The sequence below is a fragment of the Polyodon spathula genome, chromosome 24 (assembly GCF_017654505.1).
Source record: "Polyodon spathula isolate WHYD16114869_AA chromosome 24, ASM1765450v1, whole genome shotgun sequence".
NCBI classification, from domain to species: domain Eukaryota; kingdom Metazoa; phylum Chordata; class Actinopteri; order Acipenseriformes; family Polyodontidae; genus Polyodon; species Polyodon spathula.
Genome location: NC_054557.1, coordinates 4,014,818 through 4,082,851, shown reverse-complemented (window position 1 = coordinate 4,082,851; position 68,034 = coordinate 4,014,818). Strand labels below are relative to the sequence as shown.

At 39.6% G+C, this 68,034-nt stretch overlaps 1 protein-coding gene across 1 annotated transcript; it reads left to right on the top strand.

Annotated features, from left to right (window-relative positions):
• Positions 1–18,048: 18,048 nt before the first annotated feature.
• Positions 18,049–49,276, top strand: LOC121298794 (neuronal acetylcholine receptor subunit alpha-7-like). Its single transcript, XM_041226011.1, has 10 exons — positions 18,049–18,589; positions 22,554–22,693; positions 26,677–26,721; positions 35,745–35,854; positions 36,396–36,475; positions 39,390–39,557; positions 40,076–40,270; positions 45,043–45,129; positions 46,882–46,991; positions 48,465–49,276. Exons 1-10 carry the CDS (start codon positions 18,535–18,537, stop codon positions 48,975–48,977), a joined length of 1,503 nt encoding a protein of 500 aa, XP_041081945.1. The 5' UTR covers positions 18,049–18,534; the 3' UTR covers positions 48,978–49,276.
• Positions 49,277–68,034: the final 18,758 nt, after the last annotated feature.

Genomic DNA, 68,034 nt, shown 5'->3' with positions numbered 1-68,034 from the left:
AGTAAATGTTGACATGTATTGCCCAGTTCACTTATAATGTGTGATTAAAATTTTTGCCAGCAATACAGCTTGTTAAAAAGTGTAATGGTGCAATATGAACAACGGGGCACAGGAGGAGCGCTTAAAAGGTTTGTGCCTTTAGCTTATGGGGAAACTTAGCACCCCTTCACGTAACTCCGGTCACTTCCTGTGTTGTTTTGATCGAAGGTAAGATTCAGTAAAATTCCCTGCTCACAATCAAATTTAAAACTAGCCATCGAATTATTGTTTATGTCAATAGTTCATGTTTGAGGTCTAATATAATGTTTAGTAGGTATATTTTTTGCAATTTGATTTTGTTTAAGGCTGAAAATGCTTATTGTGTGTGTGAAACCTGAAATGAGTGTGGGTGAATGTCTGAGTAATTAACCTGTTTACTGTATTTTATTTTGTTATTGATACTGATTATTAATAAAGTAATTATTAATAAGACACTCCCTGTGTTGTTTTGATTGAAGATTGAAGATGCCAAACTAAGAAGTACAGCAAGAAAAGAAAATAAAACTATGCTTTGTCACCCGCATCCACTGTAACTGTGCTTATTGTAACATCAAGTCAATAAATAACACAATGCAAAGTAACACTCATAACCAGTGTTGTGTAATACCGGCTGGTTATTTAATGCTGATTGTTGAGTACAGAGTGAAAACTGTGAGTTCGCTACCTATATATAGACTTGACTTTGGTTTATTGAAGGTAGGGTTCACTTGCCTTACATATTCGGTGCCGGGACCCGGGTGTGGGTTAGATGAAAAGCATTAGTTTGTCAAACAACATGTGACAGAGGTGGCCTGGTCGGGGATGCTGACTACAGTGGTCTACTTGCCCGTGGAGACTATCAACGCTGGAAAGGACTACATTCATCGGAGGAGACTGGGGCTGATCTCAAACTTTAGTGCTGGAGTGTCAGGTTTGATGAAGAACTAACACTGTTAAGTCTTTATAAAAATAAAAAAAACTGAATTGCAGGATTCACTCTTGATGCAGTTTAGCTGTGATAACTGTAAGCTAAAGTAACCTGTATAATCTTGTGAAGCACTATATATTTTCACGCTGATAAAGGGCATTTGCAAACAACTATATTGTATTGTATATTGTTTGGTACTAAAGTGTTGAATATGCAGGGTTCTCGATTTAGAACTCCAGATCCTAGACCACCACAAGCATGTGTCGTTGGTGGACATGATCGGGGCATGGGGGCATGGCCCCATGTTACTGCCATGGAGCCTCAAGCTATGTTATATGAAGCTGTCTCCTTACAAAGTGTTGTTTTGTCCCCAAATAACCTTATTGCACCCCGAATTGACCATGAGGTTGTAACCAGTACACCCCTAACTACCTCAGGTGCCACAGCATTCTGGTTGCGGAAGGCTCCAGAGGAGATTATCTTCCCTGCTGGTGTGGTAGATTGACTACTTGAGGTTTGCAGGGAAGTTGTGCATTCATGCACAACGTTCACCAGAAAAAGCTCAACAAGGTTAAGTAGTGGGTTTAATAGCTATTGGCCTTACAGACAAATTGCATACCCTAACTGGCACACGTCAACTTGTCACCTTGATTAACATACGACCAATGACCAGGCCTTCAGGTAAGTTTGATGACGCCTGTCTTTCAATCAACACAGTGTAGGGCGCTCCACCTGCTCTTTTAGGGACTTTACAAATAATGTGGGCTTCCTCTCCAGCAGAGACAACATGAACGCCTTTTCCCACAAATTTAGCATGGCCTACTTTCCCTTCAGGTCTTCCAAACTCTTTCTTTCCAAGCTCCTGGAAGGCTGTATACCATTCTATCGACTGTTGCTTGACTTTGGCAGGTAACTGCGACTCATTCGCAGTACATTTGTCTCAATCAGCAATAGAACTTCTTTCCTGTATTCCGTTGCGGAGACAACAAATGCAGGCACATTCTCAATTACACGGACCAGGAAGCTTAATGTGAGAAAAGACACCCCTAAGTGAGGGACATTCTGACCTGCTGCACCTTCTACGGGAATGTTTGAAGGCTCAACCCTCTGTTGTCTAAGATATGGGTGTTTGTTTATAAAATCTGCTTGTGGGTCGAAGGAAAGCTGGGTTTCGCTATATTCTTCCATAAGTTCATCAAATGCCATTGCTACAGTTTGTTGGTCCGATGGTAGGTTCAACACAAGCTTTCTTGCTTCACCAGTCAGGTGCCTAACTATTGTTGCAAACTGGAAACTGGGAGGCATGGCCCCTGCATTCAATACATACTGCATGTCTCTCACCCAATCCTCAATCAAGATTTTGCTTTTTGGGTTCTCATTAAACACAGGCACACTCCTCACTTGGTGCAATGATGTCATTGTGTATGGAGGGGTTGGGGTATAATAAGGATTATTATTTCCCCAGGGGCCACTAACATATGGCTGTGCCCTTGTTTGAGGATTTCTAGTTGGTTCATGGGAAAATCAGCATATTCAACCTGATTTGTGCCATTCTCTGCTCTAGCCAACCCATAACTCAGATCACCTGCCCTACAGATATTGAGTGGTAAAATCCCCCAAGTGGACTTAACCAATTCTGCTGTAGACAGTGAAGAGCAGCTGAACCAGTTAAAAGAGTTGCTCCTAAAGAATACTGATGTTTTCTCTCAACACTCTTTTGATTATGTAAGAGCTATAACTGTGCAGCATGAGATCCCTTTAGTGGACCCAGAGCCGTTCTGTTTACCTTATAGAAAGATATCGCCAGCACAGTATCAAGATGTCAGGAAGCAGATAGTTGAAATGAAGTGAGTGGGAGTGATTCAACCAAGCAAAAGTCCATATGCCTCCCCTATTTTTGTGGTGACAAAGAAAGATAGATCGCTCCGGATATGCTTTGAATACCACAAGTTAAACTCACGCACCCACGATGCCTTTCCACTACCAAGAATAAAAGAAGCACTAGAAGCATTAGGACAGACCAAGTACTTCTCAACACTAGATTTGACATCTGGCTACTGGCAGGTGGAAGTTGCCAAAAAAAACTGCGTTCAGTACCCCAGTGGGTCTTTTTGAAGCCAATTGAATGCCCTTTGGACTACAGAACACCCCTTCCACCTTTCAAAGGTTGATGGCATGTTGTTTGGGTGATCAGAATTTTGCCAGTGTGCTAATCTATCTGGATGACATAGTAGTGTTCTCCAAATAATTTGAGTTACATTTGGAACACCTACAATTGTTCTTTGACAGGTTGCGCAAGCATGGGTTGAAATTGAAGCCTCAAAAGTGCAACTTACTAAAAACTAAAGGGCATTTTGTATGAGCTGAATGAATTAGGATGGACCCAGAGAAGATCAGGAAAGCGAAGGAGTGGATGAGGCCCTCTAAATGAAACGAGGTCCTGCAGTTCCTGGGATTTTGCGGTTACTACATTCGCTTTATAGAGGGGTATGCAGCGATTGCAGCATTGCTGTACTGCCTGACCTCTGAAGATCCATGAAAGAAAAAGAGAGGAGCCAAGACCAATCTGCCTCCAGTTCCTTTTGAATGGACCTGCAAATGCGTAAAGTCAAAACTTTGGTTGAGAGACTCACTACCACCCCAGTGCTTGGGTACCCTGACTACAACCTACCATTTGTGCTCCAAGTTGATGCATCTGGAGAAGGTCTTAATGTTGTGCTTGCCCAAGTCCAAAATGGAGTTGAGAGGGTCATCGCATATGGCAGTAGAGGTTTGAGTCCTACTGAAAGTCGCTACCCAGCTGGAATTCTTGGCGCAGAAGTGGGTGGCCACAGAAAAATTTTATGACCACCTGTATGGACACCAGTTTACAGTACTGAGCAAAGCTTGATGTCACTGGGCAGCGTTGGGTGTCCCAGTTAGCCATGGTCGATTTCGTCATTGAATACAGGAATGGGAAGTCCAATGGGAACGCTGATGCGGTGTCTAGAATGCCATGTGAGGTAGTCGCTGAAACTCTCCATACTTGTCCGCAGCAAGCTGTTAGACACATAGCAAACCTTTCGAAGGCTGCAGAACATATAATGGATGGACTCTATACGGAGGTTGAAAAAGACCAGGGAATGAGCAGAAACAATATACAGCTCTTGGAACAGATGTATTCCCAGCAATGACCAAGCAAGACATTCGTGCTGGGCAAAGAGAAGATCCAGTGATAGGACGCATGCTGTACTACAGGATGCAGGCTCTAAACCAAACCAGGAGGAGAGGGTCAATGAAGATAGGCTGGTGCTATTGCTAATGAAACAATGGCCAAGACTGACAATCCAAGATGGGATTTTATATTGCAAGATCCAAGACAACCGGAGGGGAATGATAAACCAGTTGATCGTGCCCACAAAATGGAGAGCATGTGTGAAGACAAGGCTGCATAATAACTCGGATCATTTGGCACAGATCAGACATTTGCCTTGGTTCATGAGAGGTTTTACTGGTTCCGTATGATTGATGAGATTAAGGATTGGTGTAAAAGTTGTTACCCTCGCAAGACTCCAGTCACAGGTGTCCGAGCACAATTTGTCAGTGTTCATATGAGTGCACCGTTGGAACTCATTTGCATTGATTTCCTAATGCTGGAACAATCAAGGGGAGGGGTTGAGAATGTGCTTGTGGTAACTGACCACTGTTCAAGTGGTCAGCTAAACACATAGGAACTAGTGTTTTTTTTGTTTTTTTTTAACCAAATCTTTGGATCTGATTTGCTAAGCCGTAGTGAAACCCTTGCATTAGTACTTTGTATAATTTGTTTAATGTTTAAAAACTTGAATGAACCAACACAGATTGCACTGAGGTGCTGATATGGTAGAACATTGATATGGTACTACTGTCTGCAAGTGTATTGCCAGAGTGAATTGGTTCATATTACAGTGCTACCAATGGTAATCAGGGATATAGTTAAGATTTCAAATAGCGGGGAATTCAAAGGAGATGGGGGACCTTTTTTTAGGTCTGGGGATCTGGAAGAGTCTTTGTGAAGCTCTGCAAGGCCAAGGCAAACTCATGCTCATCCTATGGCTCGTTATTGTGTTTGCACTTCTAAACATTTGGGCAGGTAATTCAGCATAAAATATTCAAGTAAATATTAAATATTAAACTATTTAAAACACCTCTTTTGGGTAGGGTAAAAGGTTTATTTTGAAGTTACAGAAATGGCTTCTTATCAGTCCGTTTCTGTTAATCAATGCTCATTTATAGTACCATTGGACCAATGTAATCAGTGATGACATCAGCAGAGATGCCTTCAGTGGCAGAGTGTACTTTAATTATAAGTGGATTTTTTAGATTGCTGGTTTGTACATCTAATTTTTTTTAATGTCATGTTGATATGAACATGAAGCTCCCTCAGCAGCAAACAACAAAACTACAATTTTTTCTGTTTTTTGAGCAGCAACTTTCTGTCACTCTATATTGTTTTTAGGTAAGGTTGATAGATACTAATTTGAAGATTTCTTCAAACACCTTCATTTCATTAAATACATTCTTGTTAGTTTGGGCCTGGGAGTTTGTCTAGATTTTTATTTGTATTTTTTTTTTTCACATTTGACTGGTGATGTCTTCGGCAGTGTGATTGTCACTGGTCAAATATCAGGCTACTGGAATTGTAGTGGTGTTGATTCGAATGTTTCGTAAATGTTCCACAATGTACAGTTTGTTGTAGATCATGCAGTATACTATTCCTTTAGAGGTGCATATGACAGGTTCATGGATGTTGAATGATGATTTAGTGCCTCTGATCTCGACTTGGGTGTTAATGTATTTACTAGTAGAACATCGTGGTCTAATGCAGTGGTTCCCAACCCCGGTCCTGGGGACCCACTGTGTCTGCTGAGTTTCATTCCAACTGAGCTCTCAATTACTTAACTAGACCCTTAACTGAACTGATAATTTTCTTAATTAGACCAGTTTAATTGTTTTCAGCTCTTAGACAGTTGCAGAGTAACTTATAAAATGTTATAGCTAACTTGAAATATGAAACTGTTAAGAGATGGATGCTGAATGCTGATTTGGTGCCTCTATTCTCAGTTTTGGTGTTAATGTATTTACAGGTACAGGGTTTTCAAAATAAGCTGGCAGAGGCAACATAAACCTAAACTTCCACAGATGACCATGACATTCTAATGGAGGAGGTTGTCTCAAATTAAAATACCATGTCTGGTCCAGCCTCCTCCAAAATGGTTGCTTCCAGAAAGCAAGCAATATGGACAGGCATATAAGAGAAGGGCAATGCCATGGGCCACAGTCAGAAGCCCATAGATGGTCTTAAAAAAATAGATTGCTCTTAAAAGAAAAACTAAAGAACTGGTCTAGGGCTACAGGACCAGTAAGACAGGTGGAACTGAGCAGCCTGGAAAGGAGAGTTAAAAGCATCCTCTCCACAGAACAACTGCAAGGTGTGCAAGGTGTCGTTAACACCTTGAGACGTGTGGATGATTCACAACCTACAGGTAAATTACATGGGACACAAACCACTTCACTGTTTCTCATAGTGCATTTCATAATTATATAACATATAACATCTTCATGCAAAATTTGTACCAAGGTAATGAAATAATATTACAAAAATCCTAAAAATATCTAACATTCATTAACATGTGTGGATGTTGTTAGTCCTTAAAAGCTTAACATGACTTGTTATTTATCCGAAGTATGTTAATACCAAAACATAGTTAAATAAAAATGTAATTATATTAGAGATGGCTGTAGCTATACTAAAGTTAAATAGATAGACTGAGTGTGTATGGCAGTGAAGGAGTAGGCTTAGTCTATATTGACAGACAACATTCAGAGGGTGTGTACAAGAACTGAGATTTAATTTTATCAGCAGAAAAAAAGGTAAAATACACGAATACTGTATTTCTGTATTTTTCCATGGATTCATTTGGAACAGTGACTAATATAATTTAAAAGGTAACATTCAACATCCTTTAGCAGAGGTTAAGGACTTCATATTGACCAATCAAGTCAAAGGAAATCTCCAAACCATTTTCTAATTATCAGGCTTGGACTTTACATCGCCATCAATAAAACCTAGAAATGATTGTCTCTTTGTACTTTAATATATGTTTACTTCACTCTAAAATGGTTTCATTTGAACATTTCACTGGAAAAAAATAAATAAGTAAATCTGCCTCAAATGATATCCGGTTGGTGTTGCACAGGTTCCCTCTGGTGGTCATTTCCATTATCACGTTCAAAAGACTGTGCTGCTACGACCAGCAAAGGATGTCATAATTTCTGTTGAGTTTTACCAATGGCATACTATTTATTTTATTAGGAGGCAGTAGTCACAGCTCCTGCTGCTCTGCTCCTGCGGATGGAGGTGGCAAAGGCGTATAGTCTCCTGGTCGACGGAGGTGGGAGCGGCGTGTAGTCTCCTGGCGGCGGATGTTGGAGCAGCATGTAGTCTACCCTTATTACAGGGGACTTGTGCGGCTCTCCCTCATTTGCAGGGGAAGCACCTTCTCCTCTCATCCAGGTGGTGACGGTAGGGGAAGTGATACAAGCAGGCACTCACCCGTTGCTGGTGGAAGTGGGAACAGCTCTCTCGAGCTTTGGATCCCCACAGTCCCCCTGTCTGGGCGCTGGAGACCCTGAGGACCAACTCCACCCCTTCTTCCAGGGAGTTTGGGGTGTGTTCCCTCTCGTAAGCCTCCCATCGCTCCCTGTCCATCAGCCACAGGACCCGGATGGCTATGGGCATGGACTGGGCCTCCAGCCCAGCATTGTCCTGGATCCAGTCCCTCAACCTGATGGTGTCTTCTGACTTTTTTTTTTGTTTGTTTTGTTTGTTTGTTTGTTTGTTTTTTTTTTTTTAAACAAGAAACTGCGGTTCCTGCTCTGGTCTGCATCTAGAAGGTGCTGGTAATCCCACGATGACACCACTTGTCACAAAGACGGCTGGAGTGGGGGACGTCAGACCAGAAACAGGAACCAGGAAAAAAACAAAAAGAGGTGGTTTGGTGGAGCTGAGCAAATGGTCTCCCTCAGCATTTAATAGTGCACAGACAGACAGAAAATAGAAGGTTGCAAGACGAACAAAACACAGGACACGGCACTGGTAGCCAAAATAAACAGACAAACAAAACAGACTAATACTAAACAAACACGATGAACTGATATTTTTAACTACTATTATTATTACATCTGTCTCCAATCCCGTTCTCCACTCACCGAACACACAACCCCTAGTGAGTGAAAACATGCTGCTTTTGTGCAGCTGTACCGAGACTCGATTGCTAATCAATCATTCAATTGGAGTCGCGGTACAACTGCACGTGAATTAATAAAGTGCAATTCCCCATGCTCACATATTATTATATTTTACTTGCACGTGAAGTGCTGTGCAATCCTCGTGCTTAAATACAAATATACATTTTAAACACTCGTGTTACACAGACCTGTTTATATCCCGTGTACCAATGACTATACACCAACATTAACACACAACATACAACACAAAATACACACGGGCGAGCACTTTGCCACACTACAATAAAAACAGCATTACCATTTAATTTGTGGATTTCCTAATGTATTAGGATACAATAGACTCCACATATGCAACATTGGTTACCTCCCTCCCCATAGAATTTTTTACATTTCTGAATGTTTTTTTTTTTTTTTTGATTTGATTTTAGTACATGATTAAACCTGTTAAAATATTTAGGTTATAAACAATAACAAGATTTAACAGCACCTGTCCTGGTCGTGTTCATTTAAGAGTTGACTATATTCAACTAGCTACTTGCAGTGTGTATCTGAAAGACATGGCTAAGCTCAGCTTTTGATTGATGGCTTATTTATTGATAATGTATATGTTTTTATTCATTTAACACACTTTCATGCTTCCTTAATATATTCTTTGGTTTTGGTATTTTGTCAGTAACCCTGATGAGCAAGAGTGCAAATAGTGCAAACTCACTATATACACAAGCAGAATACAGTATAGTATATGAGCAAACACATTCATGAAGTGAATCATAATGATATACTGTATATTAAAGTGCTGTCAGCTTGCTACATGTGGATATGTGTATTTCAGTACAATGCATATTGAAAGTATACATACTAATACTTTTTAAAATGGATGGTCATGTTGCTTAGTTTCCTGCTGTTTTCCTTTCTTCACCTATAAAACAATACCTTCCAAAGGGAACTTGGTATTCTGCAACATGTTCTGTAGTTTAAACATCCATATATCATATTCCGCATTTACACAAATTCTTTCTATTTTTTGTGAGATTGGTACTATGGTGCTTTCATCTGAGTTTAGGAATTACTTGTGATTTATACTAGATCAACCAGACTGTCTTCAAGAAGTAAGACTAGTTCCATCTAGTGATCTGACACTTTGGAGCAAGTTTCTTTAAGTTTTGTTGGGAATATACTGCTGTGCATTTGATGGGACGGGCACTTACTAATAATAATAATCTAGCCTATGTTATATGTCTGGTAGACAAGCAGATTTTGAACTCCAAGTAAAAGCACTTTATGACATGTCTTCCTCTCTCTTCAAATTGCATCTCATTGATTGTGCAGAAAATGCACCAAACAGGAGTAGTTGGATGGTTTCAAGACAGATGCTCCATCACAGTTGAACCAGAGAGTGATGTTGTCAGGATCCTGGAGTCATGAAGGGTAGAACTTTACATTTCATGGCAATTCACAGCTTAAATAAAAACAACATTGAGGATATAGATTTGTTTCTGTAATGCCCTTGGCCGTGCAGCTGACTTTTGCTCATGCACATATTTAAGAACAACGAAGATCCCATTTTACTGAACCCTGTGATAACAATGTCTTGTCCAGGAAAGATATGGAGCTATGTAAAGCAATTTTACAAGACCTGCATCCTGTTCTCTGACACTCCATGGTATATGGTATTTTATTTCCAAGGATTCTATAAAATCGGGTGGGCACAGGCTGCTATAGTAAATGTTTTAATGAGAAAATGGTAACTATATATTATTTTTCCATATTAACCTCTTGAAAAAGTGTTTTTTTTCCAACTTTTTTCCCTCCTCTTTTTATTATTTTTTCAATCTTTCTGTTATGCTATTCCCATATTACATTTTTAGACTCACCTTTTACAGCTGTGTGAGCTTCCCAGCTGGGCTAGTTCAGTTAATTGCTGCTGGTTACAATGAGTTTAGTGGGTTTCTTTCATTACAGGGAAGCTCACACAAGTGTCGATGGTAAGAGTAATAAGCAAATTCACCACACTCTCATTAGTGTTACACTGGGGATGCTGACATGTTCTGTGGACCCTTGGACCCTCTCTAGGACAAGGCAATTATCACATGCTTATTCACACACACACACACACACACACACACACACACACACACACACACACACACACACACACACACACACACACACACACACACATTGCGTCCAATGGGATCCCTGTGAAACTCCTGGGTTTAAAGGGATGATTGGCTCAGGGGTCGGAGGACTCTATCAGACCTTCAGTCCTCTTTGGTTTTTGTTGGTAGTTGCAGCAGTGAGGGAACATAAGTGAACATTCTTATCTGGGGAGAAAAAAAATGTAAGCTACAAAAATTTGGCATTCTAATTCTTTATCAATTCACAGCTACAACTTTAGCATAAAGCTGATCTGATCAGTCATGAATCGCCTGTAAAAGCAGCTGCGCATTGTGGTCTACATGTTTTCAGACTATACAGCTTTCACCAAAGGTGGCAGTATGGGGGGCACGTTTGTCATGTGGTATGCTTTATTTAAATCGTTCTGCTGGGTGTCTAAGGTAACCTTTTAAGTATCTATGTTTTCATTTTGGCACTGCTGGCTGAGAGGTTAGGTCTAAATAGATACACTAGCCCTTCAATAGGGCCCTATACATTTAGTATGAATGGCCTTCTGTTCGTTTGTGTGAGCTCACATACGTATGAAAACTGCACCTTGATTGTTAGTGTTTGATTCCAGAACCTCCTTCTTAAAGAAAGGCAGCCAGACCACCTAAAACCAGCTATTGAGACTAAGCTGCCCAGCAGTATTATACTACATAGAATACCTGATGACCTTGCGTAAGCAGCACTGCTGTTTTAGTCACACAGTAAAAATCTTGTTTTGGTGCTGGGCTCAGTCCAGGTTTGTCAGCAAGTGTTTTTCTGTTATTGATATAACCCTTTTTGTTTCAGAGTTATTATCATTCTGTTTCTTTATTTCAAGTGTTCTAAAGTAGCTTACTGTGCTTCCAAAATGAGTGAAAAATGGTTTGTTTATAAAAGCTTTATGATGTAAAAAGGTTATATTACAGGATCATATATGAACAACTGTAAAAGCAGATTGTATCTTACAACAACCTATATAATATTTTGTTGCTATAATATATAGTTAAATAGCAATAATTAAACAGTACTGCTGAACTGTGCGTCCCGTGAAAATTCTGACACACTTGGAAAAATGACTGGCAAGCACAATATCTTATAAAGCTTACTCTGTCTCTGAGAGAATCATGTTGCCATTCCTTACCATCCTTGCTGTCACAGTGTTTAAAACTGGCCAGAATTAAGTCATACTCCACCAGGGAAATTTAATACATTTGCCCTATCTTGCCTAAGATATATTTTTTTATTTTTAGAAATGATTTGAATGCCTCCATGCAGTGTTCTTAGACCTTGTTGCATTTCTCCTTGTCCTCTGTTGACTATGGTATAAATCTTTCAGGTTGTTTTCTCGATCCTTGTAACCCTTAACGTGATATTCAACTATCTGATAAAAAGACATTTCAGAAGGCAATAGTTGGCTATATATACATTAATATTACTAGCATACTGGAACAGGGTACCTTTTAAGTCATAGGGTATGCTTTAAGTCACAAGGTATCCTTTAAGTGAGGCAGGTTAATGAATACTGATACTCAAATTTAACATTTTAAATTCACTCGATTTAACAGAGAACATCGTCATCATAAGAATCTGCATAAAATACAGTATGGTATTGCATGTGATGCCTGGACTTTGGAACACCCTGTATATTCAATAATACTGCTGTAATTCATTGTTATAGGGTTGATCAACAGGCTGTAATTTCTTATGCCTCAATTTAGTGTGATGGTAATTTTCAAATAATATAGTTTGCAGTAGACATGATATATTCCAATCTCTATATCACTGTCGAGCAAATGTAACCCGTGTATTCCATTTTAATTATAACTATTAAAGAAGCAAATAAGAAAACAAACAGATGTGGTATAGATAACTCCTGGGGAATTTTAGCAGTGTTGGATAAATTGCTAACGGTTGCCCTAGTTTTCTAATTATATAAATATAGCTGTGTCATAATTTAAAATGTAGTCCATTCTCAAATTGTCTAACAAAGCAAATTTCATTAAAACAAAGATAAATTGAGGCTCCCGAGTGGCACATCCAGTAAAGGCACTCCATATGGAGTGCAGCATGCACCCTATAGCCTGGAGGTCACCAGTTCAGGTCCAGGCTATTCCACTGCTGGCCATCAGCAAGGGCCACCTGAGGTGGGGAGGGCTTAGGTCATCCAGGCTGTCCTCAGCTCACCACACACCAGCAACCGCTGTAGACTTGCCAGACACCTGTGGGCCTGCCTGCAAGCAGCTCAGAGCATCATGGTCCTCCAACACTGTAGCTCTGAAGGTAGCTGCATGGGTAGCAGAGTTAAAAAGAAGTGGACAGCTGACAGCACTCATTTCAGAGGACACATGTGCTCATCTTCATCTCTCCCAAGTCAGCATAGGGGTTGTAGAGATGAGCCAGGCTTAAAGTTGGGCATATCAAATTTGGGAGAAGATATTGTAAAAAATACCCAAATAATTGGTGATTCAAAATTCTTAAAAAAATTAACAAAAAAAATAGATAAACTAAGGAATTACTTTTTTTCAATTTGTACAAGGGAACATTCATTAAGAGAATGTTTTTTTTTTTTTCAAAACATTGAAGTGTGTTGAGTTCATGTTCCCCATGCAACAATGCTGGTGCTCTGATTGAAATGAGTGCAGTAAAACAGGATTGTTGCCAGAGGAAATAGAATCTGACTTCTAAGGACTGCAATCCTTAGAAAACATTCTCCTGGCAAGTAGATGTTTAGAACTGCGTTGCCCAGTTGACTGATGCATGATGTGATAAAAAATGTAAAAAGCGTTGGTAATGTGTTTAAAAATGTAACGCTGTGATATAGACAACACTGGGCAAAACAAAGGTAGTGCAATGTCTTCCTTGCACACTTTGCAGGGTGTTCTGTAACACTTTCAGCAGTTCATTATCTATAGTAATAGTTCAGCAAGAAGTACTAATGGACATGAAATTCCGGATATAAGTCTAGACACAATAACTTAGTTTCAATATTATAGATTTCATTTGTTGTATAAATTGATAACTATGATTATGACTACTTAAGCAATGTTACTTCAACCACGCAGTAGCTGTAATGTAGTGTGGGTTTTTAAACAACCCTGTTGTCCTTGAAAGCAAAATGAGAAATTCACTGCTTTAATTCTTCCAGGAGCAGCCAAGCTGCTTGATAAGCAGTGCATGTGATAATCAATGAGTCATTATTGTGGTGCAGTAACTAAAGTAACAATTATTCTAAACAAGAAACATACCCTCTTTAACTCTTTCCTCTTCCAATGCAACTTGTAAATGCATCTCTTGTTTGTAATTAACCACCAGTGTTAAATATTTGTGGACAAGGAGTTATAATTTTATTAACAGTGAGAATGAGAGGATGAAAATAGATGACTAAGACGAGGATGAAGAGACAACGAACTTGGCATGACTAAGACGCTAACGAAAACCAATTAACTGAGCTTGATGAAGACAGCAAATGATGGGAGACTGGTAATGACTAACACAGTGGTAGATTGACAAAGAAAAAAATATCAATTAATTGAAGTAAAAAAAAAAAAATGACAGTGTGTATTGGTTGGTGGATCCCTGACAAAAAAAATATTGTGCGTGCGCCGTGGATACCGGTTTAACTGCACATGACAAGGACAAAATGCTTTCAGTTAAAGTCTGCTTTTTGACAGCTCTTTTCTTTCAACAAACAAAATCATTTGTAAATAATTATTGAAATTAGAGGAAGAATGTCGCTAACAGGAACAAAATAAAACCTGAGGTGCCATTTAACTCAGTGGCATGCAGGTGTTGTAAAATTAGAATTATCTATGAAAGAAATTCAGATTTAGCACATACATATTAACAGAAAAGGATGAAACATAACCAAACCATGTAGATTTGGGTCAAGCTGACAGTTAAACAAAGAAGGCTTTGCAGAAACTGAAGTTTTTTTGTTAAATCCTAAAAGACATCTAAACATCTATTGGTGTACAGCATATTTTACACTTATAACTTTAAAGTGTGTTTCAAAGCTATTCTCAAAATTGCCGCTCTATAGTGTAAGGATTGTTGCCCACAGGATGTGCACTGATAGTCTAAGGATTGTTGCCCACATTGTCGAACAAATAGCAACAAGAACTATCCATGATCTGGTATGGAACAGAAAAGCCAGAGCACTTGTTACGTTTTTTTTTTTTTAATAGCTCTTCATGCAGTGATTTAGAGAACAGATCTCAAACCAGTTCACTAGAGCGGCCATTTTGAAAAGAGTTTTGAAACTGATTTTAATTATAAGTGTAAAACATTATCAGGATGTTTACAATGAAAAGAAAATTAAAGGTACATTATTTAAACAGTTGTAGCAACAAGTGGGGACATGTAACGTTATATTTTTCGGAACCCACATACTAACTCTTTAAGCATCCATCACAGAATTTAGTATCCCTATTTATTTTTGGGATGTAATTGTTAAATGTCATTGCAAAGCCTGCACTACTCTTTAAAAGTATAGTTCAGTGCATCATTAAAAGCTTGCCTGTTCATACATGTCTTTGGAAATATTGGAGTACACAATTGCAAACAAATTGCTTCATATACAAACAGAATTAATTTCAACCTTCTTAAAGCTTGGATTAACAAGACAGATGTGAGCAGCTGTCTTCGTAGCACACGTGTTTCTGTATTAAATGTGCCCTCCTCCAGGCCAGGCATCCTATTGGATTTTGTAAATAACCAGATGAATCTATACCATTGGATTGGCTGACGATTGGGCTAGTTATGCAACCTCTGCCACTTAGCTTAAGTAACACCTAGTTTTGGCTCATGAAAATGCTGCTAGGCGGGGATCATACAGCTAAATGTGTTATGTTTTGGGATTTAGGATCTCGCTTTGTGGAACCAAAGAAGTTGTCTAGAGCACACAATGTAGGTAAGTACAATATATGTTTAAACCAAGTTGCATCTGAAATACTTCATAGACTGTTATGAATTGCAGTAAAATAATTCCATAAAAAATTGCTCATAAAAGAATTCCATAGGGTTTTGAAAAACCAGTACTGTGTCCTATAATAAGATTTTATCTTTAAAAATGCTGTTTTTCAGTTCCTACAACCTGCCACTAATTTGAATCAGAGCAGCCAGCACTGTTGAAGGAAGGACCATGAACTAGATACACTGCAGTGCTTAGAAGAAAATAATCTCTTTCACTTGGCAAACATTTCTCAGTAGAAGTTGAAAAAGTAATTCATTAGCTTATTTACCTATGCTCTGTGAAAAAAAAAAAGATACAAATGATCAAAAATAGTTTAATTATTATCCTTCTGTGTGCACATGTCTTATTTATCCTAAACACTGTTTCGAATCAATATCACTCCTTGCATATCTTGGTCAGTATCGCTCCAGCTGGCAGAGCTCCTGCTGGTTCGATTAACTGTCTGATTGCCGTGTGTCCATCTGTCTTTGGGCCTGTTTGTCCATCTTTTAATATTTGTGTGCATAAAACACAGCAAGTTTGATCCAGTGGTTTTGTACAAATAATCCCTATTATGAGTAAGCTCGGCAATCAACTCAATAATACATTGATGTATATGGTAGATTGCAAGCATTAATATCCTCCACAGTTTAGATTAAAAAAAAAAAAGCTTGTGCAATTTCCAAATTAAAAACCCAAGCACTTAAAGTGGTAATGAAAAAGTTACAACAAAACACATTACATATTTTATTTCCCAGATGGCACCTAATTTCAAACAATTCTGAAAGTTGAAACACCTCTTGAAGCAAAACATGTCTATTAAAATTCACAACAGTGCAAACTTCAAAAAACCAAACAAGACCCTGGAGAATGAATGCGTGGCATGTTTTATAGTCAACGTTGCTTGTTCGCCATCAGAAATCGGTTCACATTTACAACAAAACAGGGCCCAAACATTTCTTAATAGGAGTTTGTATTAAGTGTTGGATAAGGGGCAGCACAGGTTTTTTTTTCTTTAATTTCAAATAACATTTGTTGTTCATAAACTATAAAGTCATTTAACACGAACTGTGTTCCTCCTTCACACAATGTGTTGAGTACTGTACAAGTATTGAGACAGTCCTGGGATACAGGGTGTGCAATACTCGTTTGATGATAATATAACTACATACAGGGATGGAAAAAAGATTGGAAATTGTTCGATATTAGACTAGAAGATGTAGGGCTATGTGGGAGGCCAGTGGTATGTCAAGGTGTTTAAATTGCTGTGAGGGGATATATGAACATTGTTTTGGCCAGTCATGGAAGCACCTCTGAGTCAAGCACCTATAGTACAATCAACCCTCAGGTGTACTGTCTGCTCCATCATAACTAATGCTGACTGGAGCTGTGGATTTATATAATTCACAAAACATTTTAATTTGCCCACCTCTGTGTCAGTCTGTATTCTCCAGTATAAAACAGGAAAGATAACCTTATCTAGTGACCTCCATATATCTTGTTTCCTACAGAATTGTAGGTAATCTATACATTTCTATAAATCTTTAGCAACCGTTTTACAGAATCAATGGAGTTCTATCGATAACTAGCTGCCATTTTCTCTTGCCAATTTTAGAAGTCCATGCATCATTTTTACTAGGAGTGTAACTCTTCCTATCTATAACACTGTGCAATTGGTTTGTTTGCCTACAGATCCACCTGTCAGCCTCTAAGTTGTGGAATAATATGATATGAATTGAATTAGACATACGGATCTCTCGAACTATCGACTCAAGTATTTAATTGATATGAATCTTTATTGAACACATGCATTCGATTTTACAAGGCAGTGTTCCTTGGTTGTAGTTGGATATTGCAATGGATGTATATTAAGATGTAAATGAGATGTGGGCTTGACCCTGTCTGCTGTACTTTGCAGACCAGTTTTTACTTAATGTTTAGACCCTGAGGGTTAAGAATTGAGGGGCTAAGTTTAATTTGTACTTTGACATATATATATAATATATATATATATATATATATATATATATATATATATATTATATACCTAATAACAAATTTTTACACATTTTCTTCAGCAATATCATTTCAAAGCTTAAAACCTAAAATAAAAATAAGAAGTACTATTCAAATTAATGTACATTCCTATTTTAAGCACTAGATTTCATATTTGCATCTTTAATAACCTGGGTTGACCAGGAGCTTGTACTCCTCTATCACTTCCACCCTGTATGGTGTTTATGACATTTTCACTTCATGTTGATGCACTTTAATTAAGGTAGCTAGTGTCCTTTCTCATATTTTGATAGTGTTAAGTGTTGACCCCATTTTATACAACTTTGTTTTGTGCACAAATATATTTAAATAATTGAACTTTTTCGTTTTAACCTATGCTTATAACGTGTTTTATGTGCATTTTGGAGGTTGTCTGGTATTCCAAAAAGTCTGGATTGTGGCCAGACAACGTTAAACAAACACTTACTGTACAGTAAAAAAAAAAAACCAAAACAAAAAAAAAAAAAAAAAAAAAAAAAACACACACACACATTCAGAAAACAGCGAGGTGGCCAGACCAACATAACTGACAGGAATATGGGGCTGAGCCCTAGGATGAAGTAGACTTGATTTGGCTTGAAAATTGCTTTCTCCGTGGGAAGGGGAGGAGGAATGTGGTGACGCAGGGGTTAATGCCGTCTATTCGTCTTATGTCGGTTTTAGTTGTTGCAGGAGGCTTGCAATAGCAGTGTGATTGTGAAGACCCATTTCTCTTTCGATTTGGGTTTGTAATAATAATAAAAACGTATTCTATTTTCATTTTCTAGAGTTCTAACTGTATTTATTTTGTAGAATAATTACCATATTTTGCCTCAGCCAGAGAAGACGGACGTCTCTTTTGTGTTATAAAAAAAAAAAAAAAAAAAAAAAAAACACATATGGTCCTACCACAGCTGTCTCTTTTTTGAACGTTTGAGGGAAGTACTCTGTGACCATCTTTACCTCACTCTCGATTTCCTTTTGTTGCCTCGGCTTTATTAGACCTCAAACCTGCTCACACAAGCACACTCACGGACACAAAAGTGAATCTGATGACAGACTAACAGATTTTACCTGGCTAGCTCCATAATAATGCCTTTTTGACCGAGGCTTTATTTAAAGCGCAGAGGTCTGGATACGGGATTATATCTTCAGAGGAAGAAGATAGAATTTATATTAATTTTAAACGATGTGGATTCCGGATTTTAACCTGTCAGTAATATGCATCCTCTGTTTGGTGAATGGTAAGTGGTTTATGTGTTAAACTCTCGTGCGTTTATTTAAATTAAGTGAAATGTCCATAACTTTTTCTTAACTCACAGAAGGTCCATTGGGCATACATGCGTTCTTACCAGTTATTGTATGTCATTGTACCTGTGTCTACGTGTTCCTCAGGTAATCTCTACAGGTAGCTGGGTTAACGTGGTGATTTGGTTTTATTGTATTTATTTAAGACAACTCTGTATTCTCAAAACCCAGTAATGATGGATGTACAATAGTTATGTTGATAACTGAAGATGCAGTCCACTCCATTCGTGCCCTAGACTGTCAGCAACAGTGCGGATTGTCGGTAAGTGCACAGTGATGTTTGTTTTGTGGTGTCGTTCTTCAATTTCCATTAGTCCCGAGTGTACTGTCTACGGTGAAGTACTCATTTCCACTGTTTTATCATTGGAAATCCAAAACTAAAACAGGTAGGCTGTTAAACATAAAAAAAATAGTCTTTAAAGTATGGGTAGTCCAATTTTTACACTGACAGTAAAAATTAACACTGCTGTGTCCTCTTTATACAGCATGGGTTTCAAAAGTGCTAACAAAGCAACTTATCTAACATTCACTTAAAAAACGAAATTCCCCCAAAATATTTAAAAAAATCCCCAGCAATGTATGTATTTCAGCTGTGTAATTATTCATTTATTAAAAGGCCACAAGTTTAGCTCTCTGCATGGCCCTAACCAAGATTAGCAGTCATTTATTGAAAGTACTTCTTATAACACAAATTCACTATTTTGTAGTTGAGTGTAACGGATATTGGGAAATGTATTACCTTGCGTCCAGATGTGAGTCTCTGTACTATATGTTTGTCCAGTTTTGGGACTAGTGATCCTATGCTGCACTGAGTTACCCCATAGTGCTCTCATCAATGTCATTTCCATGATGCATAGAAATGAGTGGCCAGGGCAAAAGAAACATATAAGAAAGCGGAGGTGTTTAAAGTGGTGGGTAGTGCACCATATTATAAAAGAAAGATGTTGCTGCATAATATGGCCTCTAGAGGGAGACGGTCATAGTTTACTGTTGAAACTGTAAAACAACTGAAGACAATGTATGGGATTTTGGCATGTACTTGGGAACCCAAACAGCCTGGACTAAAATCCAGCTGCCACATTGCTCCCTGGTAGTGTGTATTCATACATGGTGTAGTCATGTTAAGTGATTAGGAATCAGACCCATGCCTGGTGGATATGTACCAGGGTCTTGTGTATGTTTTCTGGCTATGTACCTCTCTGCAGTCTGACAGGGAGTTCCTTTACACTCCTTGTACCAATTATGTTCTCTATCACATGTATATTTCTTCAAAATGTATTAATTTTATAACCAAGTCTTTATTTATTTATTTTAATTTTGCAACCGATTTTCTCCCCAATTTGGAAAATCCAATCATTCTTTCCCCTCACCGCAGCAATTCCCCACTCAGCTCAGGAGAACCAAAGGTTCAGTGGGCGTCCACCGATCCCATGACCAAGAGAGCTTCCTATTTTACGCTCAGGAACTTGAGAGCGGATGTCAGCGAGCTAATGACCTCTGGAGAATAAAGGCCAGCCCTGGAAGTGTCTGCCTGAGCTCACTGGGCACATCCTCCTGGCCAGGCACCCCTTTGAGCTCAAATGAACTGCAGGGCTGGACTTAGTGTGCCACCATCTACTGTCAACCTGGGTGTGAGAGGTGATTGGCTTGGCGCTGGTTGCAAACTGACCTTCAGTTCACCTGAGCTGGTTGTTGCAGCAGTGAACATTTCATTTCTTACCTGTTTAATAAGATTAAATGGTGTGTGTCCTTGTGGCAGAGGAGGGCTCTGCCCTTGGAAATACTGGCAGGGATGGAGTTAAATTCTCCTCCCTGCCCAGGTTGATTGCCCCAGGTGGGAGCAATCAACTAATGTAATTAATCAATTATCATTTAGCCACCTGGCATAAAAGGAGGCCTCAGCCTCCCAGTAGAGAGGAGGGAGCTGAGGACGCAGGCTGGTGGTTTGTTTGTATGTTTGAATCCAGTGAAGGCATTGCCCAGCCTGGAAATTGTTATTTTTGTTATTTGTTTTTTTGTCTTGCTTTATTTGTGTTTAAATCCCTTTATTTTGGTCCTTGTGCCCTTTCATTTTTGTGTTTATTTATAATAAAATTAGGACTGTCTCTGGGCCTCTATCCACTCGCCAGCCTGCCACAGTCCTCTATAATTATCTACTTGTTTCTGTACATATAATTATCTTCCATGCTTAAACTATTCCAGCATTTAAAAAAATGTCAGCTAATGCAATATGTATTGCCACTCCGTATATTTAAAACTTTAAAGAACGATGCCGATTAGAGCAAAAACCCAGTTAATAAAACAAAACCACACTAACAGAGCTGGCTGCCCTGCAGAAATACAGACATCAAAGAAGCAAGATCACTCAGAATAGCTCAGTCGGAACACTAAGAAGGAGGCAGACTTCAGAACAGAGAGCCACGGCTACCCCAGAATCCATAAACATTGCAACTCACTAGGGAACACTGAGGAGCTTCTGACTGTAATTGCAAATGGGTCTGTCTACATGCTCAACAATGGCTTAATTCACAAGTTGATCAAAATGTTCAAATGATGGTCCCTCTTTTTTAGGACCCTACACCTTCCAGATTTGTAAAAAGATTTGTTTCCTAAGGGTGCTACACATCAAGATCCTTTCCACTTGTAGGAACCAGCCATTGCCCTCCAGTCTCACAAATAGCTGAATTCTCCCTTTGAATTATCTGGGCTGTTGTTTCTGAGTTCACTACTCCTGCTATTTTTCTAACATCTGCAAATTAAAAAAGGTTTTTGCTTTCCATTTTTGTAACCAGTTATTTGTCCAATTACACATATTCCTGCTGATTTTAATTTAAGTATCAATCTTTTTGTGTGGGAATTTTTTAACATCAACTTAAATTATATAATAAGCACTCAGAAAAGTCCAGTAGATTAGTTAAGTACAACCTCCCTTTTCTGAATCAATGCTGGATAGCTTCTATTACAGAACATTGTTGATGTGCAAATAGGCTTCAATATTACCACCTGATATTGCTTCCCTCAGTTTGCATTTTACAGGTCTGTAATTACTTGGGTCTGTTCTATCCCCTTTTTTAAATATTGACACACCATTTGTAAGCTTCCAGTGTACAGGAATCTCATTTGTTTCTATAGATTTTTGTCATGATAGTAGCCAGTGGTCTACATATTTCTACACCTTTTCCTTAAGCTCTCTGGGATGCATTTCATCTGGTTGAGATTTTTTAGCTCCTGCAGCTTATTTAATACCTCTGCTTCTCCCAGTGGTCTGTACTGGTAGGTGTTTTATAATTTTTATCGGTTAAAACCAAAAATCAGAAGCCCCACTTATGTCTTATAACTTATAAGGGTTCTGTCTGTTAAAAGTTTTCTTTTCAAATTTAAATGACAGCTCTCCAACATAAATGTGATTGTTTCCTCTTGAAAACGTTGTTCTGATGGGATTTCCACTGATCAATGGGACATTTTATCAATATCTATATATATATATATATATATATATATATATATATATATATATATATATATATATGTATGTATTTTTTTTATAATTATACTTTGTTAGCAGCCATTTTTGCAAAATAAAACAAAAAAAAACAAAACTTTTTTTTCCTCAACATAGGCATTCACCTCCGAACTAATCTTTTTGGCTTTTATAATTAATCAGAGAAAAAATAAGTTACTACCAAATCATGAACAATCATGCGCTTACTGGAGCGTTATGAGCTTGTACATTAATAACATGAATAGTTGAATAAATCACATGAAAAATATTGTATACTGGAGTGCTGGTAAATAAAGAAGCTCCAGAGTAACTCTGAACGACTGTAAACAACAGGACCAGATTCTGCTACCTCGAAAACCTGTATTACTCTCACTCCCTTTTTGTTAATTCTCCCCCAGTTTCCTTTCAAGGAGAGTATCAGAGGAAATTATACAAGGAGCTGATGAAGAATTACAACCCTCTTGAGAGACCCGTGGCAAATGACTCCCATGCTTTAACTGTTTCTTTCAGTCTTAGCCTAATGCAGATAATGGATGTGGTAAGTAAACTCAATGATTTTAGTGATTATTATCACAAAATGAAATCAGTGAAATACAGTGCTCCTGTTACACATAAGGCTGTCCTTTATACTGTTAAACAAGTCATCAGCTCTTTCTAATTGCCCCACAATTCCATTCCACTACCACTTGCATATTTGTTATAAGGCTGAAAAAGATACCACAGTCTCTTAACTATGGCTACAATGCAGCTACAAAGTGGAGCACTGAGCTAAAAGTTAATATGTCTAGCTGACCATGTCTTTTATGGTATAAGAGTGTCTTCTCATGAGCACTTTGGGTAGGCAAGAGGTTATGTCACCAAAGAGATCAAGAAATTACACTCTTAACCCATGAGGCAAGGTCAGCTGTACACATTAACTTTATATAAATCATGCATAGATAATGCTGTTATCCGTGTCCTTAGAACTCATATTAGTTGGCACTCTACCATGCACAAGACAACACTTATGGCTAAATAAGATGAACTGGAATGTTTTGAAACCTGGTGTTTCTATTGGCTTTGTGGCTGAGGTTTAAAAGATAACTGCAGTACCAATTTGAAATGTTCAACATTTTGTTTCCAATACGTTACTTTCTTCTTGAAAAGCCTCTGAGCAGTACAGCACTGTCGAACAGCCCTTTCCTCCATAGCATCCAGTAGTCATATTTTAACAATACAATGATTAAAGCAGCTAACATTATTATTTATTTTTTGTTTACACAATTTGTACTATGATCTTGCAGTTATAATCTTCCAAAGCAGAAACACATCAAACTGTCAGTTAACTTAGTAAGACAGGAATTTGACCATGTTTTTGGCATCTCAACACTGTCCAGTCTATAAAAATATAAGGTCCCTTGTATCATGCTTTTCCTAGTTCTTAAACAAAAACTTCTAGATAGTGTGGGGATGTGTTAATTTGGACAGGCAGGGCTAGATGATGAAGTCCCATAGAGTTGAGAGATTAGTTTTGCAAGTGATAGAGTTCTTACTGTGCTGAGTCAGCCTTTAATTACCATATTCTAATATTCAAAGCCTGAACACTTCCTCAGAAGGTATTTTTCAGCATCTGTTTTTAGCTCCAGGAGATGAATACAATATCGGGTTTTTAATTGAACACTTGAAGGCAGTTATCAGCATTCTAGGGTTAGAAAGGAGTTAAGCTCTCATACATATTTAGACATAGCACCTCAGCTGCACACAGCATACATATTTAGGGTTTTTGACAGAATTGAATTTGACACTAAAAGGCAAGAAAGGTAACTAATAACTGATGAAGAACAAGTCATAAATGTAGGTACCTTAGACAATTATATTTTGACATCCATTGTAGGTCACCATTAAAAACAGCTTTGTTATTTTGAAGTATTTTGGAAAGCTGCAGCCATATTTTCCGTGGTTTTGCTCATTGGAGCAATCTGTGCTGCCAGAAAGCTAACCGAATTATGACAGAATTGTAAACTTGGTTGCTCTTCTGGAAGGAGAATCCGCCCATAACCAATACATCATCAGCAAGTGCATAAAAGCTCTGTGTATTATGTCGCTTTTTTTGTTTCGGCTGCTCAGTCAATCGCTGGGAGGCCGAATTGGGAGTTGACCGCTTAGAGCCTGGAGGAAGGGCTACCCTTAGCTCGGATTTCCTGATGTTTCCCCCTAAATAAATTAAAAATATGTGAGTAGGGGTTTTTTCCTTACCTGAGTGCTGTGCGGTTCGTATTTAGTAGTTCTGCTTGGTGCGTAGTTGGGTTTGAGAGGCTGGGCTCTCTCCCTCGGCGCGGTTATGCTCTGGGGGACGGGCCGTGTCTCCGCTGTTGGTTTTCATTAAATTCAATATTTGGGGGTTAGGTGACAGAGTGCCACTATGGAGAGCGTTAAATATTTGTCATTATTCATTCATAGTTTGGCGGCCTTGTCTTTTGGGGGGAGGTGGCTCATAGCCACATCCTATCTGCGGCACTGGTGTGCATGTAGCTGTTCATATTTTTCCAGCCGGCCTCACGCAAGTAGCTCCCAGGCACCCGCGGATGAGACCACCCGCCAAATTTATATTTCACTCGGGCCCTGAGCGCCCTTCACATTCATAAATCATCTGCAATTGCAATCGTTATCATCATCATTCATTAATTGCCATTCATTTAAGCGGATTCTCAGTGTTGAAAGAAAGAACTGATAGGGTCCCCCGTGGCTCAACCGGTAAAGGCATCTTTCTGGCGTGCAGGGTGAGATACGATCAGCTGGTTCAGATCCTGGTTGCAGCTGATAGAAGTGAAGCCTACCTGCTGGAGAAGAGGTGGTGGACAGCTTAATAATATTAGAGGGGGTGTTTATGACAAGAACCACCACCACACAGCTGATTGAAGGGTGGAGGATCAGTTTTCCTGGAAATACAAACCTCACAGTCATAGGCTGAGATTCAGATGATCATGGGAGCCTGCCTCTCCTATCAGTCCCTCCACTTGAACTTATTTAACCCTCAAACAAACTCATCTAGCAGTTGCCAACATAATACTTGCAGACAGTTCCCTTGCTGGGGTGGGAGTGTGCAGCTTTATCCACCCTGCTCACCTAGCCTCCCTAGATTCTTTGAGTGGGTGGTGGCTGCCTTCTCCCAATGAAATGCAGGACTGGCATCCACTACTATAAGCAGTAACATCACCCATACCCCAAAGAAATAACTGTGACCCAGACAGTGACTCTGCTGTACTCGATATGGATAAACATTAGTCAACCCCTGAAACAGTGTACCATAAAACAGACCCAATACCTCCACCCCACCCAGAACCATTCAGCATTGCTGCACAATCTGGCTAGGCTTCAGTGACACATCCTGCTGTTCATTTTAGTGCACCACATTGTCCATCGTGTGACTTGTCCTATAACTTTTATAAACATGTAAATGTCTCTATTTAGTTTATTACTGATTATCATTTGGAAAGTCCACAGCCTAGAAAAGGATATTACTGACAAATAATTTATCACCAGCTGGTTTCTGCACTAGAGTACTTTGCACTCTCCTACTGACTAAATATAATTACATTTGAGTTAGTTGCAGTGGATATTCAGGACGACAGAAACTGATTTTTGAGAGATGCACATGGGTGCGTTTATGTCATTAATCATTCCAAGTGTATTTTGGTAGAGATTAGTCCATTTTAATTCTTCTTGATCTTGAGTCCCATATTAGGAAAATTACTAAAGCATCTTTTTATCATTTGAGAAATATAGCTAAACTTAGATCAATTATTTCTGTATCTGATGCTGAGAGGCTAATGCATGCCTTTGTTTCAGCGAGAATCGACTATTGTAATACACTTTTTTCTGGGATTCCAAAATATTTGGTGTCTCGATTGCAGCTTATTCAGAATGTTGCTGCAACAATTCTAATTAAAACCAGAAAAGGTGAACATATTACTCCTGTCTTGGCCTCCTTACACTGGCTTCCTGTGCAGTTTCAAATTGATTTTAAGATTGCATTTTTTAACTTATAAAGCCCTTAATGGATTAGCATCCAGTTATTTACAAGAGTTATTGATCCCATACATTCCTAAGCAGAATCTTAGACCTCAGAATGCAGGGCTCTTGGTTATTCCAAGGGTAAATATTAATAGTATGGGAGGAAGGGCCTTTTCTGTAAGGCTCCTACATTATGGAATGCTCTGCCTTTTTTTGTCAGAGAAGCTAGGAGTCTTTTTGTTTTTAAGTCAAGATTGAAGACTTATATACACAGGCCTTTTATTAGTCTTTTTATTATTACTGTTTTATATATATATATATATATATATATATATATATATATATATATATATATATATATATATATATATATATATATATATATATATATAATGATTGGGAATTAATACAGTGTTCTAGGATATAAATTTTAGAGGCTGCAGTTCTGTCAAATCTAGGCTTCACTCCTTTAGTACTCCATTGACACCCCACTAAAATCTTCAGCCAACTTATTCATTTGTTTTACAGGATGAGAAGAATCAAGTTTTAACAACTAATGTCTGGTTACAACTGGTAAGTAATCATCAATTTATTTAACACAAATTATCCAAACAACAATTATCCATTATGGATAATGCCTCCCATATGTTTAGCCATTTTCACCCAACATTATAATTCCATTCATCTTATCTGTTATGCACTTCCTTTCTTTATATACGTCTCAAATGTGTTGTTCCCTTTCAATTCGAAGATGGCCACCAAAACACTGTTATGAGATATACGCCTGCCTATTGGTAGGTGTCACTGAGCTTTTTCTATCAAAGCTGCCTATAGGCCCCCTCCCTTCGTTGACCCCCTCGGTCCCATCTACCAAGGGTACATAACTGTTACGCAGGGGAGCCTCATCCTCTTTTCGCTTCTCAAGATTGGTACGGTAAGACCTCTCTGTGTTGCATTGAGACCTTTTTTCTTCTTAAAAAGCGCTGCGTAAGTTACTGCTAGTTCCCCTGCATTTCGTGCTGAAAGCCGACTTCGACAATTTTCCTGGAATCAGTAGCTTTAATTCATAGCCTTTTTTATTCTGTTTCTAACTATCAGCACCTGCTCGCTCCGCATGTCAAGCTGCTTCTCTCTGTCTGTACGTCTTAATACGGTAAGTATTATTGTTAAGGATTGTGTGTGTTTTTCACCCTTTCTTACTTGGGAGAGCGCTGTTACTCCACAGGGCTGGGCTTGCCTTGTCCTCGCTGTCGAGTTAGCCCACCAGCCGCCTGCGGGCCGCAGGTCTGGCCTTGTTTTGATTGTAGCTTTGCGTCCCTGTGCTTGCGTAGAAGACTAGATGCAGCATGGCTTCTTACAGCCGGACCAGCCATATACTCCTCATTCCTTGTATTTTAAAAACTATTTTTGTATTACTGTGTTGTAAAGTCAATCGCCTGCCGCGGCTTCGGCCCTGTCCCCCTGTTGTATGTACGCTATACGCTGCTCAGGTGTGTGACCACGTGGTCAGGGTAGGCACCGTGCATAGCTGTCCCAGTGTTTATACCGCAGTGCATGAGACTCAGCCCGTGCTACTTCGGCACCACAGTGCGCATGGTGCTTACTGACTTGCTGTATCGATCAGGCTAGCACACCGGTGATGCACGGTACTCAGTAGCGCGTGACTGGCGCTGCATGATACTCAATGCAATCAGTAGCACGGTGCTCGGTGCACGCGGTGCACATTATACCTGGTGCTGCACAGCACGCAGTGTGCACGGGACTCGGTGCTGCACGGTACTCGGTGCGTGCGGTGCACACTATCTGGCGCTAGTGTGGGAATGCAGTGCTGCACAGTACACGTTGCACATAGTGCACGGTACTCTGTGCATTGCGCTCGGGTTGCATGGTGCACGCAGTGCACACAGTGCTTGGCCACTGTTTCAGACCTAGCGCAACAGTACCTTGTTGCCTCTGCTAGTAGACTGTGCTCCACTCCGCTGTAGGCTACGCACTGCCCCGGTTGTGTAACTGCACGTAGTCCAGGCTAGATACCCATGTCCAGCCACTACGCTGTGTTTACTCTTTTACTGTGTAACAGGCTACATTGCTTTGCGATTGCAGTCTGCTTGAACCTTACAGCTCTCACTGTTTTGTGTTTTCCTCTGCTATTGCAGTTTAAAAGAAAGAGACGCGTGATCCTCCATCGGATGCCGGCTCTACCGTGCTCTGCTGTAGAGTTGACTCTGCTGGACTGCCTCAGCCACCTACTCGGTGCACTGTTTAAAAAAAAAAAAAAACAGTTACACACGTGGCCATTGTGACTGCTATTTTACCTTGCTGATGGGTGTGTGTATATGTGTTTTCTTAACTGCCTTGCAGTTTAAAAAGATAATGTAGTATGAATTCCACTGGGACCCAGCTCTGGCAAGTGATCAGGGTGATGAATTGCCTGTACGACTGGTTGATCTGCCCAGTCGCAGGAATCTCAGCTATTTGTGATGAAGCATCTGTTTGAGACCGGGTCTCACCCTCAATGATGCTAGAGCCAATTAATAGCAAACTTACCTGTCGGACGACAGAGTAGCAGCTCTCCAGGACCAACTCTCCCTGTTTTGACATGGATCGAGGGTGCCCCTTGTCTTGTGCCGCAGCAATATCAGCCATCGGGCTTGGCTTACTGCGCATGCACCCGCTGCAAGCGTGGCTCGATGCGTTCTATCTGCATCCCAAGCACGACGGACACTGTCGGCTGACAGTGTGTCTTGCTTGCTCAGTGGCCCTGCGTTGGTAAAGGGCTATATTGCATCTGCACCAAGGAGTCCGAATAGGAATTTCCAACTGCGAGGTAGTGACGACGGACACCTCCAACTCAGGTTGGTGCGCGGTCTGCGAAGGCAGAGCAGTCAGCGGGTCCTGGTCGGGCCACTGGACGTCCCTGCATATCAATATGCTGGAGCTGCAGGCGGGTTCCTTGCCCTCCAGCACTTCCTACCCGTGGTGTGTAACGAGCATGCGTTGATCCGCGAAGACAACACATCAGTCACCAGGATGGCCTTGGTCCCCGGGGTTGCATCGCCTAACCTTCAGACTCCTGATTTGGGCACAATGGAACCTGTTGTTCCTTCGGGCAACGCATGTTCTGGGCATGGAGAATTGGGCAGCGTCGGAGTGGCGGCTCCACCCTCAGGTGGTGGAGCGCATTTGGGAACGGTTCGTGAAGGCACAGGTTGATCTCTTCGCCTCGGCGGAGACAACACACTGCCCCCTGTGGTACTCCCTCCACCGCTGCCACGGTTCATTCGGCGTTGACAGCCTAGCCCACATATGGCCCAGAGCGTTCCTTTACGCATTCCCGCCATTCCTGCTCCATTACGCGTTCCTGCTCCATTATGCGTTCCTGCAATTACTCCCGGCCTTTCTCGAAAAGGTCCTGTCAGAGAAGGCGTCAGTTCTCCTAGTGGCCCCCAGGTGGCCTAGGAGAATCTGGTTCTCAACCCTGTGCCAGCTACTGAATGGCCCGTCCTGGGAGATCCCGCTTTGCCAAGATCTCCTCAGCCAGGCTAGAGGCACACTTTGGCACCCGGAGCCGGGCAGGCCAGTTATGGGTTTAGCCGATGAAAGGGATGCTGGACGTTGGTTGTGGGTACTCTGCAGAACGCTAGGTGCATTCCACTAGGTCGCTATATGTCTATAAGTGGAAATATTTTCAAGATTGGTGCCGTACTAATGGTCATGATCCAATCTCCTGTCCCATGCCTGTCATCTTGCAGTTTCTGCAAGATCTGCTTGAGGCTGGTAGGTCACCTTCCACACTGAAGGTATACCTAGCAGCTATTTCTGCTTGCCAGGCCCCCTTTGACACAGTGTCCCCAGGCGCGCATTTTCTGACTACCCATTTTCTTCGAGGCACTCGGCACTCGAGCCCTCCTAGGAGGGCTACTGTCCCCGAATGGATCCTTGAGATTGTACTGGAGGCTCTCAAGCAGGCCCCGTTTGAGCCTATAAACCCCATTGAGTTGAAGCATCTGTCAATGAAGACAGCCTTCCTCTTGGCTATCACTTCCGTAAAGCGGGTTAGTGAGCTGCAGGCACTGTCCATAGCTCCTGCATGCATATTTGGGATGATGGTAGCAGTGTCACTGCGTGCAAACTCTGATTTTCTCCCCAAGGTGGTTACAGCCTTCGACATGAATCAGTCTGTGAAACTGGATTATTTTCATCCGTTCTTTTCATTCATTTGTTTGCTTCGGAGGATGATATGAAGTTGAACCTTCTCCGCCCAGTTCGGGCATTGAGATGTTATGTGGATAGGAAGAGAGTGCTGCATCAGTCTGACCAGCTCTTCGTCTACCATGGAACACGGACCCTGGGACAGCCCCTTTCGAAGCAGCGACTGTCGCAATGGATTGTCGTCTGTGTATGATGGTGCTGGCTTATCCCCGTCTGGACGGGTAGCCACACATTCCACAAGAGGTGTGGCTATGTCATGGTCCCTCTTTCGAGGTGCCTCTATGGCTGAGATTTGTGATGCGGTTAGCTGGGCTACCCTGCTTGCTTTTTCCAGGTTCTATCGCCTAAACTTGATAGATCCCTCATTGCTCTCTGTGGGCACTAGGGTCCTTGAGGTTGCACGCTTGCACCGCTGACCTTGGTCTGGCAGGGTTAGACGTCCCTCATATGCTGCCGTTCTTTTCTCCCTCGCGACGGCTCTAGTACTCGTTTTCCCATAATGATGTTTTGGTGGCCATCTTCAAATTGAAAGGGAACGTTAGTTTACCTACCGTAAACCTGGTTCCCTGAAAGAGAGGATGGCCGCCAACCGCGAGGTCGCGTCAGTCAACTTCATGGTTTTGTCGCGAAAAGAGGGTGAGGCTCCCCTGCGTGACGGTTATGTACCCTTGGTAGGTGGGACCTTTGATAGAAAAAGCTCAGTGACACCTACCAATAGGCAGGCGTATATCAATTAATGATGTTTTGGTGGCCATCTTCATGTTCAGGGAACCATTTTTACAGTAGGTAAACTAAAGTTTTGAAAGACACACTGTTATTATATTCATTTGTATTAATACCACCCTTAATAGCATGACTTACCTTTCTATAAATTGACAGGCGCTAATAGCTCCAGTACAGCTGGTAATGGGATACTATAACATGCGTTTGTTTTAATGAAAAATGGCTCGACAGGGGGGAATATTTCATCATTCATGTTCTAATAATATAAGTTTGTACACAAGTTGTTTATTAGATTTTTTTCTTTCAAACTTTATTTCTGTTACTTTCATATAACAGTAATGTGCAGTGTGCTATTGCATGCTGTACATGATTTTCTGTGACTAATCGTTTGTTTAGTGAGATTAAAATGGTAATGATTTTTTTTTCCTTACGTACTAAGGCACAGAGAAAATATGTCAGATATCAGCATTCAAACAATCCCTGAACTAAAGTGGCTACAATGTCACACTACAATTCATATATCATACTACCTGTATTTTAAAACAAGGAGTGGGTGAAAGCAGTACCAAGACAAAACTGCCCTGACAGGGAGCTAATATGTCTTGAAACTATACTACTCTATTACTCCTTCTCTATATTTTAGTGCCCTGGGCCGATTTGTCTTGGTTGACTTTCAAGCACTTCTGTTAAACATATGCGCTGCTACAGCTGAATTGTGTTTTGTTGAAGAGACTATTAATAACTGTAAAATTATATTTGGAAGTCAAGGAACAAAACACAGTCAACCAAGGAGAAACACATTTTGGAAATCAATATTGCAGAAAATGAAATGCTATGTGTCAAACAAAAATAACTATTTCTAAAAATAATTCTAAAAAAATTGACTGACTAAAAATGAAAAAATAACTAAATAACAATTCAAAAGTCCAATCAACTTTGAACATGGAAAGCATCAAAACCCTTCCTGTTATACTGTACAAAGTTTAAACAATTTTTGTTGTGGTGCCTGCAGGCTTACCCAGTAGTGTCTGAAATGAAAATGTAATACATGCCACACTGAGCTGGGGTTGCCATCTTTTCCACAGACCAAACCTAGAGATATTTCTCAGTCAGCCTTGGTCTATCAAAACTGCATACTGTAATACAGTTTAACACAGTACCACCAGGTCAATAATCATGCAGTATATACAGTATTGTGTTCTTGATATTTCTAACCCAGGATATTAATATTTGCAATCAAACTTGCAATCAAACTCGGTAACGATTTCTGTTCAGTTTTCAAGTAGCTTAAAATTACATGTAGATAAATGCAGTTTTCACTGACTTTTCAGAAATATTTATGCACTTACAGAGATTACACTTGGTGATTCCCAGTCCTTACAGTCTTACTTTACTGTTAACAGAATGCGTTATGCTACATTCATTATTTTACTGAACTTCAATATGAAATCACAGAGTTATCATCATTTATAACATAACATATTTCAATGCACAGTAGTGCAAACTGCATTCATCTACCTGTAATTTTAGGCTACTTGAAAATACCTTTGAAACGCCTTTTCAAAACCACAAACCACCAACCTGCTTCCTCAGCTCCCTCCTCCCCAAATGAGAAGCAGAGGCCTCCTTTTATGTCAGGTGGCTGGACGCTAATTGATCGTTAATTAACCTAATCAACTAATCAACCCCAGCCACCTGAACATAATAAACCCAGGCAGGTAGGGGAAATTAACCCCATCCCTGCCAATTTAAAAAGGGCATAGCTTTGCTCTGCCACACACTTATTTTCTGTTTTGTATTTGTAATTAATTTAGAACAATTTGTAGATTTTATTTTTCACTTTGACATTATGGACTTTTTTTGTGTTGATCAGTGGCAAAAACTCCAAGGAGGGTGAATACTTTGAGAGCCACTGTACATATTGTACTACTCCCATTTATAAGAATGAGATTAATCAAAATAAATCTCTGTTTGCCAGCCATGCTGTTATATTGTATTTCACTTCCTTGACGACACACCTTTAATAGATTTTTATCTGATCTAAAAGAACCAGCTGGTTTTGCTGACAAGCCTTCAGTCAGTAACATTGACCCTGAAGACACTGGGCAAGTGTAACAGATTTCTTCAAGGTAAGGCATGGGAACTCAGAGCCGTATTTTACTTAGTGTAGTTTGCAGTCTTGGAAGGTTATTCACGTTAATTTTCGTCAGTCTAATCCCAAGCTTCTCAGGTCGGAGGCATTTCATTTCCTACTGTAGGCTTCATTCTTAATTTACTGAGCCGGGTCCAAGTGCACCCTGTTGCAGACAGCAATCTGGAGACCTCTTGGCTTCTCACCAGTGGAAAGCCAGCAGTCTGGAGTCCTCTTGGCTTCTCACCAGTGGAAAGCCAGCAGTCTGGAGTCCTCTTGGCTTCTCACCAGTGGAAAGCCAGCAGTCTGGAGTCCTCTTGGCTTCTCACCAGTAGAAAGCCAGTAGTATGGAGTCCTTTTGGTTTCTCCCCAATGGAAAGCCAGTGCATTAAGGAAATGCATTTTTCAAATGAAACTGTTCAAAGAAAAGGTCATCATAAGCTGAAAAATTGAACTTTTTCAACAAAATGTTAAGTGATGACTTCTGTGGAAATGATTGGCCCAACAGCTTTTGCATACAATAAGCACGCTCCCCTAGGGGTTGTGCTCAAATCCAGGGTAGTTTAGCTAAGCCAGCTCAACAGTATATGTTTTAGTCACAATATCAGGATTAAAAATGTGAGTTTGAACTTCTTTTACATAACAGAAGTTGCGCTTTGTGTTGTGTCTTTATTTCATCCCTCAAATTGCTTTAAAAGAACAAATGGTTTCCTGCAAAGCCTTTTACATACCATCTTGAATAATATTTTGTAGTCTTTTGCCCCTAGTAAAAAAGAACCAATCAACCAATCACTGACTAGCTTACCATGATAATTGTTAGAAAGTCATTTTTTTCTGTCTTTTGTGGAGGCTCCTTTGTGAAACTTTCTTCCCAAATACAGCCCCTCAATGAGAACCCTTGCTTCCAGACTATTAGGTATAACATTTGGTCACCAGCATATCCCTACCGCATGCTTTGCATGATATGACTAGATAATTATTATACCCAATAACCTTGAATCGGCTATCCTATACTAATTAAATCCTGTAAGATTTTTTGGTTTTAAAAAAGTGCTATAACTACGAATGCAATAATATCTAGGATACAATAGCAATTTGGTCGACTATCTGTAAAGTTTTCCTAGGTTTAATATTAGAAGTCCAGGGCCCTATTAAGCACTAAAATCCATGCCAGTGTATGGATCAGTTTACAGCAGTTGTTTTCATATGAGCAGGCCAGTTCCTAAGTGCTGGCAGTCATTTCCAGATAATGGCTGTTTAGCTGGGGTTGTATGAAATTTGTTTCGGTTTAACAGGGATTGTGCCTTAAAACATTTCAGCATGTCATGTTGATTCACTGGTCTACATAATGCAATTTCTTGACCTTTCCCGCTACAAAGGGCATTTTGAGCTCTATTATTATCTCAATATTCACAGATGCTTTGCTAATTAGAAATGTAGAGATTTTACAAAACTGAACTTCATCTTTTATCCTTATTGTACCCTGTGAAATGTTTTTGGTAGAAATTACAATTTCAGTGGAACTATGTTTAGGAATAGGCATTTTTATCTTTTTATGTTTGTAAAATACTGTATAATTTTACTTTATTTTTATACATTTTCATATTTTTAATAGGAGTGAGCAAAAAACAAAACATTAGGTGTGTGCTGATATTCATTTTCTGAGTAATTGCCTTTAAGAAATACTTGTCGGTAGGCATTAAATAAGTCCATTCATTAATGTGTTGAGTTCAAAACAAGAAAATCTGACCTTCCGTCACCTTAAAACAGAGCTCTAATCAATGGCAATTAACTTGTACATTGAGTCTTTTAAAGCTGATCATGAAGTGAATTTTCCTCGCACCTCACCTTTCTTTGCTATGCGTAACAAACTTTGCTGAAAAATGCAGTTTTTTCCTTTAACTTAATTTTTCAAAACGTTGTCTGGATAACAGTGATCCAGATTTTGTAACATTATATTTTGTGATCGAGATTCTTTGAAAAAAAAAAAAAAAAAAAACGTAATTATTTGTAATCTAGATAAAAGTAAAGTAAAGTAAACCAGCAGTGATATTTTCTAAAAAAAAAAAAAAAAAAAATGCAAATCACAAATGTAGGATTATAAAATCCGGATCGCTGTTATCCAGATTCAAAGTTTTGAAAAATTGGCCCCTGTTGCACCAAAAAGGTTCACCTGAAGAAATGTTTTTGCAAAGGCGAGCTCTGTGAGTATTTTCTTTTAAAATAAATTACTATTTGCGGTTTACAAAATCATATGCACACACAAATCATATAGACTATAGAGAGAGTTATCGTGTGCTATAGTTTTCAAGATGTTTCACATTGTTTTAGTGTCCTGTCTGCACATTTTTTCTTTAAATTATTTTTTTGTGTCACCACAAAACATGTAACCTACACTCTAAATAGTAGATTAATACATAGAATCTATTTTGTATAGATGCTACTCTTAGTATTAGGCTATTTGCTGTTATTTTAGGGTATGAAGAATGTTCTATACAAGCCATTCCATTCTTGTGTCCTCTGTGTGCAGTACTGGCAGGATTATTATCTTCAGTGGAATATATCTGAATATCCAGGAGTGAAAAACGTTCGATTTCCAGATGGGCAAATCTGGAAACCAGACATCCTTCTGTATAACAGGTAACTGTCTCTCACCACATTTCACCCAGAAAAGAGAAGAGGTCCACTGGTGAAAGATGGTGTTTCTTTTACAGTCCAGGAAGTGTAGGAGCCACATACTCTTTCTGTACAGTAAGCAAGTATATAAACCTCTATCTGGTCTGTGCCCGACACATTGCAGTAGTTTTTACATAAAAAATTGGAAAATCCAAGCCATTTTTGTTAAGGTATCCCTTGAGTGATGAATGATTCTTCTTTAAAAGACCATTTGTTGGGCTCCATAGCACACCCATACTGTGAAGGAGAATGCTGGAGCTGCGACAGTTGGTACAAACTCGAGAGCTCATTTTAAACCAGAGCACGAACACACATAAATGTTTTATTCACACTTAAGTAAGTGTTTATTTATTTCTAGGGCTGGCTAATGGGGTGATCTATGGCTCTTGTTTAGCAGTGACTATAATAGTGCTTACTGTAAGCCATCTAAGATTGGTTTGGGGAGTGGGGGTGTTAAATAAGCTGGATTGAATTTCTTGTAGATAAAGCATTGTGTTGTTTACAGTGCCGATGAGAGATTCGATGCCACATTTCACACCAATGTCTTGGTGAATTCTACAGGGCACTGTCAATACCTACCTCCAGGTAAGACAAGCATCCATCTTAATGACTTTTTGAATTACAGGCGCATATAATATTATATATATTATATGATGATTATTATATTATATAGATATATAGATATATATATAATAGTATTTCATCCAAAGTATTGATATGTTTTGAGGCACTGTACAGTGGAAGGTTTTGTGCTGTGTGTACTATACCCTCTTTAGTATTGAAAGCTATGTAAGAACCAATTTATAAAATGGCTCCAAATATTCTATTATATGACTGTGTGATTCAGTAATATAAAACAAAAGCTTGGAGAAATGATAATGCTATTTCTGTGCTCCAGTTTCACAAGTGTACTGTGTGTACAGAAGAGTTGCTTTGATCAGCCTATACCTGAGTCACAGCTAGATTTGCTGAGCAGTTTAGAGCTCCCTGGACTGTATCAGTTATCACTAGGCAGGGTTTGGGGGCTGATGCAGTCCAGGGTGATTCCCCAGTGCTGGAAAATAATCTAAAAAAGGGCATAGGTTCACTAAAGCAATTCCCAAGAACTTTCTCTGTAGAATCGGTTTTAATGATTCAAGTGTTTAAGTTTTGGATTAATTCTCAGCGCTGCTTACAGTTTGTAGAATGTTCTTGGTTGGTTTCGTGCTTATACTATTAGGTCAATTGTTAAAGTTTATATACAGATCAGCTTTGGGCAGTCATTACTTTTGACTTGAAATGCAGACATGTTCACACTAGTTGACTGCAATCATGCAATCTGCGCTTGTGTCTGAATATATAATAGCCAGCACCGCTAGGGTAGTAAGAGATGGAGACTGGGCTCAGTACAACAGTCAGATCCCTGGATTTCTTGACTACTATATTAAAATGAATTAGATTCTGACTGACGAAAGAATAACACAGCAGCAGCAGCATAGCAACAGCAATACTGACGCAGCCCCACAAACATATGTAACAGACAGTGTTACAACATCTGCATACAGAGAAGTGAATTTGTGGTTTTTTTTTTTTACCTGTGTAATTTACATACCATGCCATTGCAGCTAACAAAATAATTCCATAAGTCTTAACCTATTGTGAGCTTACGTTTGCATTCACACTAGCACCGACACGGCAGTCATTTTGAAGGTTTGAGTTTTTCAAATTAAAATTTCTCTGTGTGTCTGAAAGTTATGCAGTTGTCCGTTTATGACTTTTCCTAAATACATATATTAAATACCCTGACAGTGTTTGAAAGGCAGGATCACAAAAATAAGGAAGTTATAATCCTGCCCACCATTTTGACTGCCTTTTACAATACATGTTTTTATTTTGAATATAACCTACAATAGTCTATTTTTTACATCTACAAGCCTGTTATTATCTCTACTAGACCTGTCAGCCATCAGTTTCTTTGTTTTGTGTAAGGAATGCACCATGGAAAATATCAGTAGGAGAGATTTTATCTTGAAGCTAGCCACAGTGTTTTGGCAGAAACATTTAGATCAGAAAACTTCAAAGCAGCAGGCTGCCGCAGCTCAACCTGGATTCAATGCTGCACCGAGTGATATGTGAGAGAAGGCATATGTTGCTTTTGTTTTAAATAAAAAAAAAAGTTTAGTTTTTACAGTTTTGTATGTACGTACGTTCATTACACACTAGTTTCTTTTGAAATGTTTATTTAATTGTAGTTTTTTCAGTTTTTGAAGTGGTTCTTTATATGTGGGAAGTTAGAAAATAAACACTTTTATGTTTAATTGTTCATTGAAATGTGGCGTTTCAGCTGTACAGATGTTTGATATGACGTGCTTGAATAAAACTTTTGTATCTGATAGTTTGTCTTTCATTTTAATATTGATGTTGTTTAAAATGTGTCCGTGATAATGACTGCAGGCGGTGGTTTTAGGTATGTGTATAACCGTGGCGGTTCTAGTGTCTCAAATGTGCAGATAGTTTTCATTTTAAAACATTGTATCTGGTGCTACACTAGATTACATTACATTTGTTTGCCTTATTATTAGAAAGTCTGTTACTATTTCACTTCATAGGTCTTTTCACCTCAGCATTGTCTTTGGGTTAAAAGGCTGGTTTATAACTGGAATGTAGTTGTTCGTGGGGTGAATCTTACTCTCTGGGTAAAATGACCAAAGAAGTTCAAGATTAATGCAAAGCAGATACATACACACATGTTACCCATATAATGATCCATGAAAATGAATGTGCATTGACATGGAGATGATGGAATGATTGGGTTAGCTGCAATCACTTTAAGCAAATTAAGTAAAATTGAACATAACATATCAATTAATACAGAGATACAGTGATACGCAGCTTAAACAATAATAATACTTACATACCATCATATACAGCCAGACCACACACTGCTTTAAAAACCATTGGTTCATTAAGTTGATTAATCAATTAACATTACTTACTGCAGACAATTAAAATAAGTCAATTAAAAATGAAAACAGAGAGCACTGCAAGATCATAAGTGACAAAAGCACTTTTAAAAGACAATGAGAAGAATTGTTCAAGCTTGTTCATAGAGCACCATGCACTGAAGCATCTGCAGTGCTGTGAAAACTCACCTGCAACCTAATTAGGTTTCCATACTATGGCCATGTCACATTTTGGATTCCAGATCTATGAAATATTACGTACACATTCTGGGAAATGGACAAGAAACCCTGCCGTATCTATAATTTAAAATATTTTTTCGCCTCCACACTGTCATAAGCCTCATATCTCAGAGAGACAGTGAATACATATGTTTAGGGTTATATAAGCATGCTAAAAGTGTACGTGACCTTGGTATGTTATTGGTTATGAAAGGGAATTTGAGATTCTGCCTATGCTTACATATTTAAATCTGGTTACAGACCCCCGTGTTGTTGAGATGTTTTTCAATGGGAGTCTAACCTCCTCGTATTAGTGCTCTAATTGCAGTCCTGTCTAGGTATCTTCAAGAGCTCCTGCTATATCGACGTGCGCTGGTTCCCCTTCGACGTGCAGAGGTGTGACCTCAAATTCGGCTCTTGGACCTATGGGGGCTGGTCCCTGGATCTGCAGATGATAGAAGCTGATATAACTGGCTATATCCCCAATGGGGAATGGGATCTTGTCGGTAAGACAACAGATGAACTGCCTGAATCAGAGGGTCACAGTCTGTGGACTGGGAGTATTACCCAGGCTGACATTGAAAAAGTGAAGCTATTGCATCTACCCATTTCCACAAACTCAAAACATGAATCTACTATACTAAGTAAACACATTAACAAATACACTCTACTTGCTATTAATCTATTTATTACAAAGATTGACATATTTCTCTATAACCACATGCTACAATTTGCAAATTTTATATAGCTGTTTAAAGTTCTGGTAGTATATAGTTTTATGTATCAAAATACATAAATATGGAGTGTATGTTTTTACTTCCTCAGTAGGGTGTATTTCTATAAAGGTTCATGCCAGTTAAATTTCATTGAAGTCAGTTACCATAGTGCTGGTTGCAAAACCTATCCCAGAATATTTCCATTGAGGTGCTCTGCATTCCAACAACACATTATTCCAGTTGTTGTACTTTTTCACACTGAGGTCCATGGAGTAGAGTATGACTTGCTTGTCTGTGTGTGTTTGCAGAGGTCCCGGGGCGGCGCAGTGAGAGGTTCTATGACTGCTGTAAGGAGCCGTACCCGGACGTGACGTTCACGGTGGTCATGCGGAGACGGACGCTGTATTACGGTCTGAACCTGCTCATCCCCTGTGTCCTCATCTCTGGTCTTGCCCTGCTTGTCTTCCTGTTGCCTGCTGGCTCAGGGGAAAAGATCTCCCTGGGTAAGCTTAGTATTCATTTAAGCAGAAAAAGAACCCATTTCAGTATTCATCTCATTTTAAACCGGTTCTTAGCAAGATGGCAGAACATATTGTAAAAATACAGGGCAATACAGGGCAACATGGAGAGCAAAGTTATTTGATAATCTAGGGCATTGTTTTACAATTCAAGTGCAAAAAACTGTCAAAATTAAACTAGGGATGTTAGTTTAGAGTTTAAACATTTTCGAAATGTTAAAAGTTTTGCAATTGCTCCAAAATATATAACAGTCAAAGATATGCTTGTTAAAATATAGATCTAGCTGTAGTGTGTCCACAAAAGGATGTGTACTGTCAGATTTGCACATATTTCTTTTATTTCTCTGAGCACACTCTTAAACTCAGGGGAGACATTTAAGGAGGACAGAGATGTTTTAAACTCCTGTAAGTGGATTGTTTGTGCACTGGGCTTGCAATGTATCCAGACAACTTTTAGTAATCAATAAAATCACACAGACTTTAATTTGAAGTTTTAATGAATCAGATCAGTAATAGTGCTCCTTCTGTTTATTAAATGCTAAATAATGGATCTAATGCTTGCTAGCCACTTTGGATCCCTGCTAATAGGCAATCTGAGTGTTTCCATAGCCTTTATAGGTTTAACAGCATTAATACAGTACAGTACAGCAATACAGGTATGGTTATCACATACCCAGCCCCTTAGGCTAGACGTGCAAAAAGCTAAAATGCCCACTGCTAAATCCTAAAACATACAATATATCACTCTCCAAAACTAAAATATAGCAATGCATCAAAAAAATGAGATATAAATTCAAATGTGTTCTTACCTTTCACTATATGGAAGTGGAATTGTAATATAATGTAAAAACAAGAACGGTCTTCAAAAGCAGAGACTTTAAATAAGACCAAACAGCAACCAGCTTTTTCAAAGATCTACACAGCATGAACCACGCAACTTGTAAGATCAAGCTGAGTGATACTTGACTGGGGTTTTACCTCAGCTTTTATATAGTTTTTTTCTCCATTTAATACGTCAGAAGACCCAATTAATTTTTCTTTGTTTTGACAGCTCCTATATTTAAGAGAACAATATATCTAAAAAGTACCAGTGACTTATTTTTCAAAATAAAAAGTAAATTGAATGTGAGCATATGGTTCACTGTCTTCCACTCCTCCATTCCTTAAAAATTAGGTGAGCTGGAGTTCACAGGGTCCTTGCTACCAAGTACAATACAGATATATGTATATATATGAGAGAGATGTTTGTTTAAAACATAACACCAGCTTGTACAAGTGTGTGTATATATATATATATATATATATATATATATATTTTCCAATATAGAACACCCACTCTGTTTAATCATTCCAACCCGGGTTAAAAATATATTTCCCTCAATAGGTTGGATTTGCTTCATGTATAGATGCGTTTTAACAAAATGTTGGACAAAGGCTATAGGGGTTTATAACTGAGCCTTTCAATAAAACCACTAAGCATACAGTGGCCAGTTCAGTTATTTTCATTTAAGTTCAGGCTATAATGAACATGTTAAATATAATAGCCTCGTAATAACTATACCATGCTTGGACTAAGCCTGACCCCTCTCTGTTTCTAAAAATTCCCCTGCGCAAGCAGGTCTCAGACACCCTGTTTACCCAAGACTAGTTTTTTAATTATTATGAAATTCTACTGTAGGCGCTTTTACAAATTCACTGCATGAAGTCATTTTTTGGCCAGATTCAAGAGAGCCTCGAACCGATATCTTTTCAGATAAGAAAAAAGCTTACATCCTAATTTTTATAACTAAGCTCTCATTATTTTCTTAATATAATGAGATACCTACTCCTGTCTTTCTTAAAGCACTTTTCATTGGTTAGCATTCAAGGTTGACAAATCCCACTTTAAGAGCCAACACCAAATCTTGCTTTGAGGTGCCAAAGACTAAGCCCTATCTTTTGCAGGTCTAGTGTCCTTCCAGAATTCTACTATGTGCCAGACAGCCTTTTAATTTGTTCACTTTTAAACTCAGCAGTCTACCTGTAAATAAATACCACTGTGTACTACCTATGTCATACAGTTAGGTACACTTTATTTGAAAACAGAACTTTTTTTTAATTATGATACTTTATTTCAAACTTTCTAAAGTTAGAAATCTTTCACATTTTTTGTTTCATTAGCTTATTTTGTATCTCTTTATACTAAATCTAGCATCCTCATTTGTGCAGTACTTGTATGACTGCTTCAGCTAAATCAAATATTGGAATATTGAATAGTATTGATGACTTCCAAGAAATAAGTTGCGAAAATTCCACACCACATTTTATTTTGAGAGTGGGTTAAACAATGTTAGCGTTGTGCATTGTATCAAGCTGCCTCGTCATATCCTCATCTCTTATGGATATTAACACCCGAGTCTCTTCATTACTCCAACGGATGTAAGTGAAGAATGGACACAGGTTTTGCTCAGACATAAGTAGGAGAAATTGATTGGCACTATAGTTATACACATTTAAACATAGTACTTAGTAGTACTTTACAATAAAGTCGTTTTGACAGTTGTTTGAAAACATATCAGCAAGTATATTCTGAAGTACTGTACAGTAGCTGCAACCATCTGAATTTCCAAGCACATGATGCAGTTTATCAAACAGTTTTAAACAGTAAATACAATCTGTATGATACTTTACAAACGTATTTAGATCCGTGCATGATTAGCATTATGCAAAGCTTTAGGGAAGACTAAGAATCAAGTGGGGTTATCAGAAACATAACTCTGATAAGGGAAATACTGCAAACAAAAAATGCACTTCCTTGCTGCCATCTTTGGACCATGGTAACTTAAGTATTCCCATGTGACTCTTTTAGTGGCTTTAGGTAAGGCACTTGAATGAGCAAATTAACATTTTCATGAGAAACTTATGTTTCCATGTGTAAGTGTGCGTTGATTTCACAAGAATTTCCTTGAGACTTTCCTGTTAAAATACTGCAGCCGTTTTTTTGGGGGCACTTCCATGAGTTTTTCTTCCCAACATGCACCAGCATGTCAGCTTTATGTGAAAAAACCACACATGTAAACTGGCCCATTGTCACAGAAAAAACAAAACAAAAACAATTGCTACATTAAAAACAAATTAAATGTTCAAATATCATTCAATTACAATAATACACAGAGGGGGTCACAGTTAGCCCTTGGTCCTTCTCGGTGTCAGTGTGTGTTACTTTAAGATATATAGATAACCTGGTTGAATGTAAAGGCAAATGTACCAGAGTAGGTAGATCTATTATGAAGTTTTGTTGATTTCATAAATACAAATGTTTTAAAATTACCCCTCCTTGTAATAGTGTTCAGTTTGTAGTTTTGCTGGTAGTAAAATGCTGCTCTGCGGCGGCTCTGAAATTGAATTGATGACTGATGATATCACATGAAGACTGTCACATTACAATTAGACTTGTCCACTATTTGGTTCTGCCATTGTTTTAGACACAGTAATTTGTATATGGGCTGCCCAGTGGATATACTACACCACAGCAGATAAACCTGACACCAGATCCTGCACAACTGCTAAACCGTTGCTATGTTTAGATATGTATGTGCTTTCTTTTATTAAGAAGATCACATTCATCACCTGGTATTAAACACAGACTTGCATCTTGTTCTTGTAGAGGGGTTGGGTGGGGTGGTAGAATGCATGCATGCATGCATGCATGCATGCATAGATAGATAGATAGATAGATAGATAGATAGATAGATAGATAGATAGATAGATAGATAGATAGATAGATAGATAGATAGATAGATAGATAGATAGATAGATAGATAGATAGATAGATAGATAGATAGATAGATAGATAGATAGATAGATCTAATAACCTGAGCTCACCAAATTCCTATTTTAGTGAGCAAGTGAAGAAGATGGATCAATCTTTACTGCCCTGCATGACAGTAATGTGTTCAACAGAGTGGCAAGAGACAAATCCCCATCTATGTGCTGCTATTGTATGTGGTTTTCTTTTGGCATCGATGCAATAAAATACTGCATATACTGCAAAGATGTATTCAGCACAAAGTTGAAAGAATATGCTGTGATAAAAGCAACCTTTCAGCCCACACTTGTCATATGTCATGTATGACAGCTCTGGATAATAATGTAGTGTATTTTAACCTTTCAATTGCTGATTGCTTTTCCAGAATGTCATTATTACTCTCTAAATAATATAACAAGCATTAACTCTCCTGGAGTCTCACATCAAAGCAAATATGAGGTTTATCAGTGACTGCGTGGGTGTCTGGGGGTGATGTGAGCTTTATTATAGGGATAACATGCTGTGCCGTTTAAAACAAACCTTCATGGTTTTTCGTTTGCTAGTACCCCAACGTGGTGTGTGGATGTGTTTTGCTATTGTAACAGAATCTAAGTGCAAACTGATGACCATTCACAAAAGGAGCATGCTCGTGTGTACAAGCAGCTTTAGAGATTCATCAGCATCTGTGCGGCGGGTCAAATCACACAACACTGCCTGTTACAGCATAGTGGTATAAACAAGACAGCAGAAATAAATAAAAAACCTTCTGTATTTACCTTTATGAACTACTTCCTGTTCACTACAATACACTTAAACTGTAAGTATATAAAATGTCATTGTTATATTTACAGTACAGTGTGCATTTTAATAATCGTTGGGTTTCTGAAGGTAACTTACTATTAAAAGGCTGTCCATTGTGATTGAGAATGTGTTGAAGGCCCGTGTCTGGATTCCTTGTGTTGTCTTGCAGGAATCACGGTGCTCTTGTCTCTCACTGTCTTCATGTTGCTTGTAGCAGAGATCATGCCTGCAACATCCGATTCGGTGCCTCTAATAGGTAAGTTTCATTATAAAGTGTATTGACTACGGTGCTCCTGTGGGTTAGGGAGGCAAAATCATCAGGGAGTCACCCGTACAGGCTGGGAGACGGTGAGTTCATACAGACTCCTGCAGGCCTGGTCTTTGGACTTGTTAGTTGGGTCAGAGGGAACATTAGACAGCCTGCACGCAGTCAGGCACACCTCAGCCACTGCCTGCACCAGGCAGCCTCTTAGCAGACATGTGGAAACCCTGTAAGTAAAAGTATTGCTACAGAACCTGAAAATATAAATACAACTCAATTTTAGAAAACTACAAAAATGAAACAGACCACCTTATAAAGAAATAGGTTTGTCGTTAAAACAAAAACAACAAAAAAAAAACAACTATTCTGTAACACTTTAATTTAAAATGGAGATAACTGTGCCATTAAACTGAGCCATTAAGCAACAATAAGCAATCGATCTAGCGTTCCTTAACATTAATTAGCACATGTCAGCCCTCCAATGGTAAGCTACTCCAGCTACTGACTGCTTGAACACCAGACGTTCATTACTGTACTAATTGATTGTATTAATTGATTCCCAACTGTCGCATTGTTTTACCCATGCTAGAGAGTTTTCATTCTTAAGTTGCAGTAAGACATTACATATTTTCTCTCTTTGGTTTTGTGTGGTTTAATTATAATGAAGTAACAATGAAAGAACACTTCAATTAATTGCATACATGTTTTAAAGGTTCACTATAATTCTTATTAACAATATCAACTTAATTTAAATGTAATGTGATGGAAACAGCAATTCCTGTTCAGCATGAATGTAGCTGGATTTTCAATTTTTATGTGTTGGTAACTGAAGATTTGGATGCATGCTATATGTTTTTCTTTGGTTTGAAGATGTTTAGCGTCCTAATAGACACTGGTAGTCTGTAGATGAGTTGTGGTAATTCGGTAATATCACAATCAGAGATGTGCTAGTGGTAAAAATCCCACATTTTACTGTCTGTGCAACATTTAGGAGGGGTTGTTTAAGGTTTGGGAAATGAGGGTGCTTGGCTTTTACAACAAAATATATTGAAACTGTAAAATCTCTATTTTATATATTACTATAACTATTTAATTACATATTATGTTTTCCTATTTGTCAATAGTTGTTTTTTGTCTTATCAATAAAGATGAAATACTTACACAGAGCACTAGTCTTACCTAAAGTAACATTGGGTAGTCCAAGATTAGTGCTGATCGGGGTCTGTGAAACCATGATCTGCTATGGATAGCCATGTTGTACTGGGCATTGAAAATATAATTATACAATTAAAATATGAACAATGAAAGAGAAATTGCGAAAACAAAATACCAAGCCTCACACAACGATACACCTGCGTAAACATGCCAGTGTTTATGCAGCATTACTACAACAATCTCCAGTAAAATGAGTGTTTTGTACGCAGTTCTCATTCATATTATCTGATGTCTAGCTGGTGATAAACCGTCTGGTCAGGGAAGCCTTTATACAAGCTTCCCCATAGTAAAAGCATACCAAATTGTAATAAAGCATAGTGAAAACATGGTAAAGCAAAGGTAAACATTGTAAAGCCCAGCAAGGTATGGTAAATCATATTACAAAAGACGACACATCGTGTTATGTAAAATGACCGTGGTGCTAGCCTTTTAATTCAAAATCTGTGTTGTTCATATTCATTGCCGCTTTGGCTTCCTATGAAAGCCCATTCCATATCTTTAATGAACCCGAGTGCTGTGTTCTCGTTGCAGCTCAGTATTTTGCCAGCACCATGATTATTGTTGGCTTGTCGGTAGTCGTCACCGTCCTGGTTCTACAGTTCCACCATCATGATCCTGACGGGGGGAAAATGCCCAAATGGGTAAGTACAGGTACTACTGCAGCAGTGTTAAACCTAGTAATGCACATTAAATATTTCCCTTTTCCTTCGTGTGATCTTTTAAGGGTAGAGCCTTACATTATTGGAATTACATTGCATTAACAGTGAACTGATTGGTAAATTTGAAGGTAAAAAAATCATAATAAGGAACCAATGTTTTAGGCATTTCAAAACATAATAAGCATAAGTTGAAAAAGCAGAGTTTTACACAGCTGGTGAAAACATGTTATATGTGGCTGACACATCTATTCCTGTTAAGAACTTATCTCTTGCCAACTAAATATCCATTGGGAAATGTCTTAGTATGATCAGGCATGGGACAGGCATGTAGAAACTTGATGAGCATGCTTATTATTGATGCAGACTTTGTGGAGACCTACAGAAAATATAGAAGTGGTGTGCAATCTGGAAATGTGGTTAATATAGCAGTGCCACATTGAAATAGGATTTTCATGTAGTGCAGAGCGAATATAGTTACTGAGCGCTTTGCCTTGAGCTCTGGTTGTGGTTGATTTTCCTTTTCTGTATGTACGTTAGTGCAGTATGTATGCATATATGAATTAATGCCGTGTGTATGTATAAATGTGCCCTATCACAAAGCTTTACCTCATCAGCTAATTAATGTGTTTTTGAATAACGTGCAAAACTGTACCAGACTGTTTTTGTTTTCTATAATGTGTTTTAAAAACCTCTCCATTTTTCTTTTCAAATTGCAGGTAGTTCAGTTAAATACAGACAAATTCAATAAGTGAATTGAAAAATCTAACCAAAGATCACAGCTTTGTGGGTTATGTTTATCTTGCCCTAACCCCCTTAATTAAGTTGTTGAAGCTTTTTTTTAATTAAAATTCACTCTGATAATTACAGTTAGTTCTCTGACTGTTTAAATAAAATATATGGTCAAACCTGCTTCCACAACCACTGAAGTCAACGCCTGAAAGTGGTCTTTAGAAACTAGCGGTTGCAATATATAGGTGATATTTCCGAACATGTTCATTATTATATGTTCAGCTATGGCCAAAAGTTTAGCATCACCCTATAAAATTAACACATTTTGATTCATAAAGTCAAATGAAACCTGCTGAATAATGTTATATTAACATATTAAAGTACATACTACTTTGTAGTTTTCCATATACTGACAATGAAAAAATGTGACATTTCAAAATCTAACATGAAATACTGTACTACAATTATGGCTTCCGGTAGACTTTTGCAATATAATTTTTTGTTGTTTTTTTGATTACATGATGTTAAATAAAAGATCTAAATATGTTTATATATAAATATATAAAAAAAAAAAAATGATGGCTCATTCCTAAAATTCTAGGTGATGCAAAACTTGTGGCCATCGCTGTACATATTAAGAAAGAAATTGTAGTTAAATATTATTCTTTTTTTCTAGCTGTTTTATTCCTTTTGGCAGTTTAAATGCATCTTTACCTCTTGCTTCAGACACGGATAATCCTCCTGAACTGGTGTGCCTGGTTCCTGCGCATGAAGAGGCCCGGAGAGGACAAGGTGCGTCCAGCCTGCAACATTAAGCAGCGGCGCAGCAGCATCTCCAGCGTGGAGCTCAATGCCAGCACCAGCGCCCCGCACTCTACCAACGGAAACATGCTGTACATCGGCTTCCGTGGGCTGGAGGGAGTGCCCTGCAGCCCCACCCCTGACTCAGGTGTGATGTGCAGGCGGCAAATGGGCGGGGTCGAGGAGGACGTGCTGCTGCCAGCGGAGGGGAATGGGGACCCCGATCTCATGAAGATCCTGGAGGAGGTGCGCTACATCGCCAACCGCTTCCGAGACCAAGACGAGGACGAGTCCATCTGCAATGAGTGGAAATTTGCTGCTTCCGTCATCGACCGGCTCTGTCTCATGGCGTTCTCTGTCTTCACCATCCTCCTCACCATCGGTATTCTCATGTCGGCGCCCAATTTCATTGAGGCCGTCTCAAAAGACTTTACCTGATCCCTGACCATGTCCACAAACCACAATCCACAATGCAATCCTTAGACAGACTGAGAGCAACTCCTATTGCTAAATGGTTATAATCAGTGACTGAAATGCAGTACCTCCTGTTAGCTCAATAACTAGCTCATATTCTCTCAAGTGTTTTTGTCATTTGCATAATAAAACCTTGTAGCAGATATTTTAACTTAATATTGATTCTCTTGGGTCAATTACAAAAACTACATAGGTTAATATATCAATAACACTATGTAACACAATTTTTGTTCCTGGGTAGTAAGTGTTATTTCCTAATTGCTTATGCCTCAAAAGTATAGAAAATGGCTATTATTCCCCACAAACTTTGCTTTTGTGACCAGGACAGTGATATTTCAAAATATCACTATTTCCAATGGGAAAACGGGCAAATTTGTCTTTTTGTTCACATAAAGTCAGAAAAAAACAACATATGAATCCAAATTAACATGTATTTATACTAAAGTAATACAAAAATGACTACAAAAGTTTTAGAAGTGAGTAGTTTTTCGAGATTTACGATTATACTGTAAATACAGTATAATTGTACATCTCGAAAAACTACTCACTTCTAAATTTAGGTGCTATGTCCAAAAGACCACATTTAGATTTGACCAATTCCCTATAACTTATACAATATATGTAAACATTAATAAATTGTATCCACAACCTTTGTTTCCTTATTACAGAAAAAGCAAGACAACAGCATTTTGGTGGTGTTAATAGTGCCTCTGGTGGGGAGCTGCCGAGGGGCGCATCCAGTAAAGGCACTCCGCGTGGACCACAGGATGCGTCCTATAGCTTGGACATTGCCGGTTCAAGTCTTACAGGGCTTTTCCACTGCTGACCATGGACGAGAACTCCCAATGGGAGGTTAACAATTGGCCAAGCATCACCGGTGTGGGGAGGGGGTGGTGGGCTTAGGTTGGCCAGGATGTCCTCGGCTCACTGAGCCCTCCAGCAACCCCTGTAGAATGGTTGGGCGTCTGCGGGCTTGCCTGTAAGCTACCCAGAGCTGCATTGTCCTCCAAAGTTGTAGTTCTGAAGTGGCTGCATTGCAGGCCTGTAGAGTGAAAAAAAAGCGGTTGGCTGACGGCACATGTTTCGGAAGACAACGTGTGTTCGTCTTCGCCGCTCCCGAGTCCCGGGTGGTAGCAGTGAGCTGAGCCTAAAATAATACAATTGGTCATTTCAGATTGGGAGAAAAATGGGGTTAAAATTCAATTAGTGACTACTAAAATTTTTAGAGTTTTTTTTTAGCAAGGTGGTTTAACATGACCTTCACATGTAAACACAGCATCACAAATGATTGTAAAAATCACTAAAGCAGTGAAAATAAAATCTTGTTCAGTCTTTATTCTTTAAATTATAAATAGGGCTTCTGATTTTCGGTTTTAACCGATAAAAGCAGATAAACCCCCCTGATACAAAAAAGAAAATGACATCGGTGTATATCCAATAAACACAAGAAAACACTAGAAATGGTTACTCGGTTCATACTGACTTGACCCCTTTTCCTGTGGGAAAAAAAACAAAACCCTAATATATATATATATATATATATATATATATATATATATATATATATATATATTTACCAGTGCAGTTGGGCAATGTGTCTCTCTTCCTGACTTGTATCTATCATTGATTCGTTCTGAATACTTTAAACCCACCCCAACTACTGAGTGGCAGCAAATTCCCACATTTCTATTGGAGGATTCTAACACGCTTGCGACATTTAAAATGAGATGTTCTTGCTTGCGAGATTTAGAGCTATATTGCATTAATAATAATAATAATAATAATAATAATAATAATAATAATAATAATAATAATAATAATAATAATAATAAACTTTATTTTGTATAGCGCCCTTAAAGGCAGTCATCTCAGAGTGCTTCACAATTAATAGTACTGCAATAAATAAACACACTATGCATAAGAAAATCACAAGGAAATAAAACAATCATAAAAATCATAAAAACGCCTTTCTAAAAAAGTAAGTCCATAATTTGGGGGCATAGCAACAGCAGGCCCTGTCGCCCATAGAGCGCAGGTGAGCAGGCAGGACATAGCAGTCTGAGATCAGCAGAGCAGGGGTTGCTAGTGGGAGTTTATCGTTATTATGTATTTACTATTATTTACAATGTGTTTCGCCTCTGCTGTACATTCACCAGGATATGCCACGTTGCACGTTTATAAAACAATAGTCCCTTTAAAATCCCTTTTTTAACTAATCATTTCCAATGTAAGGAAAAAACAACTGCAAAGATTTTTTTTTTTTTTTTTTTTTTTTACATTAGTCAAAAATATATATATACATATACTCCACATATCTATTAGAAACCAATTATGTTGGATCCTAATGTTTTGTTAATTCTAATTGCCTAAGTGGAATGGATTAGGTAGAGTCTTTGTTTTATGTTTTCTACCAGTGCTAACATTTCATTTTAGGTACCATTAGAAGTACAGTATCATTATACAGAAAATTGACTTTTGAGTACAGAGCAGTTGCTTTAAACATGTGCTGTTTTTCAATAAACAAACTATTAAATGTGTTTCAATGTCTGTGTATTTCACATATTTGGCCTGTACAAAGCTTTCGATTCAGTGCACAATTTGCATCTTTTGTTATGGTAAGTACACACTCTTGTTAATATCCCTTTCCTCACAGGCTAGAAGTCAAGTTTCTGCATATTTACAGTATGTAAATCATGTGCAATCTCATGTCAGCTGACTTGAGGTACTGTATATACAGGTTGAGTCAAGCCAGAGGAAATTAAATCCAATCTGTTAAGCTTCAGCACTGGTAAGAAAAAAATGTGTTTATGTTTTGCTAAAATATTATCCCCAGAGTAAGGTTAGCTCAAGAACTAGAAATGTGAGCTCCCCACAATTAAAGCAAACTTGGCCACTCATTTTATTGCATTTTAAAGAAATTAAACATGAATAAAGAAGTGGGGACTGAGTGTGTCTTGTTTAACTGTTTTTGGATAGATATCACCTTAAAAAAATAATGTAATCCAGACACCAGGTGTGTTGGATATTTGGCCACAGTGCTCTAGACAGTGCTGCACCGTGCTGACTCCTCAGTTTTCTGTTTTATTCTATATATTTTCTTGAGTCACACATTGGGATCATATTGCTCTTCAGTCCCTAGTGGCCACCAGACATAATTAAATATGTCAATTCAATCAATCAATCAATCAATCAATCAATAATAATAATAATAATAATAATAATAATAATAATAATAATAATAATAATAATAATAAATCAATGCAAACTGAATTTCCTAGATCAGGGTTTCTCAACCTTTTTGAATCATGCTGCACCTTAGCAATGTTTTGTTATTTGGCACCCACCCTCTTATCAGTAGTAGTCTGAGTTTCTCCACCACAGCACTAGCAATGAAAGGTAAACTGTATTATGATGTCATTCTTTTTAGAAGAACTGCTTTCTCAATCTCATTGTGCCTCTAACACCTTTAGGGGTATGATTCTCCTGTAAATCACACACCCTGCCATGTCTTAGTACTTCATTAGCTCAAGCAACATATACATGTCCTGGTTATCTGTTATTTAAACTTCCAACCACCCAAAATCTGATGGCACCTTCATTGTTAATTGCTTAGGTATAATCTCACCTATAGGACAACTCTACATGTACATATATGATTCTGATAAGTATAAGCTATTCCCAGATATTTCTGATGGGGTTTTTTGTCATTATTTGATACACTTGTGCCGTAAAACAAGCGTGTAGCTTCCTTGAGAGCTTTGTGAATATGTTTCTGATGAAGAATTGTTTCATTGAGAACTAACCGGTTTAGAAAGTTTCCAGTTTGAAGAAACCAGTCTGAAAATGGTCTAAAAACGTCTCTACAATTAACATGGGCTTAACATCCCATATACGATAGTGTTTACTTATTTAAAAACAACCAAGATACACTACAACATTCTGTTGAAACAGTCGAGGAACAGGAGTAAATGGAGTGGTCTGATAGGATACGGATGTTGAGGATTTATAATAAAACATAGCAAGTCTGTTGTCATGTTCAAACCATATGGTCTATTTTACACCAAATGGTAATCCAGTATGTCTAGTAAAATAAAATGAATTCTCTGAGTATTCAATTATTGCAGAAACAGCAAAACATTAGAAATGAAATCCAGGAATCAATCTTTCAAAGTAGAAACTAGCCGGAGGCTTGTTTTACACAAGAGGCATGTCAAACAATGACTAAACAATGTAATTATTATATTAAATATGACTATAATCTATTTGTTTCAGGTGTTTTATTTAACTTTTCGTTTTTATTAAAAAAACACACTTCTTGGGAAAGGTGTATTTATTCAGGAGAATTTGTAGTTGCACACTTCATTTACATATACTAACCCATGTGTCTCAATACTATTCCTAATCAAAACCTGCTGCTCCACCAGGTGCACATCCTTGTATAGCCATGCAATCCAGCCTAATACAAATGAATATGGGTACCAGCACAACAAACCGCCCTGCCTGTATAGAACTGGAGGTAGGAAACACTTTTTTACACAGTTATAAATGCATGGAATAGCCAACCAGGTGAAGTTTATAGGATCTAAAACACTGGGAATATTTAAAAAGGGCTTGATTCTTATTTTAAATTAGATCCCTCTGATAGGAGCAAATAGTGTGCTAAGAAGAGACAAGCCTTGACAAGCTGAACCGTGTTTCTGTCCCAAACGGTTCAGTACATATGCTCTCTAGATTAACGTTAGTGCGAAATGATTTAGATTTTGTTAGTTACAATTACTTTAGATATGAAGACTGCAATCCTGTGGACAAGATTTATAATTTCTAACTTTGCTTCAGAAACAACCCATGGACAAATACAAATCAAAATTCAATTAAGTAATACGTTTTTCTTCACTACCCACAGGGTTTGTGTTGCTCTTTCATCTCAAATTGTAGCTTTCAAAGGCTGGTTTCGTTATGAATTAATTTTTTCAGTTTGCCCTTTTGATAAAGAAAATTAAACTCTGCTGACACTACCTTATAATAACCCAGCAAACACATTGCATTAGCTAGTACAGCCTGCATCATGTACTGTAGAATTCTGGTTTAAAAATGTAAAAAAATAGTAAATTGCATTTCATAATTTATAATACGTTTATCTACATTTACCATGGTAGATTTGCATGGTAATTTAGCAGTTTGCCCATGCTTTCCCCATGGTTATATTAAGAATACTATGATTTTTTAAAATTTTATTTACTTTACCATACCTATGGTTTACAATGCTTTCATTATGCTCTGTTACACTGTGCGCTCTCTCTCTCTCTCTCTCTCTCTCTCTCACGCACACACACATCCATTCCTATATTTGTAGGGACTTCTCATTGACTCTCACTATATTTTTATTTACTATTTAGAATTCCAGTCAGACACCCCACAGAGTGAAACAAAATATTATGGCACTTTTTAATTATTTTTTTTTTAAGGCATATATGGTTCTTAAAAAGGTGTTTTACAAAGTGGGGACGTCCAGCACAACGTCATTTTTTCAGGAGTTACTAATACACTGCCACACACACACACTCACACACGTTCCTCTTGAATACCACCCAAAACACAAGCTTGTATACATGTGCACCTTACATTAATTACACACACACACACACATGCATTCCTCTTGAATACCACCCAAAACATGAGCTTATATACATGTACCCCTTACATTAATTACAACCCCTTCAAACAATAATTCAATAAAAGGCTCCAGCCACATTCTTACACATTCCACCACCAACACACAAAACAAACAATACGTTTCTTTTTAAATCCTAATATGTTTTTAAATAAAAACAAAATACATAAACCTGTTTGAATAAACATAAACAATACATCAGACATTAATTTTTTTTTTTTTTTTTACATGCGGGGCTTTGGCCTCTCCCTGTAATTATTTGCAGGGCTCTCTTCTGCCCTACTACAACACTGCTGAATGCTTATGTTCAAATATTGAACATGCAGCATAATAAAACCCAACATGTCTTATTTTTTGCACATTCATTTCAGTTGTGGGATAGAAGGACATTCACTGGCCCTCAGTCCTCTTGAGATTTTGTGGCAGATTGCTGCAGGGACAGAACGAAATTGGACATTTAAAATAGCAAGGAAATCATGAGTGAAATAATTGGGCCCACTAAATTAAAATAATAAAAAAATTGAGCTTTTCTGAGTTTTAAATAATAGACAAGCACCATTATGGGTAGAGAACATTGTTCCATACCTTTTTTATGTTCCTATAACTGCCCTGAGTATGAGCTATATTTCATGGTTAAACCAATACAATATCAATATAATGACCCACTGCAGCAAAATAACTAGTCGGAGGAAGTAATTGGCAATATTAATTTTATACTGTATAAAAGAAATTGGAAAAGTAATCCACCCTCCTCTTAGCATATTCATTGTCACATCTCAAATGGGTCCAGCATGAGAAGGATCTTCATCAGGTGGCAAAACAATGCACTACACACTGCACAGCATGCACAGCGAACAGCTTCGAAAATGATTTAGACTGTTTGTTAAGAGCGGGATTGCTAGAAATGATTGCCTGAAAACTTGTAAGAAAGTCATCATGGTCATTATAAGCCTATTAGCTGGTGATGATTGTACTGATCAGATGTGCTCTATGCCACAGCAGCCCTGCTAGTTTCAACAATTAAAACCCAATTATTGGTGACAGACCCCATCAGGAATGTAATGTGCGTCCTGCAAATTGCTTACCAATTCTCTTTAACATGTTTTTGCAAGTAGGTAGAGAAGGAATCCTATTTAAAATGCAGTCATTTCACAACACAAAAACCTGCATTTCCCTCATCTGTACAGTTGAGCACCTATCTTGCTCAATGAGTGGTTTAAAAGCCGATTGGAAACATATGTTCCTTTCCTTTGGAGCACTGACATTTTTACTGCTTTACTGGAAAACTAGAAATGCCTTGATTTGTTGACGTGGCCTTTAGAACTAGATCTATTGTTGTATACTGTGAGATGTAGTTTTTGGGGAGTTTAATCACAGGTTCAGTCTTGCCAAGGACTCCAATCACAATTAACTGCTCACAGAGATGCATTTCTATGGAAAAGTGAAAGCGAAATCAAAATAATTTTATATCACACAGATAAAAGAAAGGTAAGACAAATAATCACAGGCAAATATATAGTGGTTTTGGTAGGAGGCTTAATTGCCATTGGTTGGTACGCAATGCTTAGTTAAATGCAACTAGAAAATGAATTTTAATATCAATAGGATTTATCACAGTGCAACATGGGGCCGGTTTTTCATAATTTTGGTAATCGGATTTCCATTTTTGATCTGGATTATATTGTGCAATTAGGTTTTCAAAACATCAAAATGCAGTCGGGATTACTGTGATCTGGATTTCGTTTTGGTAATCCAATCACACTTTTAAGCACGATTAAATGTTGCAATTGGGTTTTTCAGAATTTAAAGTATACCAGAATAATTGTGATCATACTGCGGAGGTGAATTTAGATTTTAAATGATCATAGAACAGTGATATTTAGTTTGAATTGTCATAGCAAACATGTGAGAGATGCTGGACTCCTGACTGACGAGAAAGACTATGAAGATGTCTAAAAACACATAACCTTTTTTTTCAAAAGTTTTATTTTTATTCAATTTAGGTTTAGTTATTTAATTTCTGCTAAGTAGGCATAAATAAAAGAACCATTATTTGCATGCGTTATGTGCACTAATACTGAAAGTAATTTAGATTTTGTTAAAATAAATAAATAAATAAAGTTGTGTATTAATCATTATTACCACAATCTTATTTATTTTATTAAATTAAATTAGGTTATAAAATAAGGCCTCTTAAAAAAAAAAAAATAATAAAAAAAAAAAAAATAATATTTTTTTTTTTTTTTTTTTTTTACAGTAAAATACCATAAAACAAACAATTAGTAAAGTTTAGTAAACAAACTCTTAGTTAAAAGAGTTTCTATGCGTTACGGAAATGCTACAGCAGCAGTATTTCCACTCCTGCTCTTACAGCGAGTTTCAACAAGCCAATAATCGCGCCTCGGATTTAACTCAACCCACGACACTACCAGCATTGAACTAAGCAGAGAACGAAGATACAAATTGTGGGAATAGAGCGGTAGCCTATTCCAAGATCTAACCTACCACAAGAACAAAACCCATAAAATGGTGAGGACACAAAGGACATATAATTGTGCAACTGCACAGAACATTTAACACACAATAACACAAATAACACTGTTAAAACACTACTATTTGCAATCAGCCCTGCAATAGATTCTGGGATTCCAGTTTTAACATAATTAGATGTAATATCTACAGTATTTAAAGAAATGTGCTCTGTTAAAACAACAGAAAAAATCTGGTTTACTTTTTAAATGTAAAAAATAGTTTTTTTTTTTTAAAGGAAATGTTTTGTAAAAACAAACACATTTTCCTATTTTTAGTATGAAGGTAATTTGCTGTTAAATCTAAGGTAAATTGTCATTTTATAAGAGAAGGCATTTGGCTTCAATGTTTACCACATTTACAGACATTTTTTACAGTCTACTTCAAAAAACTGGAGTTCGCAATCTTGAACTACTCCTCACACCGAAGATTGTGTTTTTTTTCCTAGTAAATCTATTCAAGCATCTTTCCAGAAAAAAAAAGCTTCCTCCTCGCAAGTTGATTAGGCTGTTCCCTTTCAATTTGAATAACAACCATTACCGAATGGGAAGAGCCTCTCTGACCATCAATCACTGAGCATATATAAAAAAAGCTGCCCTATCAGGGGCCTGCTGTGAGGGGGAAGTCCTTCCCACCTCCTATTGTACAGTAGTACATCACCATTTTCTCTCTCACTCCACTGAGACAGGTCGTAGATAGTGTTTGCTTTCTGGTACCAAATTTGGCTGATTTGTTTGTTTTTTACCGAATAAATTTATTGGATCTATGGTAAAATCACGCTCTCGAGCGTTGGTAAGAGTGCTCTTGCCTAATTCTCACATCAGTTTTCTGATTAGAGCTGGTTTCGACCTCTATTAAGGTATTGGCGAGCGGCCATTACTCTTTTTCACTACACAAGGCCTTGTGTAGTTGATATACTGTGTGGAGAGCTGTTGTGGTGCTGTAAGGAGTCTCCGCGGGCTCGCGGCGTCGTCTTCTACACTGATTTAATCGGTCACAGCGACCAAAAAAAAAAAAAACAGCTCGGACCTAGCGCCTCTTTCAAGCCTCTTTCCTAGCGTGAATGCACTTGTCCTAAGCGACCACGCCGACTGAATCGGCTGCATACCCTGGAATCGACCACAGTTTTCCCGCCGACTTGTGAGGCTGAGAAAAACAGCGCCTACCCGGCCCCGATAGGCTCAGCACCGGTGTAAACATCTTGGGCGCCGCCTACAGCTCGGCACCAACCGTGTCTACCATTGGCACCGACCTTGTAACAGGTCCACTCGGCACCGACTGTTCAGCACCGACAGCGGTTTTCTCGACGCCGATCCCAGAACCGATTGATTAGGTACCGGTGAACCCCTTTGGAGCCGTCTACAGCCCGACACCAACCGCGCTACCCATCGGCACCGATTGACTCGGAACCAACCTCTCGGCACCAACAGCGCTCGCCTCGACGCCGATCCAGGCACTGACTGATTTGGCAAAGATGAATCGATTGTTAGTGTGTACAGCCGGTGCCGACTGTGCTACTATTGTCATCAACCGCAGCAGCTTCACCTGCAAAGGCATGTCGGTCCAGTTGACTAGGTCCTCCCCCGGGGTCCGCCGGTGTGACCAGTGTGCGGCGAAGCTGACCAGAGAGGATGAACACCGATACTGCACCAGATGTCTAGGGCCAGAACACGCGACCAAAGCACTGGCAGGTGAGCTGGACTGCTCTCCATGTAGGAAGTTCTCAAGGAGAACTAAGTGACAGAGAGCAGCACTATACCCACCCAGTCTCTCTTCTCGAACCATGGGAGAATGAGATCAGTGGTCCAAGAGCCTCCACAGAGGTCATCCAGGACCCCCCCGCTACAGTGACCAAGGAACTTTCCCACACAACTGGGTCACCCTACCCTTCCCCACCACCGGTACAGAGGCTCAGAGACCTCTCAGGTGAGGTGAGATGGTCATCGCCGAGGCTGTAGGCGCGCAGGCACCGCTCCCCATCGTCAGGGGACAGGAGGTCGCTACGCAGGCACCGCTCCCCTTTCCCACGCACCTCTCCCCTTCCCCACGCAGGCGCAAATGATCACCGTCACAGTCGACTCGAAGGCGCCCAAGCTCGGCCTCCATTGGGCAGGCCACAGTGGGGGGCTCCTTGCCGCATTGCCACACCTATTGAAGAGGGAGGAGTTCCGGGCGTTAATGCAGCAGGCAGCTGCAGCCACGGACGTCCCCTGGCCGGCAGAACAGTAGGGAAAGGGTAACCTCTTCCTCCAGCAGAAATGCACCCACAGCATGCCCTCCCTTTATGCCAGGACTTCCTGGATGTGGTGCGCTCCTCCTGGGGCAACCCAGCATTTGCACCCTCAGCCTCCAGAACAGCAGAGTCTCTGCTTCTTACTGCAGGAGCCAAAGAAGTGGGCCTAGGCACATTCACCACTATCGGGGACATGGCCACGGTATTGGTTCAAGGTTCCATCTTCAACAAGGGGGATAAGGACTCAACCTGCCCATCCAAGCCTTGCAGGACAACAGATGTGATGCCAAAAAAAGCATACGCTTCGGCAGTGCTGTCAGTGCAAGCAACGATCACCATGGCAATACTGATGCTCTACCAAAACCAGTTAGCAGAGAGGCTGCAGGACACAGCTACAGAGGCAGACACAGGGGAGCTCCAGGCTGTGGCTAAGGCGAAGACTGACCTAATGTGGCTGACACAAGCCAAGGTCGTGGAGACTGAGAAGGTGGCACTGCTGGATGCCCCCATTACATCAGGGCAGACTTTTGGGGTGACCATTAATGTGAGCCTTGAGAGGTCCCACAAGACCACGGAGGTTGCCTCAAAGTTTTTGCGCCTTCTGGCTTACAGTCAGCGCCCAAGGTGGCATTTTCAGCCTGCTGGGGTAAAAGGGTCTGAACACAGCACTCCATCCCAGAGTATGCAAGCAGGCAGAGGCAGAGCCAGTGGCAGGGGACCACCGCAGGCCAGGGGTAACCGGTTCTCCGACTGGAGACCGAGGCCGGGGCCTAAGAAAGACCCACCCCCTCCCAAGCCCAAGGGACACTGCCCCTGAGGGGCCCCGGATGCCACCAAACCCCCCCACAACCGGACTGACCAATGACAACGACCCATGGCAAGGTTGCACCCAGGACTCCTGGGTGTTATCGACAATGAGACACGGATACGGGCTACAATTCCGCATAGGTCTGCCACCCTTCAAGGGTGTGCTCCTCACCACCGTCGAACCAGTGAGGGCAATACTCCTTCGACAGGAGATCGCCAATCTTCAAAGGAAGAATGCTGTACGCTTGGTAAGTCCAAGCGATGCCCTCAGCAGCTTTTACTCCAGGTACTTCCTGGTGTCCAAAAGGGACGGCAGTTTCAGACCAATTATGGACCTCAGGGTCCTCAACTTGTTCCTCAGACAGAGGAAATTCAACATGTTGACAGAACAGCTTAACATCCAGTCTGTCCAACCGGACTGGTTCACATCGATCGACCTGCAAGATGCTTACTTTCACGTCCCTATCCGTCCTGCACAGAGAAAATATCTCTTTCAAGGCAACGCATACGAATTCTGCATGCTGCCCTTTGGCTTCTTGCTGGCGCCCCGCACATTTTCAAAGTGCATGGATGCAGCACTGGCTCAACTCAGGCTGTGGGGTATTTGGATCCTAAACTATCTGGACGATTGTTTAGTTTGGGAATCAAACTGAACTCTGTGAGCATGCTTGCCTCATTGTTGGAAGACAGGATTTGGTCGTTGGAAACCACACTCTCCCTATTCAGAGAGGACGCTATCTAACAGGTCAAAGTATATCAAAGGTTATTGGGGCTGATGGCAGCCGCCTCGAGAACCCTTCCACTAGGGCCGCTGAGAATGCGCCCTCTTCAAGCCTGGGTGAATACGCTCAAGGTGCACCCGGTCCAAGATCGGTACCGGCTGGTGCGAGTGTCCAGACAATGCTGGAAGACACTGGAGTGGTGGCTCAGTCCTGACAATCTGCGCCTTGGATCTCCCATCGGATCCCCTCACAGAAGGGAAGTGATCACTACAGATGCCTCCAGCCTGGGCTGGGGAGTTGTCTGGAAAGCGAGAGGAATAAGAGGCCAGTGGAAGAGACATTGGCAGCAAGCGCACATAAATGTGCAAGAGCTGCAAGCAGTGAGCCTGGCGTTATCTCATTTTCGCCAGCAATGTGTTGGTCCGGACAGACAATACCACAGTGGTAGCCTGCATAAATCACCAAGGCGGCCTGCGCTCACCGAGCCTTCACCACGCAGAGCACAGACTCCTGTCCAGGATGCACAGAAACTTGCATTCCATCAGGGCAGTTCACCTCCCGGGTGTGGACAACAAGGCAGCAGATCTCCTGTCCAGAAGAGCTCCAGACAGCTCAGAGTGGAGGCTGCATCCTCAAGTGGTGAATCAGATTTGGGAGAGGTTTCGACCTGCACAAGTCGAGTCAACTCACTGCCCTCTATGGTTCTCCATGGAGAGAGACGAGGTCCCCCTGGGAGTAGACACACTAGCTCACCCCTGGCCACAGGGGCTATTGTATGCGTTCCCTCTGCTACCATTACTACCCCTGACATTAGAGAGGATCAGGGTGGAGAGAGCACAGGTTTTCCTGGTTGCACCCAGATGGCCGAGACTCCCCTGGTTTGCTCTCCTCTCCAACATGTTATTGGATCAGCCGTGGCAGCTCCTGCTGAGCAAGGACCTCCTGAGCCAAGCGGAGGGGCTATTATGGCACCTGAACCCAGCCCAGCTCCAACTCTGGGTCTGGCTGTTGAACGGAGCCGTCTAACAAGGTTTGCCAGATGCAGTCATAGAAACACTACAGCCTGCTAGGGCGCTGAGCACTAGAGCCCAGTACTCATATAAATACTATGCCCAGTTAGGGCTCTGCACTGTTATTTAGATAGGACGGTGTCCTGGAGACAGTCCAACCACCTATTTGTCTGCTATGGGTCCCGCTCTAGAGGTCAGGCCCCATCGAAGCAACATCTAGCACACTGGGTGACAGATGCGATATGCTTGGCATATTTACAGACGGACTCCCCGTTACTGGGGGACATTATGGCCCATTCTACTAGGGGCCAGGCAACTTCTTTCCTTCATGGTGCCTCCTTGGATGAGTTATGCAATGCTGCTATATGGACAGGTAGTCAGACATTTGTAAATTTTTACCGCCTTGATGTTACAAATCGAACAAGACCCTCTCTGGGCTCTAGGGTATTGCAGACGACATACCCTTAGGCGTCATGTGGGCTCTGAGGCTATCGCCGTGGGGCTGTACTGTCGGTAATCTGGAGCCACGACAGCTTTGGTACAACTTTCCCATTCAGTAATGGTTGTCATTCGAATTCAAAGGGCACGTTAGGTTATTACCATAACCCTGGTTCCCTGAAAGAGAATGACAACCATTACCGAATGACTGGCAATCACTGAGCATATATAAAAAAGCTGCCCTATCAGGGCCCCGCTGTGAGGGGAGGAGAAGTCCCTCCCACCTCCTGTTGAAGAGAGACGTCCTCACAGTAGCACATCACCATTTTCTTTCAAAAACAGAGGTCAGCTGGGGACACGACCTCAAAGGGTAATGGTTGTCATTCTCTTTCAGGGAACCAGGGTTATGGTAATAACCTAACATTCTGGTGCATTTAGAATTGACTGTGTAACAGGGCGAGCAACCCTGTACAGTGTTTATTTTTAGAACGGGGTTTCCCCCTCTGCCCTTGGGTTATTTTGTATTTGTTTGTTTTATGATTTATTGGATTGGATTTGTTTAAATGACGACGCGTTGTTTTTGTTATTGTATATATGACGGTCATCTCCCGAATTAAGTGATTAATGTGTTGCTAATCGGGAGATGGTCACCTGTATAAAAACCCTGCAGTGTTCCCAGCTCGGAGTGGGTGTACCAAGGAGAGTACGGGAGAGCGAGGTGATTGAAAATGAAACTAAAAATATAAAGATAGGATCAGTGAAGGCGATTGCCTGATCTATATGGGTTTTGTTTTGTTTTGTGTTAGTGATATTTTTTGTTCAATTATTTATTTTGTGCTCTGTGAGCAAGTAGTTTTTGTTAAAACGTTTTTTTTTTTAATTTTTGTTCTTAAATAAACGTTGCATGCCGCGTTTTTGAACTGCAGTACCTTGCCTGTGTTTTCAGTTCCCGCTTCTGGCCTGACGTCACCACTCAGCCATAGCCTGTCACAGGGTGCATTTGAATTTTAAATGCATTTTGTCATGTTTCTGGGGGGCTGTTAGGCCGATTACACAATTAAGGACATTACATCTCTGTGAAAGGTAATCTGATAAAGACATTGTATTAAATTATATGGCTTTGTGGTCTGGAGTATGATTACATGGTTAGCCCTTAGAGCTGTTCAGAGAGCCCATCATAAATCCTTGTGCCTGCCAGTTGGATCTGAGTTCTGTGAGGCAGGAGATCCTTTTTCAATCTCTGCATGGTTAGTGGTGCATTCTACCCTCATTCTTTATTTATTATCCATTCATCAGTGGACTGGTTAGTCAATTTAATAGACTACAGTGCAAATTAAAAGCAGTTGTAGCTAACAAAATAATTTCATACTTCTCTTTGGTGCACTACCATTTGCTTTATGGGTTTCGAATGTGCAGGTTTGAAAGAAACTGTTGTCATAGCAAACACATCTCTTTATTATAAAACATGGCACCTGGAACTACACTACTTTTAAAGAGAGCTAGCTTGCCTTGCCATCCAAAATATCTATTACTGCTTCACCTTTTAGGTCAGTTCACTGGCTGGTTACTGATAGGCAAGAAGAATGAAGATGTGGGAAGAACTCCACTCTACAGGTGAAATGACCAAGTCCCCCTGAAAGCAAGGTTTGAAAACAGAGATTTCTTCAATCTAGTGCAGTACCAGACATCATGTTTAAAAATGAAAATATATATTTGCTAAAACATAGGCTTCTTTCAAAACTACACATCTGAGACCTATATAGTGAATGGGCGAAGATGTTTGGAATTATTTAACAACCTTTCAAGTTATTCAATTTACTTTTTGTTTAAAATTTTAATTTGATCTAGTAGTTGCTGATTTGGGCTTTTAAAACACTGCTTGTTAATAACGTATTACTGGTAAATGATTACCTAATACACCCAGCTACATGCTTAGCTGCTTTCTTTTGCTGACACAGGTTATATTAAAATGCAATTTACTGTATAAAGCTGATTATCAAATAGCTGAATATTCTGTTCAAGATCCATTTTAAAATGTGTTTAAGGTAAACAGTTTGTTATAATGTATGTTGTATTCATTAAAATCGTACACATTATATAAAAGTTGTTGTTTCTTATGTTGTCCCTAGGGGTAGAACCAAATAGTCAAGCAGTAGCATGCTAAAGTCGACCTCAAAAATTGGTCAACTGATCACACATCATGTGATTGGTACTCTCCGTTTACAACTGAGAATAATTACATACTGACACTGATCAATAATATTTTCTTTCCTTCAGATGTCCTACATTTTTTAATGTGTACTTAACACCAATCGGTCACTATTATGATATAGAGGCTAAAGATCCTAATTATTTCGGTGCTGGATGTCTGCATGGACTTGAGAAAAAACAATAATTAGGAGAGCTGTCTGCTAATGAAAGTGTAAACAGAATGAAACCAGCATGCCTGCACTGACTAGAGCTCAAAGATGACCCTCAAAGTCTTGAATAAAGCCCCTTGACTGAAACTGATTGATGTTTATTAATTAATCTCATGACACAATATCACAGATCAGTCATGTTTCCTAAGGGGATTCTTGTCATGCCTAGGGTAATTCTCATTGGTTTTATTAACTTTCAGATATTTATGCTGTTACACATGGGGACATTGACAAAGAATATGACAAAGCAAGCATGGCAATAGCACACAAATAGTTAAGTCAATGTTTTAAAATTCCCTTAAAAGATGTTGTGTCTGTGAAATATTTGATGAAAAAAAGGGCAGGTAAGGAAATGTTTAGCGATCAGGAAAGATGGAGACTGAAAAATTTAATAAGCAAATTAAAGTTAGCTCTCAAAAATAAAGATAGTAATGATGAGTAAAGCTTTTCCATTTCCTGTTTTCGCTGTCATTTCCCTGTTTCTTTGTATTTATTCATTTTTTTTAATTTTAATGGGTGAATTCAAGATCGGGAGCCTAAATGTAAAGGGGTGTAGAGACGCAAAGAAATATTTTCTGTTTTTGAATTAATGTAGCAAAAAAAATATATAAACGTTATATTTTTGCAAGAAACACATAGTGACAAAAATAACTGTATTGAATGGGAAAAAAATGGACTGGTGATGTGGTCTTAAGTCACTTGTTCACTCTGAGCACGGGGATTGCTGTTTTATTTTCTGAACATTTTAAACCAATTTCCCTTACCGTTGATGAGATCATAAAAGGATGCCTGCTAGTAGTATGGGCAATAGTAGAGGGTAAGTCTCTTGTTTTTATTAATATGTACGTGCCCACCGACGGTAAGGAAAGAGTCTTATTTTTAAAGATTTTAGATGAGACCTTGACAACTTGCCAACCAGAATATTATCTTTTATTGGGAGGAGACTTTAACTGTACAGAAAACGATTTAAAAAAAAGGACGTGAATCACACAGATCCCCATACACAATCTGCAAGAGAGCTGCATAGGGTAATAGAAAAGTGTGTGAATTAGAAGATGTTTGGAGAAATATTGATAATAACAAAAGACAGTACACTTGGGTAAAGGTCAGGGACAATGCACTCTCCCTAGCCAGATTAGACTGTTTTAATTTAGTAAGTTTAAATCCTGTTTCATTATCCCCACTGGCTTATTTGATCACTGTATAATAACATCAAGTGTATTAATTCCATTGGTAAAAACATGCAGTGCTTACTGGCATTTTGACACTCGTTTAATCAATGATATACACTTTTAAAATTGTTTTATTTTTTTGGCAGCAGTGGAAGGAATAAAAACTCAGTTTAATTCCCTGAGACAGTGGAGGGATGTGGGGAAAGTGCAGATTCACCAGTTCTGTCAGCAGTACACTGGTAGTGTTACTAGGAGCATTAACGAATCAATGAGTTTTGGAGACGGACATCCTAGAACTTCAGTGGGCACCAAATAGCTGGCTTGTTGAGGACCTCAAAAGGAAAAAAGAGTCGTTTATTGACCTGCTGGACGCAAAGGCACAGGGTGTGTTAACAAGGTCAAGGTTTCAGAGTGTAGCACAGGTGGACGCCCCAACCTGCTACTACTTCATCCTGGAGAAGAAACAGGGCCAGAGCAAACTGATCCACTGCCTGCGCACAGAGGATGGGAGAGAGCTGCACGAGCTGGAGGAGATCTGCAGGAGGGCTGTGCAGTTTTATATATAGCTTTTCTCCAGCGAGACAGGTGCAGATACAGCACACACACACACATAGGTTCCATCAAGGTCTGCCACAAGTCCCTGAAGAGTAGAAGATAGGGTGGATAGGGTGCTTACACTGCAGGAGCTCTCCACCACCCTCAGTGGAGTGAGTAACGAAAAAGCCCCTGGTATTGATGGCATCCCCACTGAATTTTATAGAGCATTCTGGGATTAGCTGGGGGAAGACCTGCTGGCCGTATATAAAGAAAGTTTGGCCCAGGGAGAGCTGCCATTCAGCTGCAGAAGGGCAGTAGTAACGCTGCTGCCAAAAAAAGGGGACCTGTGCAAAATAAAGAATTTAAGATCTAGTCCTGTTGGGTGTGGATTACACTGGTGGCTTTCACACTGTGGCAGCAGCTGGTGTGCTGGGAAAAGTACAGAAGATCATCCTGGATTTCTTCTGGGATGGGCTGTACTGGCTGAGGAGAGGGGTGATATACCTGCTCAGGGAGAAAGGGGGCCAGGATCTGATTGACATCACCAGTCGCTTGCCTGCTTTCCGATTACACTCAGTCCAGAGGTTGCTGTATGGTCCTCCTTCACTGCCATGGAGAACACTGGCCTCGACCTGCTTCATAAAGCAGGGGAGCTACAGATGGATACAAATTTGTTCCCGATAAATAAGAGTGGAATGGATCTGTCAGTACTGCCTCTTTTGTACAGCAGCATGCTGAAGGCTTGGTGCCTGCTGAGGGCTGAGAGAGGAGAAGAACCCCTCAACTTGCACTGGCTCCTGGAAGAACCAATAGTTCATAACCCTTGCCTCGACACTCAAAGTGACAACTCCCCTGCCATTACATGTCTACTGATTAGAGCTTGCTTCATGAAACTACTCCATATGCTGGACCTGCAGCAGGGCTGCTGGCTGAGTGCTGAGAGGCTGAGAACATAGATAAGGATGCATTCCCTGCGCTGTGGAGAGGTATCTGTGCCAGCCGAAAGCTACTTTGCCTTATGTGGCGCTGCTGCTCCAAAAGGAGTGCTTCCAGGAACATCCCCTCCCTTACATAACAATCTCCTTCCCAAGTCCCTCGCTTTCAAAGAAGCTGATGCAGGTACAGCACCTAGCTTACAGCACTCCCTGACACGCCCTGGAGAGCTATACTGGGGGAAGGGGAGGACATAGCACCTGCCTGGAACAGCCTGTATAAGCCCCACCACCAACCCCCTCCCCCAATAAGAGAGCTGGTGATTTGCAGTGGAGGGTTTTACACACTATATTTGCTGTTAATTCTTTTATTAGTGTTCTTAACCCGTAGCTGATTCCTGTCCATTCTGTGCTCAGAGAGAGACTGTGTTTCATTATTTTAGTACGTGCTCCCGGTTATTACCTATTTTTAGTCTTTTAGCTCATCTATTTACTGGTCTTAACCTGATTTTTAACACCACAGTTTTTATTTATGGTACAAGGTTGTGGC

Bases quoted from the DNA above. Each gene is read 5' to 3' on its own strand.
- LOC121298794 (XM_041226011.1), top strand. From the start codon at position 18,535: ATGTGGATTCCGGATTTTAACCTGTCAGTAATATGCATCCTCTGTTTG. The intron at 26,722-35,744 runs GTAAGTAATCAT...CTCTGTGTGCAG, and splicing joins CTAATGTCTGGTTACAACTG to TACTGGCAGGATTATTATCT. The intron at 35,855-36,395 runs GTAACTGTCTCT...TGTTGTTTACAG, and splicing joins GACATCCTTCTGTATAACAG to TGCCGATGAGAGATTCGATG.